The sequence below is a fragment of the Nansenia antarctica genome (assembly GCF_963989245.1).
Source record: "Nansenia antarctica genome assembly, chromosome: 5".
NCBI lineage: Eukaryota > Metazoa > Chordata > Actinopteri > Argentiniformes > Microstomatidae > Nansenia > Nansenia antarctica.
The window spans coordinates 16,913,307-16,970,806 of NC_137690.1; the positions used below are offsets into that span (position 1 = coordinate 16,913,307).

General features: G+C 44.3%; 4 protein-coding genes across 4 annotated transcripts in view; 2 read left to right on the forward strand and 2 right to left on the reverse strand.

Annotated features, from left to right (window-relative positions):
* The window catches only part of thbs4a (thrombospondin 4a), a gene marked incomplete at both ends in the record, with an annotated part of 13,180 nt that extends 7,793 nt beyond the window's left edge, over positions 1 to 5,387 (forward strand). The window contains 9 exons of the mRNA XM_080531404.1: positions 2,237 to 2,355; positions 2,760 to 2,897; positions 2,977 to 3,073; positions 3,221 to 3,399; positions 3,952 to 4,000; positions 4,374 to 4,570; positions 4,764 to 4,936; positions 5,033 to 5,172; positions 5,335 to 5,387. Coding sequence (XP_080387530.1) covers positions 2,237 to 2,355; positions 2,760 to 2,897; positions 2,977 to 3,073; positions 3,221 to 3,399; positions 3,952 to 4,000; positions 4,374 to 4,570; positions 4,764 to 4,936; positions 5,033 to 5,172; positions 5,335 to 5,387 — 1,145 coding nt within the window. The remainder of the gene's footprint in view (positions 1 to 2,236; positions 2,356 to 2,759; positions 2,898 to 2,976; positions 3,074 to 3,220; positions 3,400 to 3,951; positions 4,001 to 4,373; positions 4,571 to 4,763; positions 4,937 to 5,032; positions 5,173 to 5,334) is intronic.
* A 3,220-nt stretch (positions 5,388 to 8,607) lies between these two features.
* serinc5 (serine incorporator 5) lies at positions 8,608 to 35,672 on the reverse strand (the record flags this gene model as incomplete). Its single annotated transcript, XM_080532169.1, has 12 exons — positions 8,608 to 8,752; positions 8,941 to 9,085; positions 11,796 to 11,832; positions 13,391 to 13,460; positions 13,873 to 13,999; positions 14,232 to 14,324; positions 15,027 to 15,238; positions 16,921 to 17,014; positions 17,582 to 17,664; positions 17,778 to 17,956; positions 21,619 to 21,786; positions 35,646 to 35,672. 12 exons carry the CDS (start codon positions 35,670 to 35,672, stop codon positions 8,608 to 8,610), a joined length of 1,380 nt encoding a protein of 459 aa, XP_080388295.1.
* Positions 35,673 to 37,886: 2,214 nt separating this feature from the next.
* Positions 37,887 to 45,135, reverse strand: cdk7 (cyclin-dependent kinase 7). The gene is made up of 12 exons (XM_080533070.1): positions 45,018 to 45,135; positions 44,219 to 44,278; positions 43,945 to 43,978; positions 43,760 to 43,827; positions 43,450 to 43,518; positions 41,400 to 41,510; positions 40,896 to 41,014; positions 40,537 to 40,636; positions 39,528 to 39,614; positions 39,274 to 39,423; positions 38,972 to 39,116; positions 37,887 to 38,226 (listed from the first exon to the last, which is right to left on the reverse strand). Exons 1-12 carry the CDS (start codon positions 45,081 to 45,083, stop codon positions 38,198 to 38,200), a joined length of 1,038 nt encoding a protein of 345 aa, XP_080389196.1. The 5' UTR covers positions 45,084 to 45,135; the 3' UTR covers positions 37,887 to 38,197.
* A 3,511-nt stretch (positions 45,136 to 48,646) lies between these two features.
* LOC308157804 (polyadenylate-binding protein 1-like) lies at positions 48,647 to 51,113 on the forward strand (the record flags this gene model as incomplete). The annotated part of the gene is made up of 3 exons (XM_080531405.1): positions 48,647 to 49,522; positions 49,648 to 50,110; positions 51,010 to 51,113. The coding sequence occupies 3 exons, from the start codon at positions 48,647 to 48,649 to the stop codon at positions 51,111 to 51,113; spliced, it is 1,443 nt and encodes a 480-aa protein (XP_080387531.1).
* Positions 51,114 to 57,500: the final 6,387 nt, after the last annotated feature.

Here is a 57,500-nt window from a genome sequence, read left to right on the forward strand (position 1 = left end):
GGATTATACCCGCTCTCAGTCCAGTGAATGAGCGCGAGCGGAATTGCCCTCACACCTGCTTCCCACAGAATTGTGTGTGTTTTGTGTTAATGAACTTGCTAAACGAGCAATAATTGGAACTACTATTGCAATAACATTTGTATGAGAAATTATCACTCTGAAATAGTGGGGTAGGTAACCAAAGTGCATGAGACAAAACAGAGTTCAGTGAACAGTGGGATTTTTTTTATCAATCTCCTGACGGCGATGGGGAACTAGGGACGGCAGATACTTCATAGCATGGTTATGAGCTTTTTCTCTCAGTATGAACCAAGCACTATGGAGATGAACGTGAAGTTCGACTACAGGACCAGGGAGAGAAGGAAGAGGCTGTTACTCAGTCTAATCTTCTTTTTTTAAAATATATATATACAGTATATATAGGTATATAAATATGTTTTGAGGGCATTTCTGTTTTATTGTGATAGAGACAGTAGAGATTGACAGGAAGGATGGGTGAGAGAGAGAGGAGGGATGACATGCAGGGTGTGTGAGCTACGCCACACAGGCGCCCCTACTCAGTGTATTCTGTATGGCACAGTTTGGCCTGAGTTCACAGCAAGTCCTTAGAATCGGTGAGTGAGCCCTCATGGCAATATAATAGCCTAGCCATTACAACGATTGAAGTGTTTTATAATAATTTAAACACTTGAGATGGTGCTTGTGTGTGTGTGTGTGTGTGTGTGTGTGTGTGTGTGTGCGTGTGTGTGGTTAATGTGTGTGTGTGTGTGTGTGGTTGGTGTGTGCGTGTGCGTGGTTAGTGTGTGCGTGTGCGTGGTTGGTGTGTGAGTGTGCGTGGTTAGTGGGTGTGTGTGCGTGGTTGGTGTGTGAGTGGGTGTGGTTAGTGGGTGTGTGTGCGTGGTTGGTGTGTGCGTGGTTGGTGTGTGCGTGTGCGTGATTGGTTTGTGCGTGTGCATGGTTGGTGTGTGAGTGTGCGTGGTTAGTGGGTGTGTGTGCGTGGTTGGTGTGTGAGTGGTTGGTGTGTGCGTGTGCGTGATTGGTTTGTGCGTGTGCGTGATTGGTTTGTGCGTGTACGTGGTTGGTGTGTGAGTGTGCGTGGTTAGTGGGTGTGTGTGCGTGGTTGGTGTGTGCGTGTGCGTGGTTGGTGTGTGAGTGTGCGTGGTTAGTGGGTGTGTGTGCGTGGTTAGTGTGTGCGTGTGTGTGTGTGTGTGCGTGTGTGTCCAGGCATGCGTATGATGCTTCCTGTCAGTACACTTGGGCAGGTCTCTAACCTCTTGATCGTTTAGTCATGTATTTTGCTCAGAATTTGGATTTCTGAGAGCTTGGTCATGTCTGTCTCCACTCCACAACATTTTTCCATGTTTCCTTGCCAGCAGCTGAAGGCCAGTGGAAACTATTCCACCTCTGTGTTAAACAAACACTGCCTCCTAGTGAAAACAGAAGAACAGAAGAGACATATATAAGAGAGAAATATTTAAGATACACTTCAGAGACGAACAACCAGAGAGGAAGAGACATGTTTCCATATCGTTCTGGGTTTAGAGAGGTACTTCCCTTCTCACTCACAGAGCAGACCTGCTCACCCTGGACCCGGAGGTTCTAGCCAACTATAGGCCTGTCTCCAACCTTGCCTTCCTGTCCAAGGTGCTAGAGAAGGAAGTTGCTTCCCAGCTCCAGGATCACCTCAAACAAAACAATCTGTTTGAAAATGTTCAAAATTTCAACCTGTTTGAAAAAAACATTTTGGCAAAAGCATACAGAAGCTGCAATACATTCAGTACAGCTCTGCCAGGATCCTGATGAGAGTCCACAAATACGAGCACATAACCCCCGTTCTACACTCACTACATTGGCTCCCTGTCTCATTCAGGGTTGACTACAAAGTCCTGCTTCTCACCCACAAATGCATCAACGGACACGCACCTCCTTATCTACAAGAACTCATCACTCCACAAACCTCCACCCGCACCCTCAGGTCTTCAAACAGTTTGCTCCTCCAGGTCCCCAATACCAGGCTCCGCACCATGGGGGACCGAGCCTTCTGCTCGGCTGCTTATTAATAATAATAATAATAATAATAATAATAATAATAATAATAATAATAATAATAATAATAATAAAGAAGCCAAGTAGCTGGCATGGTTCTGCTCCATGGAAGCTACCCAATTGAGACACCAAGGATCTGGATGACGTTTTGCATTCAAATGAAGAATTTGAAGTCTGTTTGTTTCCTCAGGTCTGAAGAACATTCTGGATAACTGCCAGCGCGTCCCTAACCCAGACCAGAAGGACAGAGACAATGACGGGGTGGGAGATGCATGTGACAGCTGCCCTGACATGATCAATCCCAACCAGGTAACCTAAACACAACCATAACACATTCATGATCACAAGCCTAAACCAACCATACACCCTTACAGGTCAGATCCTTACCTCTACAAAATCATAAATCTAACCAGGTCATGCCTTAAACCCACTGTAACAGTAACCTCAACCAGGTGAGTGTTGTGTGCAACACTTGGTTTGTACACAAACATGTTGTTACTGTTACTCTAGTGGAGCGGACTCACAGATGTTCACCTTTCTGTCTCTGATGGCTGCCTCTTCGAATTCTGTAATGTCCGACAGTGCAAGTTTATTTTGGGGGATTATATTATGTTTTGAGAAGATTATGTTTTTTGGAACTTAAAACAGAATTTTTGCCAACAGAGATTCAGATATTTTATGAGGAAATGTGAAGTCTGTTTCTCCTCCTGCAGTCTGATGTGGATGATGACCTTGTAGGAGACACGTGTGACACTAACATTGACAGTGATGGAGACGGTCATCAAAACACCAAGGACAACTGTCCGACAGTCATCAACTCCTCTCAGCTGGACACAGACAAGGACGGAGAGGTTTGAACATCTGTTTTCTCTTACTTCTCTTCCTCTGTTGTTGTTTCGTGAAGTGTGAAGTCTGGTTTGATTTTGGCAGGGAGATGAATGTGACAGTGATGATGACAATGATGGGATTCTGGATGACGCAGACAACTGCAGGCTGGTGGTCAACCCTAACCAAGAGGACGAGGACAGTCAGTGGCACCTCTATATATTACACTGACAATGTGTGTGTGTGTGTGTGTGTGTGTGACTCTCCCCTCTTGCTGCACTCATTTGTGTGTGTGTGTGTGTATGTGTGTGTGTGTGTGTGTGTGTGTGTGTGTGTGTGTGTGTTCCAGATGATGGTGTTGGGGATGCGTGTGCTGGGGACTTTGATCAGGACCATGTGATTGACAGGATAGATAACTGTCCAGAGAACGCTGAGGTCACACTGACGGACTTCCGAGCCTATCAGACGGTGGTACTGGACCCTGAGGGTGATGCCCAGATCGACCCCAACTGGGTCGTTCTTAACCAGGTGACCCTCCCATACATTGATGTCAAAATATAAGATATTTATAAATGTATGCTTGTACAATATTACAAGGCTAAATACTGGTCTTTATTGTCAGAATTGTTGCCATGAAGTTGAATTCTGAAAGATATTCTGAATGAGTCTCTGTCTAGCCTATAGGACGTGGACTACTGTTTACTGTCACCTTATGTATACCTACATTCATATAAGTTCACAGCACAGTGTACTCCATCTGTAAATACTGTTGTATATAGTATCTGACTTCATGTCATCTGTACAGATACTGTGTATCTTATGCCTTACCTGCTGTGACCTACTGCTACCTTATGCTTATTCTATTATTTATTATTTCTATTATTATTCTACTCAATTGTCTCGTCTTATTGTTTTTTTTATAACTATTGCCATTTTCTCTTGTTGCTGCAATGTTGGAAGGAACCGAAGCCTACAAATTGTACTCTCTTCTCTCTCCTTATACTCGTATAATGGGATGTAACAATAAACTTGATTCTGATTCTGAAGTTGTATGGTGACTCTCCCTCCGCTCTCCATCAGGGTATGGAGATAGTTCAGACCATGAACTCTGACCCTGGTCTGGCTGTTGGTAAGACAACTCTCCTCCTCTGATTCCAGTTCACATTACCCTCCCAAAATTATAACTTCAAAATGTTCAGCTCATTGCTTGTTTGAAGTCTTTTGTTTCAACAGTGACTCTGGTCTGTGTTTTAGATTAGATGATGAGATTCAACCTTTTTGTCATTGCACAGTACAACGAAATCTAGTCATAGTCAGTGTCCCTGGAGCAATTAGGGGTTAAGTGCCTTGCTCAAGGGCACAACAGCAGTGGTAGGCACCTGCAATGCCTGCAACTCTTCAGTCACCAGCTCATATGCAGCTCCCTCCTGAGGCGGGGATCGAACCAGGGACCTTCCGATTGCTAGGCGGCCTCTCTAACCTCTAGGCTTCCTCCGCCCCAGGTTACACTGCGTTCAGTGGTGTAGACTTTGACGGGACGTTCCACGTGAACACAGCGACTGATGATGACTATGCTGGCTTCATCTTCGGCTACCAGGACTCCTCCTCCTTCTATGTGGTGATGTGGAAGCAGACAGAGCAGACCTACTGGCAGGCTGTACCCTTCAGAGCTGTGGCAGAGCCTGGAATACAGCTCAAGGTGTGTGTGTGTGTGTGTGTGTGTGTGTGTGTGTGTGTGTGTGTGTGTGTGTGTGCGCGTGTGTGTGTGTGCGTGTGTGTGCGTGCGTGCATTGGTTGTGCTATAATTGTCACAGGATGCTTTAAAAAACCAACTGTCCCTCCACAGTCCACCCTCACCATTTTCCCCTCTCTTTCTCCTTCCCTCCCTCCAGGCAGTGAAGTCTAACACAGGTCCAGGTGAGTATCTGCGTAACTCCCTGTGGCACACAGGTGACACCAAGGACCAGGTGCGTCTCCTCTGGAAGGACCCCAGAAATGTGGGCTGGAAGGACAAGGTGTCCTACCGCTGGTATCTACAACATAGACCACAGGTGGGATATATCAGGTAAGAGATTAACGCATGCACCCCCCCCCCCCCCCACACACACACACACACACACCCACACACACGTAAACTCTTGAGTTTGTGTGTTCTTGGCAGGGCTCGGTTCTATGAGGGCTCTACTATGGTAGCAGACACTGGTGTGGTGATAGACACCACAATGCGGGGAGGCAGACTGGGCGTGTTCTGCTTCTCACAGGAAAACATCATCTGGGCCAATCTGAAGTACCGCTGTAATGGTGAGGGCCAGTCAGCTCAGCCAACTAGAAACCCTACACACACGTACCACTTTCAAACACCTGTTAAAGGACTCCTCCAGTGTATTCGAGCTTCTCTCTGTGGCTATCGAGCTGCGTGAGTCTTTTAACTACTTTTCTCTCTCTCTCTCTCTCCCTCCACAGACACTATCCCTGCAGACTACCAGGAGTTCAGAACCCAGCACTCTGAGCACTGAACACTCCCCTGAGGAGTGGAGAGCGAGCGGGCGGAGAGGGAAGGTGTTAGGGGAAGATAGAGAGGAAAGGAAGGACAAAGCAAAGAGGCTTAGAAGACAAGAGGCATTTCAGTCATGACTTAGTGTAAAATGCTTTATCGATGAGCTGTATTATCATGATTATTAGCCCTCAGTCTGGTGTGAGGACTGAGACATACTCAACAGTGCATCAGAGGCATCAGATCTGGGGCCATTATATACCTTCCCTGTGGTTGTCATGTCTGCAGCAGTAACATGTAGAGAACATGTATCAGAAACTATTATCATAGTGTTGAGCTTCTAGTTGCATGTGGACATGGTTCATTCTTAGGGTGCTAGTGGTACAAGCTACATTACTCTCCCCAGTGCAGTTGTGGGGAAAAGACAGAAAAGACAGAAAATAGTTAGTTAAATAAATTGTTACTTCCTTTACTTCTTAATAGCGCATACATGTCATATATTGTGTTTGTTATTCAATAAAAGGTGTTCGTAAACTTCTTGAGCATTTGGTAAACACCCTGTGTGTGATCTAACTCAATGGAGCACATCCCATAATAAACAGACACTGAAACCATAAGACACATACACACACACACACACTCGCAGAATGTCCACGTTTGTATTTTATTCAAAGGATAAAGTAAACATAATGTACAGGCCTACAGGGTAATGTGAGCTGAGTGTTCACTAACATAGTACCCACACACACACACACCCACACACACCCCCACACACACACACACCCCCACACACCCCCCCCCCCCACACACACACACACGCACACACGCACACACACACACTCACACACTCACACACACCTGTATACCGGTACACACACTTAGTGGTCATCTTAATCATGTCAATTGAAAATGGGATGACATGTTAGCCAGGCATGGCCACATACTCATAGCATCTCAGAGGGTTAAGTTTAATATGGTTTGATATCTAACAAGCACCGTGTCACATCATCTATCTGAGAGTCATTCACAGGGGTCGATGTGACAATACATCTGACAATTGGCAGTATTTAAAGAAATGCTATTTTGATCAGAAACTCTGGTAAGTGGTAATTTATATTTAACTGATGTTTTAGACTCCATCCTCCTTCCACATAACATGTAGATGGTTATGGACAGGAAAGTCACAGTGAATAATTCAGTGCATAAATATGCTTGAAATGGTTGACTCATTGGGCAAACGGTCCGTTGTGACAAATTTGGAGGAAAACTCATTTTACAAATCACCATCTTCCAGTAACTGTTCTTCATTCATCCATGTATTTTTGCTAAATAGATGAGGGTTAGCTTTAACCAATGTGCTCATGGATAATGTTAATATTGACAGGATTATATACCGGAGGGTTGTAAGTATGACAATAGAATAACATATTAACATTGATTTATTCATTGTTGCTTGATTTGTGAAACTAAAAAGAAAGCAATTACAACTGACATTCTGTACAATAATAGCATAAAAAACAACTTCAATAACAAATGCTCCAATTACTGTATGCATCGATAACCTCAGAACGGTCAGTCAAGTGTCATTTTAGGGTTTTGTTCGGTTAGTAAAATCAACAACCAGTGTTGATAAGCTTCAAGCCTTGTTCAATACCTAGTCCCATTGGTTTCCCACTGATCATAAAGGGGTCAGGGACCAAGTGGAACCAGGTCTGACTACACCACAGCATGGAGGTGAGACGTAGATGGCATGCACCTTCTCTAACTGAGATGTTACCATTGTACGAAGAGGCTTGGAGTGATAGTACTGAGTGACACCGCCAAGGACTGATACTGTCACTGGAAAACAGTTCTGCTGGCAGTAAAGGGGAATCTCTTTATCCTTCTCTGTTACACAACAGTGTGTGTGTACCGTACAGTACAACTACTGTAGTGCGACCACTTTTTTCCTTTTCTGAGATCTACCTTTGGCAAACGTTCAAAATCAAACTGTTCTGGATGATTGCATCTCCGCCTCTCCTCATGTCTAGTGACACTCTGGCCCCACAGTCCTCTGCTGACGTCACTGTGAGTTCAGACAAGCTGATTTGGAAAACACACCGCTGTACAAGAACGCTGGAGACTTGTGTGCAACCGACAAACAAGTTGCTAATAAAACATGTGGCTCAAAAGGAGCGCTAACATAATCTATCCAATCTACTGGTAATATAGTACATTTTATCTGGAGGTTTCACACAGACGAGTATCCTAAGGGACAGGCAACATGAAATGAAAAAACATCCAATGACGACTTGTTCAATTGCATAGAAAACGTCTTCTAAAAAAGAAAAGAAAAAGGTGCAATATAGAACAAGCAAAAACACATCCAGCTGATATGTGGGCCTGAGAGATGGGCTTCTGCCAGGGCTGGTTTCACTTCTTTCACTATTCAGTTGGTTGTGAATTTAATACAAACTCCAATTCACTGAAAAATCCATTTGAAAATTCACAGAAAAATCCCCATTGAAAATAAATATTTTTCAATCAATCAATCTCGTACATTGTCTGAATAGAACTAGAATTGAGCCCAACCCTGGACTTTACCTTCATGATCCGACTGTATAGAATGGAGGTCTGTAACAACTCCAGACCAAAGGGGCCAGTGAAAGATCATTGGAAACTGTAGCAGAACAAGTCAACTACACAAAACATGTACACAGGGTTGGAATTTCCTGGGAGTCAAGGGGTGCTGGACACTACCATAAGAACGGAGGGCACCCCTACAGGCTTCAAAATATCAATGTGAATGTGGGCACCGCAAGAAGTGTTATTCTCAACCCACTGCCCACTGTCTTATCAAAGGAACCCCCAAGGGTGAGTGTGTAATGCCAACCCTTTAACATAAAATGACTCCATGAATCAATGGTATAAAAAAAAGAAAGAGATGACCTGCCTTCAAGGCATTAATAGCTTAAGCGGTTATGTAACTGGTACAAAATTGTAATAAAAAAATCACTAAAAACAAAAAAGGCATAAAAACTCCATGTAGACAGCTGAAGGTAGTGTTGGGCTGTGTTTCAGGGTTGGAGGGTGGTTGGTTGGTGGTCCTGGGGTTTCTAGTATATAAGACACACCATGTTGGAGAGGGGAAGGGGGTTGTTTGGTGGTCCCTAGGCTAGGCCTCAAAGGGCAACTCTGGGTGGAGTGTGTGTGGTGTGTGTGTGTGTATGTGTGTGTGCGTGTGTGTGTGTGTGGGGCCTCTCCTAGGCCTCGAAGCGTTTGGGGCAGACCATGGGGGCGACCAGGGTCCACATGTAGAGGATGAGACAGACCCAGCAGGACGCCATCTTGATCCAGAAGACTGACCAGCTCCCCTCCAACAGCTTCTCTATCTTATGGTTGTCAAAGCTACCAGACAGAGACAGATATGATACATTAACACACTTACATACAGTATAACAAATCATACATTCTTACATATCATAATATGCCCCACTAAAACCCTGCTTCTCAATATAGTGTGTGTGTGTATGTGTGTGTGTGTGTGTTTGTGTGTGTGTGTGTGTGTGTGCATGTGTGCGTGCGTGCGTGCTTACTGGAACCAGTTGGTGACGGTCATCATGACGTAGAGAGAGCCCAGGAAGAAGACAAAGTGGAAGTAAGCGTAGCTGTAGACGGTTCCCTCTCTCTCATCGTACCACACGTCCTGACCCCCCCCAGTCTTCTCCTCGTCAAAGTCCTCTGGAACACACAACCATGACACACAACACATCACAACACATCAACCACGCAGTACAGTACACAGGTCATTTCATTTGAATCATTTAGCAGATGCTTTTAACCAAAGCGACTTACAATTAGAGATTACAGGGACAGTCTCCCTGGAGTAACTTAGGGCTAAGTGCCTTACTCAAGGGCACACTAGTGGTGGTGTTCTCAGGTGGGATTTTAACTCAAGGCCTTCTGATCACCAGTCCAACTCACTATCGACTAGGCCACCACTACCCCTTTCAACTCCTGCTCCTTGAGCATAGTACTCAAAGGTCATTGTGATCAATTATTGCACCGTAGTTGTTGTGGGTTTGATTCCTGCATGGACCTGAGGCTATACAGGGAGTACAGTATGTGTTGATTGTCATCCTCTACGGTTAAAAGACTGCTGTCTGTCGTTTAGTTCCCTGCAGCACAGCTACATGTCCACCAGGGGGCAGTATCAGCTTTCAGTTCCTCTAACTCAGGGGTCGGCAATTAGGTTTGGCCTCGGGCCCAAATTTTTTTGAGCCACTAGATGGCGGGCCCGAACGTTTTTTTTTTTTTTTTTTTCTTTTTTTTCCCCTTAACACCAGGGGAGCCACCCCTCCTAAATTTCGTTGTTTGGTACCTGTACTGTAGCAATGACAATAAAGACCATTCTTCATTCCATTCATTCATTCATTCATTCATAAGTAATTGATTGTTAAAAAATGTGACACGTTCTAATGCTTTGACTTTTCTTTCGAAAAATGTACACATCGCTAGTCAACTAACACAGCTTGTTTTGTGAGCCTGCTAACAATGTAAAGTAGTGTTGTAGTTAACTAGGTAACAATGTAAAGTAGTGTTCTAGTTAACTAGATAACAATGTAAAGTAGTGTTGTAGTTAACTAGGTAACAATGTAAAGTAGTGTTCTAGTTAACTAGGTAACAATGTAAAGTAGTGTTCTAGTTAACTAGGTAACAATGTAAAGTAGTGTTGTAGTTAACTAGGTAACAATGTAAAGTAGTGTTGTAGTTAACTAGGTAACAATGTAAAGTAGTGTTGTAGTTAACTAGGTAACAATGTAAAGTAGTGTTGTAGTTAACTAGGTAACAATGTAAAGTAGTGTTGTAGTTAACTAGGTAACAATAAAGTAGTGTTGTAGCTAACTAGGTAGCAGTCCAATCCATTACGTTGCAGTATTTTGGCTTGACTAGCAAGTTTGTGTTGTGATTCTCAACAACGTTGAAACGTAGTTTCACCCTTTTCCATAGTTTTGAATAATAAATGTGTGGACTGACGATGTAGCGCAGCCTAGCTTATTCTAATAATTATTTAACATACTTTCATTCTGAATGATTCCCCCCTCCTTCCAGACAAGGTCACATTATTATTGGATTGGTTGTTTGCCTGCCGGGTGAAGTTAGCTAAACATTTAACCTGCTAACTAGCAAGAGAAACATCATGTCACTCTCCAAAGGTGTAAAGAGGAAAGTTGACGGTGAAAACAGGGCATTTAAAGAGGAATGGACAGCGAACTATAATGTTCATCCTACCTGGTTTCATCAACGCAAAGCCGTTGTGAGACTCACATCTTCCGTGCTCACAATGTTCCCTTTCTATACATGCGAGTCGTCCTTTTCCTCAATGAATGTGATAAAGACGCACGAGAGGAATCGATTGATGCAAAAAAAAACTTGAGAACTGCCTGCGGATTAAAGTGACGTCCATATAACCAGATATCAAGCAAATACTGACCGATGGGAGATGCCACTTTTCACATTAAGTGAGTACCAAGCCTGTCGTTATTGTATTTAATAACCTAATTGTATTTTTTATATTTTGAATGAATGGCTCATTGTAATTATTATCCCTAATAGCGTGTTTGCTCTGTCGTTTCAGGAGCATAGGCCTATGCACCACCACCCCTCGCATAAGCGGATTACTTTTCTTTCTTTTCTTTTTTTCACCGATTTTGTTGTCAATGTTTTTCAGAATATTAAACTGAATTTGCTTTGTTACTGTTCATATGTGTGTTGCAGTCACATATACGTAAACATTACGTTTGAATTATTTACTGAGCTGGTGTTATTTTTTTCAAACCACACACGGCTATTTCAGCACTACACGTTGTCCACCTACTTATGATTCACTATGAGGGGTTCAGCGTCAGTGCGCTTCGGTGCACCCCGCTGCCTGATTGTCTGTCCCTGTGTCATTCACTCTCAACATGGATAAAAGTACAATAAGCATTATTCAGGTGGAGGTAGATTCTCTATTCGGACATTATAGGCGCTATATGTGGGACTGTCGGTCCGATATTGTAAAAAAAAAAAAAAAAAAAAAAAAAGTGGATTCTCAAAATATTCTGCTGGGCCAAATATTATTGGTGATGGGCCAGCAATGGCCCGCGGGCCGCCTATTGCCGACCCCTGCTCTAACTCATCACTGGCCCGTCTCAAACTACGCCATAGTAACCTCCTAGTAACAGTGACATCATCTCTGGCTACTGACCAATGTGTTCCCTCCATCTTTCTTGACAGTTACTATGTGTGTGTGTGTGTGTGTGTGTGTGTGTGTGTGTGTGTGTGTTAAGAAATGTAAATGAACATGGAGAGGTACGAGAGGGGGAGAGAGGAAGAAGGGCACAGAGAGGGTTGGGGTTGAAGAAAGAAAAGACTCCACATGGTATATGAATTTAGGGTTTGGGTTTACCTGAGTCATCTCCACAACAGAAACAGCAGCGAGCTCTCTGCAAGAGAAAAGGGAACGTTAGTTACTTAAATCATGAGATTTATTTTAAAATCTGGGCTTGTTTTGATGAATCTCACAAGACTAAGCCTGGATTTTTCCTTTAGCGACTTTGATGGAAGACCCCCCTGGTATGTATCAACAACACATAAACTATGACCGCACATGCACGCACGCATGCACACACACACGCACACGCACATGCACACGGACACAGACACTAGGGCTGCACCTAACGATTATTATTTCTGATTAGTCTATTAATCTAATGACTAATTTATCGATCATTCTAACGATTAATATAACAACTACTTTACCCAAAATAAATATCAAAATGTCTCATTAATATTTCAATATTTTATTCAATCATCTTCTCTTAAAAACAAACAAATGTAACAAGAAAGTATGCATTGCAGGGCACTATTCCGCAACAAAAAATAGCCCAGTCTTAACTGGTAAACTCTGTTTTAGAGTCCAACATAAAATCTCTACAAAAATAAAACTAAAGCAAAAGCTTGTTCATTTAGTAAAAGGAATATAGTGCAGCCATCTGGGATGATGCTTTGCATAAAGCACATTAGAATAATGATAATAGTGGCATATTTTAAAATGTGTCTAATTTACAATGTTATGATATTATTATTATTATTATTAATAATAATAATAATAATAATAATAATTAACAACGCTAGATGACGCATGGTGTAACATTACGTTAGCAGCAATGCATAAATAACTTTTAACATGGGGGAGATGAAGAAATATTTTGAAAACAATTTTTAAGTGACTACCGCTAACAGAAACATGTTACGTGTGTTGATAATCCAAGTATATCATGCTTGGTGGGTGGGGCCGAAAAGTAAACAGGACTAAACAGGACAGGCCGTTTTCACAAAACGCTCCGGGATGCTTTCAATTCAAGTGTTCGAGCATAGCAGTTGTACTGCTGTGATAAGCCATTTCCAATTTGCAGAGCTTAGAGAGCACCACATTGTTGGGTCTCTGTCTAAAATACTCCCACACTTTAGTTTAGATTATCGTGAATCCATGCTTTGACCAGACCCAGCCATTTTGCGACGCGCCGATGCATGTTATGCAAATCAACGTATTTCCGTAATCGATTATGTCTACGAGTTGCCCCAGCCCTAACAGACACACACGCGCACACACACACGCGCGCGCACGCACACACGCACGCACGCACGCACGCACGCACGCACGCACGCACGCACACACACACACACACACACACACACACACACACACACACACACACACACACACACACACACACACACACACACACACACACACACACACACACACACACACACACACACACACACACACACACACACACACACACACACAATGTAGCATATTCTGTGTTGGTCTGGTGAATCTATTCTGAATGTTTCCATAGGGAGTGTCTCATGGGGAGGCCTCATGTTTCTGCGTTCTCTCCACTATGTTAAACACATGTTACAACCCAGCCCTGCTCTAGGAAAAACACAACAAAAATGGATAATTTTATGAGCATTACATACAATTACAGATACCTCAGTCTCTGGCACGCTGTTCCTACACACACGCAGCGCTGCAGAGCTTCGTCTGGTGGTGGATGTTAAACTATACAGAGAGAGAGGGGGGGGGGGGGGGAGGAAGGATTACAGATCTGTCAGACTACATTTTTCTAGTAATTTGTGGTTCAGATGGCTGGAGACGCACTCCTCCTCTCCAAAGAGACCACAGCAGACATGATGCCTGCATATAATGTGAAACATATGTGGACACACCCTCTCTACAGTTAGAGCCTATCACATCCAATTGCTCCAACAGCTACAGCCTATCACACACCCTCTCTACAGCTACAGCCAATCACACTTCAGTGAAATATCCAGGTAGAAGTGTTGTGTAGAACAGATATAATTCTGTCATGTCGCAAATAGAAATTGTGTCAGTTCTAAACAATCCACTCTTTCTGACTCTCACACTTGTGTGTGTGTGTGTGTGTGTGTGTGTGTGTGTGTGTGTGTCTCACCAGGAGTAGAGCACGCAGCCGAACAGGATGACAGTTCCCACACCCGTTACAATCTTGTTGTCGCTCTCCGAGCCAGAGTTAAAGGGGAACACACACACCGTCGTGTTCACCCCATCATTCCACACCACTACAGTGACAAGGTGAGACAGAGACAGAGAAAAGACAGAGTCCTCTCTTCATAAGGTGTATAATCACTGGAGAGCTACATTGGCCAAAGCTAAGACAGAATGAATTCAAGTGAGTACAAGTATCTCTCTCCTTCCCCTTCTGACAGTTATGGGGGGGGGGGTTGAGGTTACAGTAAAGCACGTGATAAATAATTCAAACTCCATCCGAAAAAACCCCCAGTCAAGACTCACTTTCGATAGGCTTGCTGGAGAAGGCTGAGAAGGTGAGGTACATGGCGTACACACTGATCACCCCGGGCTGCAGCAGGCCTGACGTGGGCTTCACTGGAGAGAGGACAGACAGACACATGTCTTACTATGGGTGTGTGTTGTGCATACTGCAAGAGTTTTGTGTGCATTTATTTAAGTGCCTGTGTATGTGTTACGGAATAATGTGTGAGTGCGTGTGAGTGTAATAATAATAAGAAGAATATTTTGGATTTATATAGCGCCTTTCTCAGACCCAAGGACGCTTTACAGATTTCATAGACAGACAGAACAGAAAAACAAAACAAAGAAACAAAGACAACGAGAGTGACAAAACTAGACTAGGGGCCAAAGGCCTTAGAGAACAGGTGAGTTTTGAGGGCTGATTTAAAGGTGTCCAGGGTAGGGGCGTTGCGGATCGCTGTGGGGAGAGAGTTCCAGAGGGTGGAAGCTGCCACACTGAAAGCTCTGCCCCCGAAGGTCCGTAGGTTGGTGCGGGGGGTGGAGAGTAGGCCCATGCCTAGGGACCGCAGGTTTCGGGAAGGGGTGTGTTGACAGAGAAGGTCAGCGAGGTATTGGGGGGTGCAGGCGTGGAGGGATTTGTAGGTGAGGAGGAGAATTTTGTAGGTGATGCGGGACCGGAAGCCAGTGGAGGTGAATGAGGGTAAGTGTGTGTGTGTGTGTGTGTGTGTGTGTGTGTGTGTGTGTGTGTGTGTGTGTGTGTGTGAGTGAGTGAGTGTGAGAATGTGTGTCTGCGTGCGCACCTGTACGCATACTTACATCTCTGTATGCAGGGTGAGATGGCCATTAGGGTCACTATGAGGCAAAGGCTGGCATTGGTGCCTAGGAAGATCTTGTTGAGTAGGCAGGCCTGGGAGTGTGTGTAGTACAGGCCCATAAAGACCACGGCCCCCACCGCCATGCTGAACAGCACCAGAGTCACCAGGGCCAGGGCCGCGTACCACAGACGGTTGTACTCCACCCCAGAACTCCTACAGGGAGAGGGAGAAGGTGCGGGGAGAGGAGAGGAGGAGGGAGTGAAAGGGGGGAGTGGGAAGGAAAGTGAGACAGGGCGTAATAGAGAGAGCAGATAGTCATAACTTCCGATCCGGAGGAGAGGAGACAGTTTTAGTGTTGCAGGCTTGTTCTTCCACATCTGGACACACTTAGTTTATACAATCAGCCGTGTCACATGTCCCTTTAACTACACACTATCAGTATCTCTCTATTTCTCAGGATGAAAACAGTGGTAGTCTGTCCTGCACTCTCAGCACAAACAGATGAACAGCCTCTTAAATGCTCCACTGTGTTGCACACATTTCTGGGACAGAGTGAGTGTGTGTGTGTGTGTGTGTGTGTGTGTGTGTGTGTGTGTGTGTGTGTGTGTGTGTGTGTGAGAGAGAGAGAGTATGTGGGTCATAGGGAAAAGGGAAGCTCTGAGTACACACTCCTCAGACATGTGCATCCTGTCTGCAGCATGGACACAGGCCAAGCCTGCCGTTCCATAAACACAACACTACACAGGGGTCCATCCCCCTCCTCCTCCTCCCTCCTCCTTCCCTCCCTCCCATTCCAACTGATCTTTTTCAAATTGATGACTGAATGCACACTGTTCACCTGACAAATGCTGGCATTGAACGCTTCCTCAGCTAACTATGTTGTGTGCTTTCTATTGTGTGCAATGTGCGTACATCGCTTTGTAAATGACACACAGACCCTCACAAGGTTGAGGGTTTGGATTCGCTTACAACTATTCCTTGTGTATAATGACATCTATTCGCAGGAAAGCAATTAACAATTTATATTGTTATTCATAGATTTATATTGGGCCAATGAAAAAGAATCTCCTTTACTGCACTTACTACACTTGATACAGTACTTACATACTGTACATAAGCTACCCTAACTGTACATAGCTCATAACTGTATATACCTCTAAACTACCGTACTTGCCATACTGTACCTATCACTGTCATCGTCATATATTTATATTATGTTCATATATCACTATTTGCACTTCCGGTTAGATGCTAAACTGCATTTCGTTGCCTGGTACTTGTACTCTGCGATGACAATTTTTGGATTGTTGAATCTAATAATTAAATAATAATAATAAATAATTTTGCCATTTAGCAGACGCTTTTAATCCAAAGCAACTTACAATTACGAATTACAGGGACATTCCCCCTGGAGTAACTGAGGGCTAAGTGCCTTACTCAAGGGCACACTAGTAGTGGTGTGGTTTCAGGCGGGATTTGAACTCACAACCTTCCGATCACAAGTCCAACTCACTATCCACTAGACCACCACTACCCCACTAATTTAATTGAAATCTAATTGGATTAATTAATTGAATCTAATTTAATTTAATATAGGGCCGGTTTCACAGACAAGGCTTAAGCCTAGTCCTGGACTAAATCACACTTTCAATGTAAAATCTCCATTGAAGATGCTTTTTAGTCCAGGATTAGGCTTAAGCCTTGTCTGTGAAACTGGCCCCTAATCTAATAATGGGAGGAGCTCTACATGTTTCAGTGTCAAGACCAGGGGGAGGAGACATCATCATACCTTCTTTTTTTGCAAAGAAAAGTTCACTTGCTCGCTTTTTGATTCTCCTTTACGAAACCCTTACTCTGTCTCCATGGGGTATACTGATAGGAAGTGTTGTTCTCACCAGTTCGTGTTCCATCTGTGTGCAAACTCCACCAAGAGCATGAGCTGGATCAGCAGGAACAGGAAGCCGCCCACGGCTCCTACATACCTCCACACTGAGGGAGAGAGGCGGGAGGGATGGCGTCATTTAATTCACTTCTGAAATGTAATGTTGATCTAATAACTGATCTCCTGCTCCATGAGTTTGCAGGGAGTGTACATTTGGCATTTGTTCAAACAGTTCACGTCTCAATCACCGACTCCACAGATGTCTCTCTCTCTCTATCTCTCTAACACACACTAACACACACAGTCAGGAGGATTTTATGCAGGTCTCTGAAGTGAACAGATATCTCTAAGAAAGAGATCTCTCTCTCTCTCTCTCTCTCTTTCTCTCTCTTTCTCTCTCTCATGACGAAACTCAAACTCACTTCCAGATGGACCAAAAGTGACTGGTGGTTGCAAACTTAGTGAATTCCCAAGGTTAATAGTCATAAATTAAATGCAGAGGGAGATTAACTGAGGGAGGGAGGGAGGAAGAGTGTGAGAGAGATAGAGCACGGGGCTTAGAGGAGAGGAGATATACTGTGAGGAGGACATGACCAGAGTGAGCTGAGTTGTGGTGGGAATGGGGTTTTTGGGTTAGAGTTTGACTGGGGACAGGAGCTGATGCGAGTGTGTACCTTCCAGAAAGGTGTCCGGTTCTGGGAGGAAGAAGCCTCCTACACAGCAGGCCATCAGAATGATGAACTTTGGGAACCAGAACCTGGACAGGGAGAGATTCCAGCGCATTCCATCAAATCACGGACAACACACACACACACACACACACACATACTGACTGCACACGCACACACACACACACACACTCATACACACCCGTTGTGTATGGCAGCCCTGCAGCCATTGCTGGTGTTGACTCGTAGCGTGAAGACAAAGAAGAAGAAAAAGAAGCAGGCCATGCCGAAGCAGACCTTGTAGACAGCAGAGTAGCCCACCAGGGTCTTACAGTTCTCCCCAGCCTTCAGCTTCTCACACAGGTCACTGTAGAACGGGATCTAACACACACACACACACACACACACACACACACACACACACACACACACACACACACACACAATGTTAAAACATGGGATAAAAACTTGGGGTTAGCACTGATATGGTCAAATGGACCACCAATGTTAAAAAGCATGTCTGTGTTTACTAGTGAGTGTCCTTAGAGAAAAGGGGCCTAATAGGGTCTATGCTGAGTGTCACGCCTCTAAGCAAGCAGAAAGAAGGACAGGCAGCGACACCAACCCCTCTTTCTCTCCACCAACCCCTCTTTCATCCCTCGTTCTCTCCGGCCTGTTACTGGGGCTTTAGAACCAACTGTCAGTGTACACAACAAAGACAGGGATGAATAAATTATCCGCCCCCCTTTCAGAGAGAAAACAAGGACAGAGAGAGATCATAATGGGGGAAAAGCCAGCAAACCAGAGCAAGAGTCACTGGAGTAAATTCGGTAAGAAATCAAAAGAGCTGCTAAAACACATTTGTGGAGACTGCCTCTGTAAAAGTAAAAGTTTTTATAATGAGAGACTGTATGAGAATGTCGCCTATTGAAGTTGGGAGTTGAAAAAGCTGTAGTGTTGTGACTCGATTGAGTTGTCATAGCTGTGTCTCTATAGGATACGGAGCAGTGGGGAAGTAAAGGGGCAGTTTTTTGTATCCTTTGTCTGATGTGAAGGACATATTAGCATGTCCATAGTGTTGTGATTAAGAGGAAAAGGGGCTGGCTGATTGTGACTGCTGTAAATCTACACAGAAAAGAACATTGCTCTCACACTCACAATGGCTGCTCTCTTAGCTTGGACTACCCACTGTGCGGTGTGTGTGTGTGTGTGTGTGTGTGTGTGTGTGTGTGTGTGTGTGTGTGTGTGTGTACTGTGCTGTTCTCAGCAGGCTTCACGTGGGGCAAATGGCAGCCATTTTGTGCCTGGGGGAGCCTTTTACAGGGCTCCAATCACACATGGAGATCCACAGCAGGGAGTTTGCTTTATACTGTACTGTAGACACAGTACAGGAGGCGGAGGGACAAGCAAAGGGAGAAGCAAAGAAGGGGAAATAACTCTGCTTCAAAGCCGCTCTTTCAGTAGTCAGTGCCATAGTAACGCAGGGTGATTCCCTGCTTGGAAACGCCATCGCAGGGAAGGAGAGACAACATCTCACTTTGCCCTGCCTTTGTCTTGTCATATGACTTGTACCGGGCCACAGAACCTAAAAGCTTAAGCTGTATTTTGTATATTTCTTGATCTCATTCTCCAGACAGGACCAAGAAGAATAAAGCAAGGGAACAGGCAGCTACCCCGCATTAAAGGGATAATGATAACATCTACAACAACAACAACAACAACAACAACAACCGTGCCATGGCCCAAACTCTGACACACTCTTGACCACACCCTGACTCGCTCACACTAGGTGACTCAACCCCTCACCACGGACGCTGACACTGTTAGAAGAAATACCTGAGCAGACAATCAGACAGTATTACTCCCCTGTTAACCTCAAGAAACTGAAGCTAGAGACATAGTTCAGGAAAGACCAAGTTCGGACAATACACTGGGTGGATCCACCAGTAAACTAAGTTAGGACATGCATTTTTTTCCACAGTGGAAACTGAAGACAGGCACAGATGCACAAACACTCAGTTAACTCCTCCCTCCGTACAGTACAGTACTCCCCCCCCGCCCCCCCCCCCCCTGGAGCCACACATGGGCCGGTCAAGGCCAGGCTGAGGTTACTGTCCCTTTAACAACCCAGGCAGAGCAGGGAAGAGTGGTCATCGCACAACGCCAGACAGGAGTTGTGGTGTAGGTTGAGAGTGAATTACAGCTTTTTTCACACCTGGATCCCAACTGAGCTATGCAGTAGGGACCAGTGTTTCCTCTACATGCATTTCATCGTGGCGGACCGCCACGATGGAATTTCCTCCGCCACCATTCAGATTTCTCAACCCAAAAAAAATAAAAAGATTTAGGCCGCTTTTCAGACCTTCACAGCGCTAGACACACCCACAAGCGCTGAAACTGGACCAGTCCGTGTGTGTCGCGAGTATTGAACTTGAGGCTGCGTTCGTAAATTCGCTCTGAGAGCCCCGGAGCGCACACTGGGTTCAACGTCATAAAGGGACCAAGTCATTTGATTGGACAAGAGGCATTCCGTGAGTGCTGATCAGATTTCCAGAGCGTATTTACGAACGCGCCCTGGCTGTCACCCGAACACCGCGAGCTAGCGTAGTGTAGTGTAGTATAGGATGCGTAGTGTAGTGTAGTGTAGGATGGAGAGAGAGAGGAGAAGCCTCTCTATGTGTTACCTATGTCCAGTGTACTAGAACCACTCTAACAGGAGTGTTTGTCCGTGAATAACACCGGCTATGCCCGGGGTAGAAACACAAGACTATAGCTGGATAAGGTCTACAGGTCTACACGGTCATTTTAAGCCGTCGACCAGCCCTCTACGACCACGGGAAGTCATGTTAAAAGTGAAGATACTTCTGTTAAACTAAGCTAAGCTAAACATCGCTAATCGCTAACTCCCTCCTGGGCTTAAAGTGACAAGTAATAACGTTGTGAAAAAAAACGTCAGATCAGTGTTTTTGTTTTTATTGACAACGGAATTACATGCTGGAAAAACATGCAGACACAGACAATAAGAGACACACGGGAGAAGTACAGGAAAACATTTTATTTTTTTGGGCTATCCTCGAGTTTTGGCTGAAATTACGTCGTTGTTTTGAGCGCGCGTGCGCGTTTCATGCGCGTGCACGCGGAAAAATCGCGGGCGCGCGCGGTCAGCACTACCCGCCACCATTGTAAAAATTCCTGGAGGAAACACTGAGGGACTATTGCTTTTACTATACTGTTAACTGTAATATTATCACTATAGAATCAGGACCTCCCTGACTCTGTGGTATTGAGAGAAGCAGGGCATTGGAGCACATTGAGTCAGTAGTTACAGTCTGTGGTGAGTCCTTCTCTGCACTGTGGGAGACTGTAGGTTATTAACTAGGCCACTGCAACCCTAGAATTACACACAGGAAATCGCAGCAGCCACGTCCATTCCTGTCTGCTCTATTCTGCCAGTGAAGCTTTTCATACAGGGTCCAAACAATTCTAGGGTCCAAACAATTCTAGAGATCCGCTGGATCTCTCCTAATAAACTAACCTACAGGCTGGATATGAGGCTTCCTCCTCCACCACTCTCCTCTCCTCTCCTGTCCTGTCCTCCCCTCATCACTCCTCCCCTCATCTCGTTCTCCTCCAGTGGCGGCATCTCTTTAGGACATACTAGGAGCAGTGTTTCCCACAGGATTTTGTGAGACTGTGGTGGGTGGACCTCATATCAAATTGTGTCACTCACCGGGGGGGGGCAAAACCCCCTAGCACCGGCCTTGCCTCGAACCTGCTCGAACACTTTCCCGCAATAGTGCGAGCAGCGCTGAAATATAGAAGTAGTCTAAAGCGTGTGAGCGTGTGAGTTTACAGCAATGGGGTGGGAGTGAGCGATGCTTTACTGAAGCAATGGCGCAAAACACAACGTTAGAGATCTTTTATGTTATTCTGAAAAGTGTAAAAATATATTCGGGTCGTTATGAAACTGAAGGGACAAATCAGACTGTGGCGGCCCGCTGGAAGTTGCACAGTTTGCACGAAGCGGAAGCGGTCGTACTCACATGTTCTTTCATCTCCTGCTCCACGGTGGGTGACATCATGATGACGCAGACGATGGTGACCAGGAGGAAGTAGACGGCGTACATGAAGCGCGTCCCCGTGGACTGCTTGATCTTAGGACAGCAGCCACAGCAACACGAACATGCTGCTGTGCCACAACAGCACGCCAGCTAAAGGGGGGGAAGACACATTATTATACACACATATCATAAAACATAACTACTTCCAGGCAGCAGAACCAAAGTTATCACACACACGTGTACGCACACACACACAAATAAACCCAGCCTTTTTCGCCACAGCAGGGGCACCAGCTAGACTAACAGAGGGAGAGAGAGCAAGACATACATTGCTCCCAGAGACGTAGCCTGACCCTAACCAGCCTAAGACCGTTTGAGAGCAGCTTACATATGAGTGAGTGTGTGTGTGGGGGGGGGGGCATACCATAATCGATTACAGCCATTAGCACTAGAACAGAACACATCCGACCGTGGCACACTGGCTTTACTGCCTTACCATGGACAGACCATGTTACATTGACCCAGGCTTAGACCAGGCTTAAAACACGCCTGAAATCATAACATAGGACTGGCTTTATAATCACTGTACCAGACTACACACAGACTCAGTAGGCCTACAGAGGAGAGAGTAGGCCTCAGACTGAAGAGACAGGACAGATAGGTCTAGTGGGTTTGGAGAGTTCCTCTATGGGAGTGCATAGAAACAGGAGGGATACCAAAACACATCAGATTTGGTCCCCCCCCAGTCAGTCAGAATTGGAGCTCAGCAAACCCACCATAACCACAGCTGTGTGTGTGTGTGTGTGTGTGTGTGTGTGTGTGTGTGTGTGTGTGTGTGTGTGTGTGTGTGTGTTCTATATAGGCCTGGTGACTGGGAGGCTTACAGCAGGAGGGTGTGTGTAAGTTCTGTACAGTTACAAGGAGGGTGGAGTGGCTGGAGAGGTTTCTTGTCAGTGTATAATTATCCAGTCCTTCTCATTCTGAAATAGAACACAAGGCCTCTCCTTATGAACGCAGAGCTCTTCTCCCTATGACAGCTCCTCAGGAGGAACAGAGGCTTCAGTGTGTCTGTGTTTGTGTGTGTGTGTGTGTGTGTGTGTGTGTGTGTGTGTGTGTCTGTGTGGTACAGCGAGCTGAGAGGCTTCAGTGTGTATGTCTGTGTGTGTGTGTGTGTGTGTGTGGTACAGCGAGCTGAGAGGCTTCAGTGTCTATCTTCACTTACTTTGGGGAGGAGAAGAGTGAGAGGGAGAAAGAGAGTGAGTGAGATAAAGAGAGAGAGAAAAAAAGAAAGAGAGAGTGAATGAGTGTGGGGGTAGGCTACCCCTTGTGACCGACACCATGAATGAGCTGACACGTCCAGTGACGTGCGGTGAGGTCGATGGTTGGGGAGGCACTGGCTAATATCAGAGCCAGATTTAGGCTACACCCACAGCAATTGTTCCATAGCTTTTACATTAAATCACCAAGACCACTTAGATCAAGTTTATAGTTGTTTGCAACTTTCAGATCTTTAGTACAACGATCCAAAAACTCCTCACATGGAGCAGAAACAAAAATCCTCTATGCCTGCCATAGTGCCTTGACTATCTGTACAACTCAGTCAGGAATATATTTGTGAACCCACAGCGAAAACTGAGTCCGTTCTACAGAGCACAAAAACACAACAGAACCAACATGCCTTTACACCATACAGACGTATCATATTGATATGTACAGTTTTGATATTTAGTAGATGCTTTTATCCAGTGACTCTGTGTCATCGTGATCAACACACGCTCCCGTATCGCCGACCACACGGAGGCGGAATCCAAGGAAATATGATACGGAAACTCTCTCGCAGAGTTTTCATAAGTTCGCGGTGTCAGCTCTCAATACCAGTGGAGACATGTGGCTGTGAGGTGCAAACGAAATCAATCAAATCTAATTGATTCAATCAAATCTATCATTGCGGATTCAGCCAAAATCGCCGCCTTGGAGCCTATGCCTGAGTTGTACCCAGTATCATAGGTGGAGTTCCCACTGTGTTGCTTTCACACCTAGAGAAGAAGTGCGTCGGGCGAGGGGCTCCAGGAGGAGTCAGTTGAAGTCTCCCCCGTGACACGACGGGGGAGGATTTAGTCAGTGACAGGAAACACAACACTTCCAGAGTAGGTCACATGTCACAGGGAGTCAAATGGAACTCTTCCTAGTGAATGCAGCTGAATGGATTTCAAAGACAACCATCGGCTAGCTAGAACATCTGTCTAATCCTTCTTTATCTAATTCTATTCTCAGGGGGGGAGGAGGCGGGTGGGGCTAGGGGGTTGGTTTCCGCATACTGGGTATTACATTGACTGCATAGGACGCAAAGGAGCCAGCATCTCCCTTTGTCTCAGATGTGCCCACATTGGCACTAATCGAATGAGTAATTAATTAGACACACAACAGATTCAAGTAAGGAGAAAACGTGAATTAGAATTTGCGAGGGTGTTAAGATCTCTTTAGAGTGGAGTGTGTTTATCTGATTAGCTAATCAAATAGAGATCCCTTGTGTGTTCTGTAAAGGCTGGAGACTTAGTGGAATGCACAGTGAGGGGGCTAACGACAGAGTCCTATGGAGCTAGCAGGACAGACAACGGCTACTGAGGCATTCCACGGCACACAGAGACAAAAGAGTAACCGAGGCAACCAACAACAGCCCTCCCCTACCAGCGCAACCCCCCCACCCCACTTTTTTCGACAACCTCAACCCCCCCCCCCCCCGCCTCTCTCTGTCCTCCTACCACGTCAACAGGTGGTCTGTGTCTGAACTGCAACCCCGATTCAGACCATATGAACACCCCCAGACACCCCTTCTGTCCCCTCACTCTACCAGCCTACTGTAATAACTTCCTTTTCTCCCCCAACCACAAACCCAGTGCTACCTCTCCACAGCCCTAGATGCCACCAGCCCTGACCAAGCCTCCCAGCCTGTGGGTAAGTAGAGCATGGCGAGGTCACCACCAACTCTGCTATTTACTATAAAAAGCACCCAACGACACACAGCCACCCCCACCACACTGTTACAACGCTGGGATCCTCCAGAGACAGACATCTCTCTCTCCCTCTCTCTCTTCAAAGGACTTTATTGGCATGGGAAACATACGTTTACATTGCCAAAGCAAGTGTGAAGATAAAAAGACAAACAAAAAATAATCCCTCTCTCTTTCTCGTTTCACTCTTCTTCTCTCGCTTCCTCCCCCCACGCTACCATCTTCTCTGATCCTCCCTCTCACTCCCCTTTTCTCCCCCAGCCCCATCTCTCATTTCCTCTAGCTGTTGTAAGGGTCAGGGTGAAAGGCGATAGCCCCCTCTGAGTTGGGACCCTAAATACAATAACACATTGATACGGCTGTGGGGCAGGAGGTAAAGTTCGAACCCCGGCTGGCCGCATGTCGAGGGATCCTTGGGCAAGACACTGAACCCCAAATTGCTCCCAATGAGCGGGCCGGCGCCTTGCATGGTAGCTTGCCGCCATTTGTGTGTGAATGAGAGGCCATTAGCCTATAAAGTGCTTTGGAATAAGGCGCTATGTAGCCTAAGTCAGTGCTTTTACCAGTACACACACACCCGCTCTCTCTTCTCTGGATACTGGTAAGGGGGAGAGCTCCGTATGTGAGTGGACAGGGCTGGCCTACCATCAGGAAATGAACACAAATACCATTCATGACTCAAATCCCCTCTCTAGAGACACTGCCCCTTGGTATCGCTCCTGCTTCTCAGCCTGTGATCCAGCCTACTGCTCCACAACCCCCGCCATTCACTTCTTAGCTCAAACTACAGATCCCTCTCTGCCCAGCCAAAGGCACCCAGCCCAAGCCTGCTAGAATACGGCGGTCCAATCCTGCATCTGTGCCTGTCCACTGATCTAATCCAAACAGCCAATCTCCCACATTCAGTTCAGAAGGGAAATTAACAGACCACCCGCCGCCCACACAACACACACACACACACACGGACAAAGCTAATAGGGGTCCCTGACAGGATCAGCGCATGGCCAGTGTAGAAGGACAATGTTGACTAAAGTGTTTGTGCTTCATTTCCTGCTAATCCCAGCCTAATTACACTCACACATACACACACACACACACACACACACACACACACACACACACACACACACACACAAAGATGATTTCATTTCCTTTATTCATTGGGTGGGGTAGAGGAACGACCCTGGTCCTCCCTATGCTTGTTGCTGGATGAGGGATGTGTCTTTATAATTAAATTCCTCTGGATAAGAAACTTCTCAGTAGACTCACAACCCTCTAAAGCAGTGCTTATGCACATGAAGGCCATGGCCGATTCCTTTTGGGTAGTTGAAGTTAGGGCTTGTGATAAACTGCGACAAAGTATTCCATGAAAACTAAAGTATAATTCCATCAAGTCTATTATGGTTAAGAACAATTTCCAACAATTTGTTGCAATAGAATTGTTATAACTTCACTGTAAACTTTGTGTTGTTGATATGATGGTTTCCTGATGATGGGTGGTGGCCGAGATCGTTGGTACCCAAAAGTAATTAAAGACTAGCTCACGGTAGACAATTAAGATCCAAGTTTATTACGACGTCGGGTGTGCTCAGTCACAGGGAGACAGAACGCACACAGTATGTTGTTCACAGTGCCTCTTATAGGCGATAGTTGATGATCAAGCAAACATACAAATCATAACCATTGACAAGGCTCCGTTGAGTCTACCTTGACCCGGAAGGGTCCTCCCAACTTTCTAACTCCTCTCCATAAGGAGATGGCTTATTGACCCATGTTCTATACTGGTCACCACCAGTCAAGTTACATGCTGCAAGGTAGATGGCAGAGCATGAGACAGAGAGGGTGGACCAGTGTCTAGCTGAGTGTCAACAGTCCAGATGTCACGTCTTGATTATGATTACAGATGAGTTCATACAGAGTACCGTATTCAAAGTTTACAAGTGCACAATGAAAAACGCATCCTATCAGTTGTTCTCCTCCTCACAATCACCAAACACTTGAACACCTGTACACATGTCAAAAGTCCAAGCTGGTAGAGGAGGTGTGGCGAATGTTTTCTTGGCACATTTTGGGCCTGTTAATACCAATCAATCATATGCTTGAATGCTTGAATATCACAGCCTATTTGAGTATTGTTGCTGACCATGTGCATCCCTTCATGGCCACAATGTACCCATCTTCTAATGGCTACTTCCAGCATGATGATGCACCATGTCACAAATCAAAAGTCGTCTCAAACTGGTTTCATGAACATGACAGTGAGTTCAGTGTTCTTCAGTGGCCTTTCTAATCAACAGATCTGAATCCAATATAGAACACCTTTGGGATGTGGTAAAAACGGCTTGAAAATGCACCTGAAAAAGCAGGAATTGCAATCATGTTATCATGGACCAGAATCTCAAAGGAATGTTGCCAACATGTTGTGGAATAAATGCCATTAAGAATTGAGGCTGTTTTGAGAGCAAAGGGAGGCCCTACATAGTATTTGTATAGCGTTGCTAATAAAGTGTATATTGGATTAAACCGTATAGGTTCTTTGAGGAAACCCGTTGGTTGTTTTTGAGCGGTTAGGGTGGGACGGGGAAGATACACAAATATCTTTCCACTAAGTGAGGAGACGCGCCAAAAACTAGGGATGCACCGAACATTCCGCCACCGAATGTATTCGGCCGAATATCGCAAAATAAAGCACATTCGGTATTCGGCCGAATGTGTGAAAACACCGAATGTTTACCACCGAATAGTGGGCGTGTTTTGATGATACTTGCCAGGACATTCTTAGGGAAGAACTGACGATGAGTGAAGGGAAGTCCAGGTTAGATGTAGACAGAGGGTTGATTGGGAGTGGAGACAGAGGGTTGATTGGGAGTGGAGACAGGTGTGCAGGTTTGGCTGAAGATCTAATTAGCGGGGACAAGCCTCAGCTGCGGCGGAGAGCACGCTGTGCTCGAGCTGTGGGGGCGGGGGAGGGTGTGTGAAGGCCCAGCCGTAACACTATGTCATTGAACCATACGGACATCAATACTTAAGCCACAACATACAGAATTATCAAAATCCTGTAGCATCTCTTTAAAGAGAGTTCACCTAATTAGTTAACTTGCAATCTTCCAAAGTATTTTGTAATAATATTATCATGGCACATCATTCTTGTTAACACAAGTCATGAATAAAGCTTCGGCCTACATTGATGAAAGATTTTCTTTCAGCAGCTATTCAGGGAAAACAAAAACATTTAATTTGACTGATTTATTTTATTTATTGTGCTTTGTTGGTATAGACCAGGGGTCGGCAATAGGCGGCCCGCGGGCCATTGCTGGCCCATCACCAATAATATTTGGCCCAGCAGAATATTTTGAGAATCCACTTTTTTTTTTTTTTTTTTTTTTTTTTACAATATCGGACCGACAGTCCCACATATAGCGCCTATAATGTCCGAATAGAGAATCTACCTCCACCTGAATAATGCTTATTGTACTTTTATCTATGTTGAGAGTGAATGACACAGGGACAGACAATCAGGCAGCGGGGTGCACCGAAGCGCACTGACGCTGAACCCCTCATAGTGAATCATAAGTAGGTGGACAACGTGTAGTGCTGAAATAGCCGTGTGTGGTTTGAAAAAAATAACACCAGCTCAGTGAATAATTCAAACGTAATGTTTACGTATATGTGACTGCAACACACATATGAACAGTAACAAAGCAAATTCAGTTTAATATTCTGAAAAACATTGACAACAAAATCGGTGAAAAAAAGAAAAGAAAGAAAAGTAATCCGCTTATGCAAGGGGTGGTGGTGCATAGGCCTATGCTCCTGAAACGACAGAGCAAACACGCTATTAGGGATAATAATTACAATGAGCCATTCATTCAAAATATAAAAAATACAATTAGGTTATTAAATACAATAACGACAGGCTTGGTACTCACTTAATGTGAAAAGTGGCATCTCCCATCGGTCAGTATTTGCTTGATATCTGGTTATATGGACGTCACTTTAATCCGCAGGCAGTTCTCAAGTTTTTTTTTGCATCAATCGATTCCTCTCGTGCGTCTTTATCACATTCATTGAGGAAAAGGACGACTCGCATGTATAGAAAGGGAACATTGTGAGCACGGAAGATGTGAGTCTCACAACGGCTTTGCGTTGATGAAACCAGGTAGGATGAACATTATAGTTCGCTGTCCATTCCTCTTTAAATGCCCTGTTTTCACCGTCAACTTTCCTCTTTACACCTTTGGAGAGTGACATGATGTTTCTCTTGCTAGTTAGCAGGTTAAATGTTTAGCTAACTTCACCCGGCAGGCAAACAACCAATCCAATAATAATGTGACCTTGTCTGGGAGGAGGGGGGAATCATTCAGAATGAAAGTATGTTAAATAATTATTAGAATAAGCTAGGCTGCGCTACATCGTCAGTCCACACATTTATTATTCAAAACTATGGAAAAGGGTGAAACTACGTTTCAACGTTGTTGAGAATCACAACACAAACTTGCTAGTCAAGCCAAAATACTGCAACGTAATGGATTGGACTGCTACCTAGTTAGCTACAACACTACTTTACATTGTTACCTAGTTAACTACAACACTACTTTACATTGTTACCTAGTTAACTACAACACTACTTTACATTGTTACCTAGTTAACTACAACACTACTTTACATTGTTACCTAGTTAACTACAACACTACTTTACATTGTTACCTAGTTAACTAGAACACTACTTTACATTGTTACCTAGTTAACTAGAACACTACTTTACATTGTTACCTAGTTAACTACAACACTACTTTACATTGTTACCTAGTTAACTACAACACTACTTTACATTGTTATCTAGTTAACTACAACACTACTTTACATTGTTACCTAGTTAACTACAACACTACTTTACATTGTTAGCAGGCTCACAAAACAAGCTGTGTTAGTTGACTAGCGATGTGTACATTTTTCGAAAGAAAAGTCAAAGCATTAGAACGTGTCACATTTTTTAACAATCAATTACTTATGAATGAATGAATGAATGAATGGAATGAATGGTCTTTATTGTCATTGCTACAGTACAGGTACCAAACAACGAAATTTAGGAGGGGTGGCTCCCCTGGTGTTAGGGGAAAGAAAAAAAAGAAAAAAAAAAAAAAAACGTTCGGGCCCGCCATCTAGTGGCTCAAAAAAAATTTGGCCCGAGGCCAAACCTAATTGCCGACCCCTGGTATAGACTGATGTCTGCTGGAATGTTCAATAAAAGTTATTTTTTTTCAATCTCAATTTCTTTCTTTGAGAAGCATGAATAAAAAGCAAAATGTATTTAGTTTATGCAATGATAAAATTAAAAACTGCCGATACACATTCGGTATTCGGCCAAGTGTTTCCTTAAATTCGGCTTCGGCCTTGGCCAAGAATTTTCATTTCGGTGCATCCCTACCAAAAACCATTAGAACCACAATGCCTCGTCATTGGAAAGGTGAGAGATCTCTGGTCGGAAAGGATGGATTCAAGCCCGTGCCGAAAGAACACAAACCTTGAGCACCAGAACACAAATACCATTCATGACTCAAGTCCCCTCTCTAGAGACAATGGGCAATTTGAAATAAACACTGAATTTAGCTTCCCTTCCTGAACTGACAAGTCCAATAGACTCAAACCCAGATCCTGGGTGACAGCAGGGTAAGACCCTCTTCACATACACTTCTTTAAAATAATCATTAAGTCCTCTGCCTTGCTGCTTCAGAGAGTCAGCCCTGGGCCTGATGAAAGACTGCATTATTTAACACACACACACACACGCACGCACGCACACACACACAAAGGAAACAGATGACATCAAACACACATGCACACACAGCAGAAATAGGTCACACAGATGCAAAACAACAAGCAGAATACAGGCCAATCAGGACAGGGAACAGAGAATGTACTCTTAGAACATACAGCCAATCAAGCAGCCAGACAGACGGGCAAGGCCGGTGCTGCTCTCCCCCCCCCCCTCCCCCCAACAGACAGAGAGCGTCAAACAGTGAGTACTGGGATAACTAACTCGTCTAGGATAAATGAATAGAGAATAAAGGGGAAGAGAGGCAGTTTGGACTGTGTGGAAGAGGCTAATCAGCAGAACTGAGTCAGGGTGACCTCATCTTATCAGCTGGGGGTAGGAGAGCAGACACGTACACATAACTCCACATGGTGATTCAGACACGTACGGACTCTCCACCTAAACCCCACAACAGCTTACAACCTAGTTCCTGTGACTCAGTTGGTTAGAGGACATGGTGCAGACAAAAGAACCCAGTTGTGGGTTTGATTCTAAGCAGCGTGGACCTCAATGGGACACTGAGTCAACTTTAGATAAAAGTAAAAGACAAATAAATCCTGAAAAGAAAAAAACGGGAAAAGTGTGACGATTCAGCCGAAACTACCCCTGTCACACCCTCTTCTCTCAGGTTACACACGGCTTTGTCAGGAAGAGGCAGCGAGTGCCATAGGAGGGGACAGAGAGAAAGCAAGAGAGAGAAGATATAGAGAGAGGAATAGAAGGAGAGAGTGAACAGCCCACATAAACCCACAGAGAAGGCCTGTATGAAGAAAAAAAAGACAGACGGACTGTATGAGACACGAGCTCACGCATGCATGCTCAAGCACAAGCACACGCACACGCCTACAGCAACAAGAACCAGGAACTAGGGATAGAGTCGAGGAGACCTGTTCAACTCCACTTCATGTCCTGACTGACAGCTGCTCCATTGTAGCTAGGCAGCTGCACACACACTGCAAAAATGTATCACTGCACTGTTTCTCACTCACTCACACACACACACACACACACACAAACACACACACACACACACACACACACACCTTCTCTCATAGCCCCTAGCGACGCTACACAGAGTGAGGAAAAGCAAAGGCGGGGAGACAGAGAGGAGACACAGACAGAGAGTATGAGAGAGCGCGGAAGAAAGACAATTACAGGGAAGTAAGCCTAGTCTAAATTGAGCAATACCAGCAAACATACAGACAGAGACAGGAGCAAACAGAGGAAACTGAACAAACTGTCTTATATAAAAAAGTTACACCACATGAGGGAAAGAGAGGAAAGAATGTCATCCAGTCAAAACACACGGTCCTATCAGATCGGTGTAGGTTTCATGCTACACCATGATTAAAACACAGCCATAATAATAATAATAATAGGCCTAATAATATCTTGGTTTTATATAGCGCCTTTCACAAACAAAGGACGCTTTACAGATTTTACAGAAAGTCAGACAGACAAAACAGAAAACACAGAGACAGCGACAAAACTAAACTAGGAGCCAAAGGCCTTGGTGAACAAATGGGTTTTGAGGGCTGATTTGAAGGTGTCCAGGGTAGGGGCATTGCAGATCTCTGTGGGGAGAGAGCTCCAAATAGTGTTTCACTTTACCCTCACAAGCCTAAGAATATTTAAGATTCAGATCAAACCTCAACATGTAGTGTAGCTTTTTATTTTTATTTTTTTTACTTAGACCTAGACTATTAAATGTTCGATGAGCGCACACGCGAAAAAATACTGTGTCTCTGTGTCTTCCCTCCTGGCAGGAGCACTGGGTCAGATCTGTGTTGACAATATGTGTTGTTGTTGACGATGGTTAACTTAGCACTGTGGCATGATGAAATAGTTCAATGGAAGACTTAACGTCTCGTAAAATGATGATACAGAATGTAGTGTGGTCCATCATCTATGCTGGACCACAGCACTACGTATTGAGGTGGTCTCTTACTCCCTCCCCTCTCTCCTTCCTTTGCTCTCTCTTCTCTGGTAGAATCCTCCCTCTCTCCATCTCTCTCTCAGATTAACCATTGCCACCCTTTTACAGAAGACAGGCATTTCACTGGGTTTCATCATACTACCCTCAACAGTCCTGGAGGGAAATTCAACAATCACCACCTGACCATCTCCGCTGAAAAACACACACGCACGTGCACACACACACACACACACACACACACACACACACACAACCTGCATGACATGTTCACATGTTCACATGTTCTCACATGTTCTGACCCAAACACATAGGCTACACCCCATGATCAAAAGCATGGATGATTCTAGGCTCTGAGGCAGGTCCCTTCTCTCTATGGTCCAGGTCTAACCACAGCCGTGTCTTTACAAAAGCATCACATCATAGTTGAGGCTTCCTGTGCAGAGAACCATAAATCATATCAGCCAGACATTCTGAGAACTAGTTGTGATGATTGCGATAAAAGCTATGCCAAATTCCTCCATGTAGTAAATACACTGTAAGTACTGTACTTTTGTTTCTACAGCACAATGGATTTCCAATCTAGTGATAAACAGATGCCTGATTAAAGAATAATTGGGCTGAATGAAAATCACAGAAGTAAAGTGAACTCAAAAGTGAAGTAAAATGACTGCATCTGGCATGGTGCAGTTTAGGGGCCAAATCAACACATCCTGGCTTTTGATCAGAGGCTCAGCATTCAGCAACCACAGCCCCCCACACACCCTTGTGCTTTAATCCCGTCAGATGTAAAATGACTGAAATATTTTTCCTATGAGAAACTAGAGTCCTCACTGTAAATGTGTTACTTCAGCCCATAGCACCTGTTCCAGGATCAGGCCTATCTGTGCCAGCCCTAACCTGAGCCATTACCAGCTGGTCAGCATGTTGGTCAGTGTCAGGGTAGTGCTCAGCCAGTGTTGTGAGAACAGCATGTGTGTTCCTCTCACTTTAAAGCTCCGTCACCACTCTTCGGCTGCTAGTCTAGGCCTAACACTGCCCATTGGTATCGCTCCTGCTTCTCAGCCTGTGATCCAGCCTACTGCTCCACAACCCCCGCCATTCGCTTCTTAGCTCAAACCACAGATCCCTCTCTGCCCAGCCAAAGGCACCCAGCCCAAGCCTGCTAGAATGCGGCGGTCCAATCCTGCGTCTGTGCCTGTCCACTGATCTAATCCAAACAGCCAATCTCCCACATTCAGTTCAGAAGGGAAATTAACAGACCACCCACCGACCACACACACACACACACACACACACACACACACACACACACACACACACACTCCAAAAACACACACAGATGAGGACAAAGCGAATAGGGGTCCCTGACAGGATCAGCGCATGGCCAGTGTAGAAGGACAATGTTGACTAAAGTGTTTGTGCTTCATTTCCTGCTAATCCCAGCCTAATCTCACACACACACACACACACACACACACACACACACACACACACACACACACAAAGATTATTTCATTTCCTTTATTCATTGGGTGGGGTAGAGGAACGACCCTGGTCCTCCCTATGCTTGTTGCTGGATGAGGGATGTGTCACTGTCCTTATAATTAAATTCCTCTGGATAAGAAACTTCTCAGTAGACTCACAACCCTCTAAAGCAGTGCTTATGCACATGAAGGCCATGTCTGATTCCTTTTGGGTAGTTGAAGTTAGTATAGGGCTTGTGATAAACTTCACCACAATGCAGGTGGCAAAGTATTCCATGAAAACTAAAGTATAATTCCACCAAGTCCATTATGGTTAAGAACAATTTCCAACAATTTATGTTGCAATATAATTGTTATAACTTCACTGTAAACTTTGTGTTGTTCTCCTCCTCACAGTCACATCAATCATTGCTTGAATATCACAGCCTATTTGAGTATTGTTGCTGACCACAATGTACCCATCATGGCCACAGTGTACCCATCTTCTAATGGCTACTTCCAGCATGATAATGCACCATCATGTCACAAAGCAAATGTCGTCTCAAACTGGTCTCATGAACATGACAGTGAGTTCAGTGTTCTTCAGTGGCCTTTCTAATCAACGGATCTGAATCCAATATAGAACACTTTGGGATGTGGTAAAAACGGGAGATTCACAGCTTGAAAAAGCACCTGAAAAATCAGTATCCATGTCAGGAATGTTTGTGGAATAAATGCCACTAAGAATTGAGGCTGTTTTGTAGAGCAAAGGGAGGCCCTACCTACACAGTATTTGTATAGTGTTGCTAATAAAGTGTGTATTGGATTAAACCCTTCTAGGTTCTTTGATGAAACTCGTCGGTTGTTTTTGAGCGGTTAGGGTGGGACGGGGGAAGAGACGCAAATATCTTTCCACTAAGTGAGGAGACAGACGCGCCAAAAACCATTAGAGCCACAATGCCTCTTCGTGAGCTCAGAATGATAAGGTTCTATCTCCGTCTAGGGTAGTTCAGAGATATTGAGCGTCAAAGTTTTTACATTCCACTATGTTCTGTGAGATGGAACCTTTGTATTTTATGAATTACTAACTCAAAAATGTCAACATTTTAAAAATAACACCACACAGGCATTAATAAACACCTAATGGATCAGAATATGTAAAAAACTCAATTTTGACAAAAATGGAGATGGAACCTTATAATTCTAACGTCACGTGTTGTCATTGGAAAAGTGAGAGATGATCTCTGGTCGGACGGGATGGACTCAAGCCCGAGCCGAAAGAAACACAAACCTTGAGCGCCAGATTTGTATATCACATATATCACACACGTGATCAACAATGTTTATTAAACATGATCGCATTGATTGATAACATAGTTTACACTAGTTGACATTTCGTCAACAGGGAACAATGTCGCTAGGTCTGGAGAGAAACGATATCAACGGTCATTGTTGTCAGACTTTTTGACGATGTTGTCAACTCCGATACTAAACACGGTTCTGAAGACGCACCGCAAATGATGCAGCTCGCTTATTGGCACGGTGTAACAATCCCTGAGAGCTAAATACATTTTTCATTCAACCGTTCATCAAAAATAGAATGGGCTTTATTATAATACATGTGTTCCACTGGAGTGTAAAATTGTTAGCAACGGGAGGCAAATGAATGACTGGAAAACTGGCTGAGCACAGCTGGCTGCTCTGGCTGGCGATAATAGCGACCACAAAAACGGTCAACAAGAAATATTAGATCGTGTACAAAATAAAGCTTGGTGTTTACTCACCTGGGAGATACAGCACGGAGTACACATCCTGTGATGTGTTCTCTCTAAAAAAAAATGTGATCTACTTTTCCAGTTCCGAACAGACGTTTTCCGTATTCTTGGTGGAATCCTCAACACAGCGAGCGGTTTGTGTGTGTCTTTCCGACCGCTCGTTGTGAGTTCTCCTCTCCTCTCCCTCCTCTCCCCCCCCCCCCCTCCCCCCCCCCCCCCTCTCTCTCTCCCCCCCCCCCCCCTCTCTCTCTCTCTCTCTCTCTCTCTCTCTCTCTCTCTCTCTCTCTCTCTCTCTCTCTCTCTCTCTCTCTCTCTCTCTCTCTCTCTCTCTCTCTCTCTCTCTCTCTCTCTCTCTCTCTCTCTCTCTCTCTCTCTCTCTCTCTCTCTCTCTCTCTCTCTCTCCTCTCCCCCCCTCTCTCTCCTCCCACTGTACCGTGATGGCGCTACTTGCTACTGCCAGCTGCTGCTAAACCATATTATAGACAGACAAAGCGACTGAGACGTATGTGAGCTATGATCAATGTTCTGAGCCTCCCCACGCCAATGCAATGCGACACGCCACGGTGTCTAGACGTGATTTACAGTTATTATAAAGCTGTATGAAGCGTTATACACAATGAGATGTATCATGTACTAATGCACAAGTGATGACAGTGTTTTGAATGTTTTTGATCTTTTTTTTTGTCTCACTCACTTCCGTTTTCGTCATAATATTGTTCAGGTTCAAGGCCAGAATAAAGGGGAAACAATAATAAAAAAAACAAATAGAACAATAAAAAAAAAAGAACAATAGATCATGGGTCCTTCAGGGGTTTTATATGATGAGATAAAGTAGCCCACACTGTATGCTTTTTCACAGAAATGGGTAAGAAGATTTTTGGGAGTTATGATGTTGTCATTCTATTTAATTTAATATCATGTGATACTGAAAACCAATATCATGTGATATTCAAGGCCAGTCAGACTGATAAGGAAGTAGGGGGTAGTGGTGGTCTAGTGGATAGTGAGTTGGACTTGTGATCGGAAGGTTGTGAGTTCAAATCCCGCCTGAAGCCACACCACTACTAGTGTGCCCTTGGGTAAGGCACTTAGCCCTCAGTTACTCCAGGGGGAATGTCCCTGTAATTCGTAATTGTAAGTCGCTTTGGATAAAAGCGTCTGCTAAATGGCAAAATTAATTAAAATTAAAAGTAGCAGTTGAGCTTTCTCAAACACCGCCTCTGTGCTCTCTCTCTCTCTCTCTCTCTCTCTCTCTCTCTCTCTCTCTCTCTCTCACACGATGCAGTGTAGTGTCCAACAATGGATCTCCTAGCTAATAGAATGGCTGATAAGGCTGTCACACTAGCCTGTTGTGTTAGTGCCGCTTTGTGTCTGAGTGACCCTGTCATCTGATGCAGCAGTCACCCTCACACACACCAACTCACTCATTTTCACACACACACACACACACACACACACACACACTCATGCCACATTGGCACCTCACATGGCCATTGTGTCCCTTCAGCACTGTATTGTGGGGCTCTTCTATAAATAGGAGATCATTCAACATGCCCTCACCCTGAACTCGACCTCAACTGTTTTGTAATACAATTGTATAGGAGACATGATTCTCTATGACAGGAAATTGTGTAATATCCGTACCTTGTATCAGTTCCCCACACTGAACAACTCCAGAGGGTGCACCTCAACAGTCTAAAGTGGCATCCTATCCTTGTCTCCTCTAATTCGTATCATCTGCACTGACCTGGCAACACTGAACTGGGTGAAACAAAAAGGCAGCTATGCCTACCAGGGATTCTCTCACTTGTCAGTTTCTGTCAGCTCAGTGCAGAGTCAGGAGTGTGGACAGGGAGAGGACACCACTTTAGACTGCTGCAGGTGCCACACTGGTGGCAGACTCCGGCTGTGCAACTCTGTCTGCCGAGGGCAACTTGCCACACACACACACAACAGTTAACACATTTCTATCCCTTTGATTTGCGTGTACATAATACTCATTTCTTTCTGGGTATTCATAGCACAGATTAAACTGGACTGTGCAATGTGTGTATTTCCATGTGTTTCCACTCTTGAGATATTGTAGTGTTGTCTCACTTCAGAGCTGTGTTCAACATTCAACAGGGAGTAGTATATGAGTTTGATGTTCACTTTCTTTCATAGTGAGCTCTTCACTGGCAGACTCCCAATCACAAGAAGTCATTTTCCCTCAGGGTGCAGACACAAACCACGCACAGCAGAATATTAGACAAAAGATCTACAAGATCTAATTTATTCCCCCACATCACACACAGAGAATAAACATAATTAAAAAACAAACATGACATGAAATTCATCTGTTTTCTTCTTCTGTCATAATATGTTATAAATAGTTCTCCCTAGAAGAGCTTTTACAGAGCTCAGACATCATTGTTACAATGAGGAATAACCAGAACCACAATTCTGGTAGAGGATGGCATTAACCACGCAGATCTTGATTCAATGGTTTGGGACAACCTCCAGCCACTCGAGTAGACCCCACTGGACCAAGTGCTCATGGTGCTGAACTAAATCCCACACTCTCAGAAAAGCAGCTTCTTCTTCATGGCACCTGAGAAAAACAGACAAAGAAAGTTAGTGAATTCAGTAAACAAATCATCTCAAAGATCTGATAGCTAAGCTAAACACATTGGGAGGATCTTTCTCAAATGGAACTCTGAACATAATATACTGCCTCAGTTGATCCACGTAGTTGCCGATCCACAGATGGAAATGGAAAAGCTTTGAACTCCCCAGTAATTTTGAGGTTCTACTCTGTCTCCACCCTTTATACTGTGAGAGAGTGTATTTAGAGAGTGTGTGTGTGTGTGTGTGTGAGTGTGTGTGTGTGTGTGTGTGTGTGTGATATATAGTCTATATATACTGTATATAGATATAGTCTTGGGGTCCAACTGCAGTTAAACATAGTGCCAACACCCTTTTAATTACTAGGATCTGAATCAAGTGGTATTTCAGTTATGAGGGACCAATGCTTGCATAATATACCGTAAGTACTTTGGGAATGTGAGAGTTTCTTTCACATTTGCTGGCTCCATTTGAAACTAGTCCTTTGTGGCACCCGAACAGTTGAGTTTGAATAAGCAGCCAGAATAACATGGACCGTGTTATTATTACACACTAGTGATTCACAGGTCGGCTATTTATGCATCCTCCAACGCAGTTTCATACACATGGACCCGTCTTAAGATGGTCTACACACAACCCTGTCAATGAGGTCTTCTACTTGATGATGGGGTGATTTGGGGTGTGATGGACAAATATTCACGTGTGTGTGTGTGTGTGTGTGTGTGTATTACTTTGCTCCATCCCGTCTCGTTTCCTCTTGACCCCGATAGTGACATTCTCCTTCTCTTTCAGAGCCTCAGCTGAGGAGTTAGGACGGGGAAGCTGGGGACCTGGAGTGGGACCAGGTCGATTACTGAAGTACTTCATCCCCAGAGCCTAGAGAGAGGGAGGAGGGGAATTCCACTTTCTATGTTTTAGAATCAGTACTGAGACTCTGAGTGAGACTCTGAGTGGGCAGCCATCAAGGCAACAGAGAGAGACACATACACACATCATTCTTATTCTATCTACACTATGTGGCTGTGTGTGTTACCTGTGTGGCTGTGATGCGTGTATTGGGGTTAAAGGTGAATAATCCCTGTAGTAGTTCTAGAAGGTCATCTCCTGCAGCAGTGAAGATGTGTTCCAGAGGCGTACCAGGAAACAGCTTAAATGACACATAGTCTGGTAGATTGCTCATACCCTGCAGAGAGAGAGAGTGATAATGCATAGATGTAATTAAGAATTAAACTAGCTTGGAATACACGAATACACAAACACAAACAAACAAAGAATAAAGACACTCACAGGCCAGGTCTCTTCTGTGGGAGTGCCTAGAGCCTCAAAGATCTTTGTCAGCTGGTCCAGATCTGAGTCTCCTGCTAGGAATGGTAACTGAAACAGGCAGAGAAGTAGGAGGTCAGACTTACTTACAGCTTGTTACTTACAGCTCAAACACAGAGTGACCCTACTGTACTCTAAGGTGTCTGTATAAAGTTCATTGATGTGTGTACCGTATTTTCCGGACTATAAGTCGCGCTTTTTTTCATAGTTTGGCTGGTCGTGCGACTTATAGATCAATATATATAGAATTTCATACTGACTGACATGAACCAAGGAGTAAACATTACCGTCTACAGCCGACAGAGGGCGCTCTGGGCCGCTCTGGGCTTGTGACAACTATATGCTGCTCCTATTCCCCTGAAGAAGTGATCTAAAACATTAGCTTGTTGAAGCTAAGCAAACGGTAGCTTGGTGAACTTGCTTACTGGTAACTTGCTTGTTGGACTCGCTGGCTTGTTATGTTAATTTAGCCTATTCAGCCTCCCAGGTATGTTCTTTATGCTATTGTGTTGCTGAATAACTGTTAATGTGTTATGTTAACATACCAGACTTCTATTCAGCCTGTTGTTCTGTGTGCTATTGTGTAGTTGAATAAACTTGCCTTTCCAGATTAAATGTCTGTTCTTGGTCTTGGATTTTGTGAAACATATTTCTAAATAAATGCGACTTATAGTCCAGTGCGACTTATATATGTTTTTCCCTCTTAATGTCGCATTTTTTGACTGGTGCGACTTATACTCCGGCGCGACTTATAGTCCGGAAAATACGGTAGTGTCTTGGGACTGGTGTCTACACATGTACAAAACTGGGCCATGAGAAAGGAAAAGGGGGAGAAAAAGGTATTATTGGGAATAGTGATATGCACTGGTGAACTGAGTGGTGTTCATCCAAAGTGCATGCATCAGGAATGGACTGTGCGGTGGGTTTGGTAAGGAGGGTTTCAGAGTTGTAAGGCGCGTGCGTGCGTGCGTACCCGGAGGAGCAGCTCTGCAAGGATACAGCCCACTGCCCACATATCCACGCCTACTCCGTACATCTTAGCACCGAACAACAGCTCAGGAGAACGATACCACCTAAGAGGAGAAGGAAAAGGGTCAGTTGGACCCAATTTCTATTGGGTGAACAATCACACTTTTATCAGCAAAAAGCACATTCCTCCCAAAATAATGACAATAATAATAACTTTTATTTGTATAGCACTTTTCCTGCAAATGTTGCAAATGTCAATTCAGAAGGAAGAAGAGAACATGGGAGACACAAGACAATGAGGTAAGAGAGTGTGAGGATAGAAAAAAAAGTGTGTATTACAGTGACAGAAGTCATAGCACAGACCGGGTGACTACTTGATGCGTGTAGACTCTGTTGGGGCTGCCAAAGGCTTTAGCCAAGCCAAAGTCAGCCAGCTTCAGCACACCATTTTCATCCAACAGCAGGTTATTGGGCTTCAGATCCTACACACACACACACACACACACACACACACACACACACACACACACACACACACACACACACACACGACACACACAGTAAATGGCTGGGTGACCACATCATTGGTACAGTAGGCATTATGACAACCTCACATCATATGGGACAGGAATATGAGTGTGTTTGTGTGTGCACCAGTGGATAGTGAGTTGGACTTGTGATCGGAAGGTTGTGAGTTCAAATCCCGCCTGAAGCCACACCACTACTAGTGTGCCCTTGGGTAAGGCACTTAGCCCTCAGTTACTCCAGGGGGAATGTCCCTGTAATTCGTAATTGTAAGTCGCTTTGGATAAAAGCGTCTGCTAAATGGCAAAATTAAATTAAATTAAAATTAATTAAAATTGTCACCCTGTGTAGGATCCAGTGGTGGTGCATATATTCTAGTCCCTGTAGAGTCATGAGGATGTAGGCTTTGATGTTTGCAGGAGTTAGGACCAGACTAGTGTCTTTGATGATCACCTGGAACACAGGAGAGAACAGTTTGACGGGGAGAAGGGAGCGCGAGACAAGAGGTGCATCTTCATAGTCCAGCACAGCTTTCTCTCCGGCTTCCTTGCTTCATCTGCACTGCTGCGAATTCACTTCACAGATGACAATCAATTCCCGAATAAGGCTATTCCTCCATTGCTTTCATCTATCCTATGTATCCTGATCAGTAAAGAGGTGGACAGGAAACTACTTCACACTATGGCGATGCACCCCAAGGTCAGGTAGAGGGGACACAGCTACAGTCCGACAACCCCCAGCCCCTAACACCTGTGGAGTCTACAGCTGAAAACACTGGGCCTCATGTCTCATGTTTCTGCATTGTCAGTAAAAACCTGAACCAAAGTGGTAGGATCTAATATGAGAGTAATATAGGATCTAATATGAGAGTAAAGGAGATCAGAAACCAAGCTCCTTGTCTATAAATAGACCTTTTGCATGAGTCATCAAATTAGGTGAATTTTCCAGGCATCTGATAATGGTTATTATATCATCGTGAAATCTGAGGAGAGTGCTATTGATTTTCTTAGAGCAGTTATCCTCCATTGTGGCCCTAAGGGCTCTGTATTTTCTGCTCTCTAACTGAGTTTGATGTATTGTTGGTGAAACTGAGCACCCATCTGAAACCTGTCTAAGGGGAGACAGTGAATGGAATGGCTGGGGAGAGATCTCTCTCTGGAACAGAATTGGATTGGCGAGTGACATAACCTAGCACAGCAACCCGTCTCTCTCCCTCCCGCTCTTATTCTAATGTTGCGTTCCTGTGATCTCGGAAACTCAGAACCTCCTGTGTTAAACCCCTCAAAAGTTACTTGCATTAAGCTTCCTATTGGAGTGGGAATCTCTGAAATGTGTTTTAGGAAGACGGTCATGGTCTCTCTCTCTCTCCTCTCCCCCCAGGCCTCCATCAAATACTCCCCTCCCCATTCTGCACCCCTTTTCTCTCCCTACTGCTCACTCGTGGCTGCAGCCTTTGATGTCCTGCCCCACTAAACCAGAGCTGTAATGACAATTCTCACTAATCCAGAACAGCCCAAATATAACCTCAGTCCTAAAAGCATCTATCCCTACTATGCCTCTGGCTGAACACTGCTGCACACCAGAGGAGGTGAGGCAAATATTGAATATCCATTTAGTCACCTTGGTCTAAAAGACCACTGGATTGAAAGTCAGCACTCCACAAATGTGTCTCTTGAGGGATACTGTAGCAAGGCTGCATGTAGGAAGTTTGGGAGGCTGCTGTCGGGTTCAAACAGTTATTCACTGACAACGAATATGTGGTCATCAGTTAACATGACGCCATACATGTCGTTAACTGTCCACTCTGTCACACCAGACTGGAAACTACAGTGAAAATCCCTAAAGACTAGCTTTTCTTCCAGAAACCCACACAGCGCGGACAACATTGTTGATGCACTCCGCACGGCACTTGGATGCGATTAAACTCGCGGCCATAATGACTGACAATGCTGCTAACATTGCAGCTGCCATCATGGCCCTGAGTTGGCTATGGCTAATCTGTTTTGGCCATAACCTCAATCTGCTGGTGACAAACGCAGTGCAGAACCAGAGGCAACTGACAGAGCAACTTCCTCTCACAGCTGGGGTGGAGGGGAAGGGCTTGGTAGGCCCAGGGATGGAGGGGAAGGGCTTGGTAAACCCAGGGGTGGAAGGGAAGGGCTTGGTAAGCCCAGGGGTGGAGGGGAAGGGCTTGGTAAGCCCAGGGGTGGAGGGGAAGGGCTTGGTAGGCCCAGGGATGGGGGGCTTGGTAGGCCCAGGGGTGGAGGGGAAGGGCTTGGTAGGCCCAGGGGTGGAGGGGAAGGGTTTGGTAGGCCTGGGGGGGGGGGGGGAGCTTGGTAGGCCCAGGGGGGGGGGGGTGGCTTGGTAGTTCCAGGGGTGGAAGGGGTCTCACCTCCAGGTCTGTGTTCATGTAGTCAAACACCAGACTGATATTGGATTTGTGCCCAAAGGCGTCCAGGAGCTGAAACACACACACACACACGCACGCGCACGCACACGTGATATAGCATAAGTGTTACTAGAGTGGATACTTTTAGAAATAGTAGATAGCATAAATGATGACCATACCAGTTTGCCATTCTACAAAGCGTATACAAAGTACAATTTATTTTTACCAGTGAAAGTAATGGATGAAAACAAGTCAAAGATTAATTGTTTGTTAGTGATAGCAGAGTGTCTGGTGAGTTCAGTTCAGTACTTACCCCTATAATGTTAGGGTGAGTCAACTCCTGCAGTAGTTTGATTTCTCGTAGGGCAGTCCTATTGATTCCTGAGAAAGAGAATCAATAAATGAGACAAATAACAGGAGCCAAACTATACAACCTCTCCTAATTGTGTGGCTGAGTTTCATGTTGGCTTCAGGTTGGCTGCACATGCAAACACTTACCGTCTTTAGCTTCTGTCCTGTGTCCAACCTTAATCTGCAAATAGAAACAGCAAACTGTGTCAGTATGGTGACATCAATCATCACATCAATCAACCAAAATTACAGAGAATACCAACAGTTTCATTAAGGATATGAAACATCTGATATGACAACGTTTTCTATTAGAGTCTGCTAAACATGATCATTAGTTCATTTGTAGGCCATAGTAAGTCGTAGGCCATAGTAAGTCATAGGATCAGTTATTCTTTCAGCAGAATTGTAATCTTAGCAGTACCTTTTTGATGGCAACTATTGTGTTGTTGGTCTTATCCCTGGCCTTGTAGACTGTAGCAAACTGTAGGAGAGAGAGGGAGTCAGATTAAACAGCACTAAACAGCAACAGACTAAAGTTAGTTCGGACCCAGTGTATGGTTTAGACAGGCGCCTCCTCATGTCAAATACAATCAACTGTAATACGGCCCCCTAGTGATAAGAAGTGGTGAAGTTATATTCAGATAACAAGACATTCCGATGTTTCCGAGAGGATGTTAAGTGATCACCAGGCACATTTGTTTCCCACTGATTCTGCTGGAAGATACGTGCCTGATGATCATGAATGAAAGCTTTATTTCGAACATGTGAAAAAAGAAATAGTTATAGTTATAACAACAAAAAACAAAACAAAAACAAGAAAAAACAAAACAAAAACAAGAAAAAACGAAACAAAACAAAAAACACTATTTACTTAACATGTCCGAAAAGGAGTAGGAAGAAGCATAAACTTATTTAATCCTACCCCTTCTCCAATACTCAGAGATTAATCATTAATAATCTGCAGTTAAATTCAATATTAATATATATTTTTTTTTTTTATTAAATCAAATGTATTTACGTATTTACATATTTACCAACAATAGAAAACAGATAATGTAAATAAACAAATAATCTGTGAAAATCAATACCTAGTCTACAGACGACACTCATTCATGGCTGACTTGTGCCAGCTATCTACGCCAGCAAGAGTGTGTATGCAGCGCTAAGATCAACGTACTGAGCCCCACACAACGGACAACCTGGGCTCGAGACATTCTCACCTGACCCTCTCCCAGGAAATCCAACTTCTCATATCGCTTGGCTCGAGACTTCGCATCAAGCGCCATGATATGATCGCAGTCAAACTGTCAATATTCACCAACCCACCAACTTCCTTCTGTAGTAAAGGTCTGTGAGTAGTACTTCCGGATTAAATGACTTTTAAATGGCAGTTATGATTGTTGACTAACACCGCCATCTGTCGAGTGATATGTAAAGTATCACTTCAGCATTTACTTTATCAAGTAAATGCTGAAATAAAACATCGGCTCCATGCAACGATGGCGCAATCACTAGTTTTCCCGTGATAACAACTTAATTAACACGTTTGTTTGTTAAATGTTTTGGTCACACTGGACGGGTGGATTCGGCAGCTTTTAGACCGGTTGGGCTGGACATTGTCAATTCCATCTGGCAACCGTGGTAGCAAAATATGTGCATACATATCGTATCTGGTAGCCTACTGGACTGGGTTGCACCAATTTGGCGTAAACCCCTAGTTGTTACTAGCTAGTTTCAAACTAGTTGTTTACTAATTTCGGTTGCACCACGCCAATCTTTTGCCAATCTTATCTAGTAAATACTCAGTTTTGGTAACTGTTTTTTGTTTCTCTACTGTAACATAACCAGGTACATTAATAATAATAACAATAATTCATAATAATTACAATTTACAATACAAATACAACAATTGGGGGTCCCTCAAAAAAATGTGGGCGAGATCAACCACCGAGCCCTCATTCTGACCCAGGAAAAACCCTGGTATGTACTGTATAACATGATAGCCATCTATGAGCAATGCACTGTATATAAGATGATGATCAAGGGTCTTTCTGCTGCTGACCAAGGGGCTGAGTCCTGTTGATGGGGCCCATTTTTCTTTTAGAGTCTGTAGGCTACTGTATTTGTTTATTAAGATTTCATAAATATTTTTTTCTTGTTTTATAAAACGTAAATTATTTTCATTTCTTGTGCTGGTTTATTATGAACAACATGTAAAATTGCAGGAAACTAGCACAAATAATTGGGCGGGAGAGAGGGGCCTCCGCTGCCAAAACGCGCACAGTTTTGGGTCGTTCCACCGCCAAAAAATCTCACTCCAAACTTTTGGTGAAACTTGGCAGCCCTCTTGAGTATAGGCTTTGGACTATTTTTTGGCCGGTTTTGCTGATAGAGATTACTTAGATGACAACAATGAGGAATATCAGGATTTCTCTCCTTGTGTGTAAAAAATAAACAAACAAACAAACAACGTGACAACACACATGAACCAGTCAGTTATGAACCAGTATGTTTTACTTATAATATTTCTGACATTCTCTTTTGGTGAGCACTCTTTTGACAGAAATCCCCATGAGACTCCTGTCCTCAGTATGGAAGCTTCTGTGATACATGCGCCACTGAACACATCTACACTCACATCTCCATACAGAAATCCTCACATCCCAGAGGATTAGACATGGTTCTTTCCCTCTGACCCTCTCTGTCTCACAGCAGATGAACTGTCACACGCACACACACACACACACACACACACACACACACACACACACACACACATGCACACACACACACACACACACACACACACACACACACACACACACACACACACACACCCGTCACATGTTTTTCATGTTTATGTAAAGTTTGACAAGAAGAGTGTGAAGGATTAGACATAATAGTCCCCCACCCACCTCCACCACCCTTCCCCCTTCACGTGTTTGCATATACTCATCCTGACAGTTGATAGATGTGAGTGACAGGATCATATGTAATCATGCAACCGTACCAGAGACAGGGAGCAGAGGATGGAAAGGGAGAGAGGAGAGCACGATTGTGCTTTAAGCAGCAAGCACATCAAATGACAAAGCTTAATAATAAACACATATTTATAACCAGCATTTGGTGATTTATAACATGAAAAAAAACCTGAAACGAGCTACAAGTCAATTGATATCTAAGAGTGGTTATTTTTGGTCTAAAAATACGGTTTACAAAACACTGTAGTGACGGCAACAGTCAATACTTTGCTGCTGTTAGAATTCTAGGCCAAAGTGTCCAGAGAAAAAGCAAAAAGAGAGCAAAGTGTCCAGAGAAAGATTTGTTACTCCCCTTATTCAACTCAAAAGTCCCCAACCACACTTTCAATTGGTTTTTCAAACTATGTCTCAAATAAGAGCCAACCCCTGTCTTATCGTCACCCCGGTTGTGGGAATTTGATAGCGGTAAAATGAAGGGGTGATATAGTTTTTACCTCAATGGCCAGTTCTGGAATGAATATCCCACAAGCTGAATTTTATATGAGTGTCTTCGTCAATGTCTTGTCTACAAGACTTGTTTCTGGCATGTTTTATTTATTTCTGTAAATAGCAGGCTAGCCAGGCTGCAACATAACAGGCGGAACATATCTGTTTATGACAGCCAGGCTTCATATGCATCAGCTGTAGAAACATCACCTGACAAATGTGTGTGTCTGCTGTTATTTGAGAAAGGAGGACTAATGTGTTTCTAGGCCTAATGAACACTTAATGATAAAAGGTACAACAAGGCTACATTAGGTTTTCTCTCTGTAAAGTAGATTAGATTAAACCATTTTTGTCATTGCACCTACAACAAAACATATGTTTTGCTCTAGGCACAGGGTCAGCCATAGTCAGTATGCCTGGAGCAATTACAGGTTAAGTGCTTGCTCAAGGGCACAATGGCAGTGGTAGGCAGAAACCCTCCAGTCACCAGCTCACATACATAGGGTTGGGTACCGAAAACCGGTACCGGCAGTGAGATGTAGTTATATCAGTATTACACAGCAGTGAGATGGGACAGTTATGGTATTTTGGGCCCCAAAACAACGCTAACTTTGATATACTTGTGTATCCATAAACCATAATGAGGTTTACTGAAAAGAAAAAGTAAAACAGCTGGAAGCAATATCTGACTGTTTGTCAGTCTTACATCTGAAGCTCTCTGTCTACACAGTTATGTGCAAAGTGGAGGAAAGTTAAAGTTATTTAAACATTTGACAATGTGCTGAATTCAACTTAAGTTGAACAGTTGTTTAGAGAATGAACAAAGAAATATCTATTAGTTCAATAAATAGTTACATTGTTTCAAATGTTTCAACTTCTTTCAAAGTGTTCTATGAAATGATTTTTCAGAAGGCTCTGCCAACATGGATGGACCAGGACTGTAGCTCCCATTGAGACACACAGAGGACATGACCTTGGTGGTTTTGAGACATAATTCAACCAGTCCAATTGCTGTGAAATGACTTGTGATTAATATAATAATAATAATAATAATAATCATAATCATAATCATAATAATAATAATAATAATAATAATAATAACTTTTTATTTGCATAGTGCTTTTCCTGCAAATGTTGCAGCTATGTGTAATATGGTCAACTCTCTCTCTGGGAAACACATGCTTAAGGGCCTCTAAATGGACCCTGGCTATGGTCTGTGATGTAACAATGACTGAAGTTAGAATTCTTCTAAAACATAGAATCCATCTGCAGTACACATTCCGTTCATTTACCTGCCATTCCTCTGTGAAGAGCTAGATAGATAGACAGTTATTTGTTTCACAAACTTTTCCAAACTTTTTCCAATCTTACAGTCAGCAGACATGAATCCTAGTGCGTCTATTCAATCGATGGCCTCCTTGTATGTAGGAGATCTCCACAGGGACACCACTGAGGGAATGCTGCATGAGAAATTCAGCCCTTCTGCTCCAATCATCTCTATAAGAGTGTGCAGGGATTTGTTAACACGCCGATCTCTTGGGTATGCCTTTGTCAACTTTCACCAGCAAGCTGACGCAGAGCGTGCCCTGGACACCATGAACTTTGATGACGTCAATGGAAGACCTATGCGCATCATGTGGTCTCAGCATGACCCTTCTCTGAGGAATAGTAGGGTCGGCAACATCTTCATCAAGAATTTAGTGGAGACTTTTGACAGCAAGCACCTCTACGACATGTTCTCTGAGTTTGGGGACATCCTTTCCTGCAAGGTAGCATCTGATGAGAATGGCTCTAAAGGCTTTGGCTTTGTGCAGTATAATAGCCAGGAGGCCGCTGAGAGAGCTATTAAGAGATTCAATGGCATGTTATTGAGTGGCAGAAAAGTGTTTATTGGACACTTCAAATCTTGCGATGAACGAGAGGCTGAACTTGGATCCAGGGCTCGAGAGTTCACTAATATTTACATCAAAAACTTTGGAGAGGATATGGATGACCAACGCCTTAAGGAGAGGTTTGAAAGATTTGGACCAGCCCTGAGCGTCCGTGTCATGACTGATGGCGCTGGTAAATCCATGGGTTTTGGATTTGTCAACTTCGAAAGGCATGAGGATGCCAAGAGAGCCATTGATGAGATGAATGGCCAGGAGATAAATGGGAGATGGATCTACGTGGGCCGTGCCCTGAAGAGAGTAGAGCGCCAGACTGTGCTGAAGCGCCAGTTTGAGCAGATAAAGCAGGGCTGCAGGACCAGATACCAGGTGTGTGTTTATGAAAGAAATATACATATACTGTATAAGTAAAATAAGGTGATAGTCATGGTAAACATTGTTGATGTATTTGAGGGATGAAAAACATCTCACTAAACAGGGTTTCTCTCTACCAGGGTGTCAACCTGTATGTGAAGAACTTGCATGACCGCTTGGATGATGAGCAGCTGCACAAAGAGTTCTCCCACTTTGGAACGATCACCAGTGCAAAGGTGATGATGGAGGGTGGACGCAGCAAGGGATTTGGCTTTGTGTGCTTCTCCTCCCCTGAGGCGGCCACCAAGGCTGTGACTGAGATGAACGGCCGCATCGTGGCCACCAAGCCCCTGTATGTGGCCCTGGCCCAGAGCAAGGAGGAGCGCCAGACTCACACAACCAACCAGCACATGCAGAGGATGGCCAGCGTCTGCACCGTTCCCAACCCAGACATCAACCTCTACCAGGTTGCTCCCCCACCTGGATTCTTCATGGCTGCCATTCCACAGGCCCAGCAGCCTGCTGTCCATGTCCAGGACCAAGAGCCTCTCCCTGCCTCCATTCTGGCTGTCGCTGCCCATGAGGACCAGAGGCAGATGATATGTGAGTCTATTTGTTTGTTTCTATGGATCCCCATTAGCTGTTAGTTACTGTTACTGATATTTACTCTCCCTCCCTCCAGGTAAGAGTCCCATCTCATCCATCCACAACATGCTAGATGTCGCTGTGCTGGAGGCCCAGTGGGCTGAGGAGGCTGCACAGAACGTGGCCCTGGCCCAGCGCAAGGAGGAGCGCCAGACTCACAGCACCAACCAGCACATGCAGAGGATGGCCAGCGTCTGCACCGTTCCCAACCCAGACATCAACCTCTATCAGGTTGCTCCCCCACCTGGATTCTTCATGGCTGCCATTCCACAGGCCCAGCAGCCTGCTGTCCATGTCCAGGACCAAGAGCCTCTCCCTGCCTCCATTCTGGCTGTCGCTGCCCATGAGGACCAGAGGCAGATGATATGTGAGTCTATTTGTTTGTTTCTATGGATCCCCATTAGCTGTTAGTTACTGTTACTGATATTTACTCTCCCTCCCTCCAGGTAAGAGTCCCATCTCATCCATCCACAACATGCTAGATGTCACTGTGCTGGAGGCCCAGTGGGCTGAGGAGGCTGCACAGAACGTGGCCCTGGCCCAGCGCAAGGAGGAGCGCCAGACTCACAGCACCAACCAGCACATGCAGAGGATGGCCAGCGTCTGCACCGTTCCCAACCCAGACATCAACCTCTACCAGGTTGCTCCCCCACCTGGATTCTTCATGGCTGCCATTCCACAGGCCCAGCAGCCTGCTGTCCATGTCCAGGACCAGGAGCCTCTCCCTGCCTCCATTCTGGCTGTCGCTGCCCACGAGGACCAGAAGCAGATAATACGTGAGTCTGTGTGTTTATTTCTATGGATCCCCATTAGCTGTTACAGTTACTGTTACTGATATTTACTCTCCCTCCCTCCAGGTGAACGTCCCATCTCATCCATCCACAACATGCTACATGTCACTGTGCTGGAGGCTCAGTGGGCAGAGGAGGCTGCACAGAAATCTGGCCACATCCCATCTTGAGTTCCAAGCGGCTAAGATCCAGACTTTTTAAACCGACTTCACCGATAAAGCATATTTAAGCATTGAAAAGATATTGCAATATTAATAAATTATTTCATTGCAAAATTAAATTGATTGACTCAGCTATGTCTATAAAAGGGTAAGCTGGACCTCGATGATACAAGTTAAAGCCCTGGTTGGACCAGATAGACCAGGCCAAGACAAGGCCTCCTTGACCCGCAATGCACCTCCCAGCTCAGCATCGCTGTCTTTCTCTCTCGACATACAGCACCCTCCTGAGGCGGGGATCGAACCAGCGACCTTCTGATTACTAGCCAGCCTCTCTAACCTCTAGGCTTACTGCCGCCCATAGTACATACATCTTCTCATGAAAGGTGTCTGTGTCACAGATAAAAGGTGAGGATGTAATGAACGTTAAAGGAAAGGCTTCTACAAGGGATGAAACCATATTAGCGAGCAGATTACAGTTGTGTTGTTTATGTTTGGGTTGTCTATAAAAAAACCTTTTAGGGTCTCAAATGAAGGTTTTTATAGAGGACAATCAGGACATATCTATCTAGTATCCATCTTACTCAGCTTGTATGACGCATACTCACAGGAAAATGTGACATATTGATGGGTCTCTCTCATTCTGACATCATTAAATACACTCACACATCCATATCTTTCTATCTCTATGAGGCTGATGACAGGATGGTTGGCCCATCACTCACCTATCACACTGAATAAATAACATGTGACCGTAGAACATACTGCTTTGTCCTCTCACTATGACTATGCGCATCAACTCACTCAGGTGATATTTCATGTCGGCAGAGAATGATTGCTGAGTGTGTGTATGTGTATGCGTACTGTATGTGTGGTGTGTTTGTGTGTGTGTGTGTGTGCGTGTGCGTGTGCGTGTGTCACTCTATCTGATGGGGCCGGAGTGTCAAACCACAAGGCTGTTTATCAAACTCATAGGAAGTGGGTGTTGTTCTGAAAGGACGTGTCGAGCCACCACATCCTGCAGCAGGGGGGAGCAACTTCTGACGGGACAACAGTGTAGATTGTACAGTAAACAGCACATAGAGAGGGTGTGTGTGTGTGTGTGTGTGTGTGTGTCTGCACGCTTGTTTGTGTGTGTGTGTGTGTGTGTGTGTGTGTGTGGGTGTGGGTGTGTGTGTGTGTCTGTGGGTGTGTGGGTGTGTGTGTGTGTGAGTGTGTGGCTGCATACATGTGTGACGTGGTCTGAGCAGAAGGCCCAGAGAATTGCACCTGCAGATTTATCGCAGCCTTCACACCACCATTACCCATTTAGTGTCTTCACTGTGACACTTCACAGTGTCTTCAGACCCCTTCACTTTTTCAACATTTTGACTCAATTTAAAATTGATTAAATTAAAAGAATTTGCAATCAATCCACACACATTACCCCATGCGAAAACAAAGTGAAAACAAGTTTTTAGAAATTTCTGTAAATGTATTAACATTTAAATACAGAAATACCTCATGTACATAAGTATTCAAACCCTTTGCTATGACACTCTCAAAATTAGTTAAAATGCAAAAATGTCATCAACAAATTACTCAATAAGTTGAATTGAGTCCATATTAATGCAAGGATAATAGTTCATGACATTAAGAATTCATATCTTTGTTTTTATAGGGTCTCTGATTTGCATAGGAATCAATTACCCCCTGTCTAGAGTAGGATGTCACTACCAACTCAGCAAATGTAATAATTTTCTCTTGATCCTGACAAACTTCCCAGTCCTTGCCGGTGACAAACTTACCCATAACTTGATGCAGCTACTACTATTCTTCACACAAGAGATGGCTCAGAAACTACATTGCATGTGTGGGTTTTGCACTAAACTTAATGCTTTGTAGTAAAACCAAATCAACACATTTACCACCTCTTTACTGTATCACTTGAATTCATTGTTGCAATCACAGTTATGGATATGAGATTATTATTTTCCATTAAGGGATTCTTTTTGGCCACTCAAAATAGACCAATGTTGTCCCATCGACTGTGCTTTTCTTTTCTTTTTTTGACCATTCAACTTTGTCGATTTTGTAAGTCTACCCAGGCCTCAGGGTCACATTCCTGAGCAGTTATGTTCCTCTCCATTTGCTCAGTTTGTAATGACAACCTGATCCACACAGTGTGTAATGTATTCCTATGCAAAGTCTATAACACAAGAAGAACAATGTGGAAAAATTTAAGGGGTCTGAATTCTTTCCCAAGGGACTGTAACAGTGCGTCATGTACATTGCACTTCACTACAGTAAGAGTCACAGATAAAAATAATCTAGCGCTGACAATGGTCAGAAACCGTAAAACAGTGTGAATCAATTTTTGACATTTCTACTGTCATCATTCCATTATCGACCCTAGTACATTTACGCCTTTTAGATGGACAAGAAAAGCTATCTGAAGAGATGCAGTCTGTCCTAACACCAATGCTGCTTTCCATTCTGTCAGAGTGTCCCCCTGTACGTCTCACAGTTTCAGAAATAGACAGTGATTTCCCAGAAGGGGTTTCTTCAGTGTAACACTCACTGGTGCATATTTACATTCTACCCACTCGTTCACACATGAGCTGTTAATGTGATTCTCCACACAACATCGTCTCACTATTACTTACTAAAGTCATAACAGCTGGAAATGTCATATCCGTTGGAAATTATATCTTTCAAAATGACAGGGGGACATTTTCAAGTCATGGGGGTATGGCATGTCTAAAAGATGTTAAGATGTTATCTGATCATAAGTTCAAATTGAAACTGCAACAAAACAAACAGCAGACATGCATTACATTATACAGTAAAATCTCTCCACGGTAATAAAATTCCATCACCAGAGACCTGCCCTATTACACATGCATAACCATCTCTCTCGCTCTCTCTCTCTCTCTCTCTCTCTCTCTCTCTCTCTCTCTCTCTCTCTCTCTCTCTCTCTCTCTCTCTCTCTCTCTCTCTCTCTCTCTCTCACACACACGCACACACACACACACACACACACACACACACACACACACATACACACACACACACACACACACACACACACACACACACAGTACAGGGGAAGTGTTCTGAAACGAGTTTCCTCTTTGTTTCTATCCCTGAAAGGTGATTTATTAGGTGCTGTTGAGTTCTCTCTCTCTCTCTCTCTCACACACACACACGCATGTGCACACGCGCGCGCACGCACGCACACACACACACACACACACACACACACACACACACACACACACCTCACCACATTCACAGCTCATGAACAACAGGAAGCTACAGAGAGGTTGTTTGAGGTGTGAAGGTTCACAAGCCCTGAAAACGTTTACTTTCCTGACAATTACTAATGTATTGAATGAAAATTATTCCACTCATATATAATGATGGAGAGGTGAGCTGGGCGTGTACTTGCACTGACAGAGCGGGGAGCTACCTGGAGCATCCAAGGATAAGCACACAGCAGGAGTACTGACAAGCATACTGATAGCTCCAGCAGAAGACAGAACTAGACACAATGTATGATAGTGTGGCTCTAACAACACTGAGGGGGATGGGTGAATAATCTCCACTGGCCGACACAGACAACAGGGAGGCTAGAATCAGCTGTATTTATTGATTTCTAATGTTGTTGTCTTCATGTCTGTGTTGTTGTTGTTGTTGTTTTGGTCCATATTTACTCAGACATCGTTATTCATCCCATTAGGAAAATATCTACTGCAGTCCCAGACTGTGTGTGTGTGTGTGTCTGGTTCACATAGAGATAGGTTGGACTCAAGGTGAACTTGGTTTCTGTCTTGTGTATTTCAGAGGTAAATGAGGGTAAAGCTGGTCTGTTTACCTTATATCAGGGGCTGCTGATGGTGCCAATAATGTGTCATCCAAGAAGTCGTTAAGAAGATTATTAGAAGATTACTGGAGCTTATACAATCAGCCCTGTCACACGTCCCATTAACTTCACACTCTATCATCATCTCTCTCTTGTTTCTCTTTCTCTCTCTCACACACACACACACACACACACACACACACACACACACACGCACACACACACACACACACACACACACACACACACACACACACACACTAACCCCATTACCTCTCCCTGTCTCAGGGGGATTCTGAGTCTTCATGATGCCCGCTGAGAATAATTTGGACTCCTTGAGAGAAGACATTCATTGATTGGGTCTCCCATTTGCAATGTCAGCTCAAGGTTGGTGTACATACTCACAGACAACCTCCCTCTCTGATCATCCTTAGTTAAGTGATATAGCCTGTGTCTGTGTAGTCGAGGAACCTATACGTCTGTGTGATGTGATGCAGCATGCTTCACTTGACTTATGTGCTCATTTACTTGTATTTATTCACACACAAAAATAATTTAAAAATATTCTACCTCAAAGTATTCTACCTACCCTCATCTCTACATCTATGGCTTGCAGGGCTAACCAATTATTCATAAAGTTTGCGCCAAGCTGGGGCGGATTGAGTACAACATTTTTAAAATGTAATGATAGATCAGTTTAGATCTACATCAGAAAATTCTCATGAGGATGTACTCCCCCCCCTCTCTCTTTCTCTCCCTGCAACCACAGGTAAACTGTTTCCACATGAAAGCTTGAGCGTTTGGTAAAGTGGTTTGAATGAGATACACTTTCATGTCTTACAGATCTGGCCTGAGGAGACACTTACTGTGTAGTACTTGACGGTGGATATCATACAGACATAAGGAGAGAGAGAGAGGGGGGGGTGGAGGTAGTGAGAGGGAGAGAATATAAAGAAGGTAAAGAGAAATACTTGTTAGAGATCATAAAACTGATGGACTAAATGAGAACTTATGTACATAATCAGATGTTAATGTAAAGGATTCTTCAGATAATTCAGCCAGCTACCTTCATCTACCACCGCTGTTGCTATCGTCCCCAAAATTATTCAATATTTACAGTTTAAGCTGGAAAACTGCTCCCACCTGGCTGGCTGTATCTTGTATCCATGGTAACGTATCCGAAAGCAGGGAGCTCTGTGCGTATAGTGTGTGTGTGTGTGTGTGTGTGTGTGTGTGTGTGTGTGTGTATGCATGTGTGTGAACGGTTTACTGATACACTGCGCATTGATTGATTGTCGGGGGAGCAGATGTTGACCCCTCACTCTCAGGGGTCTCTTTGTATCCTTACACATACCCCAAATCAATACACACACACGCACGCACGCACGCACACACACACACACACACACACACACACACTCACACACACACACACACACACACACACACACACACACACACACACACACACACATACACACACACACACACACACACACACACACACACACAGACACAAACACACACACACACACAATATTGGACCCATGCCCGTAGGCAGAGAAGTGATCCAACATCATCTTCTGCTGTGGCATTGTTATGACAACACTCCCAATGAAACATTTACAGAGGGAAAGTGTACACTGTACACAAACAAACACACACATGAAAGCACACATGCGTGCACACACACACACACACACACACACACACACACACACAGTACACACAGTGCAAGCAGGGGAAATACAGAACGTAATGTAAAGAACCTGACCAGCGGATGGGGATTTCTGTGTGTGTTATCTGATTTCTGATAAACGCTTTTGCAAGTGACAGATAACCACATAGAAAAAGACTAATGCTACAATCACAGGGGCTTGATAAACCCTCGTTCACAGAAGTGGGCTAGAGCAGTGTTTTTCACTCCTCACTCCTGCTACTGGTGGGCAACAAGAGTGTACAGACCTTGGTTCCAGCCAGCACAAGCAGATTGATTCAACCAATCAAAGGCTACAGTGAGAAGTCCAGTGAGTGAAAGGTCATCTGCAAAAATCATTTGCATGTTAGTTAATGTTAAAACATGTTTTCCATAAGAGAGATGATCTGGCAGGTTGTGTTTTGCATTGAGGTGCTACATTCAGTAGCCTACATCACATCACACAGTGACAATTATTTACTGATTATGGTAAATGGTAAATGGATTGCACTGATATAGCACCTTATTCCAAAGCGCTTTACAATGGCCTCTCATTCATCTATTCACACACACATTCACACACCAATGGCGGCAAGCTACCATGTAAGGCGCCGGCCCGCTCATTGGGAGCAATTTGCGGTTCGGTGTCTTGCCCAAGGACACCTCGACATGTGGCCAGCCAGGGATCGAACCCGCCGAACTTGCGATCATTAGACGTCGGTTATACCGCCGGCCCTAAGCCACAGCTGCACCCCGATTATAATAACTCATGTAGCTTGTTCTTAGAGTTTGGTTGTTTGGTTTATGCCTGGAAATGGCTGCAATAGTGATCCTTGCCGCTAATTCTATTGGGGAGTAT

Bases quoted from the DNA above. Each gene is read 5' to 3' on its own strand.
- cdk7 (XM_080533070.1), bottom strand. From the start codon at position 45,083: ATGGCGCTTGATGCGAAGTCTCGAGCCAAGCGATATGAGAAGTTGGAT. The intron at 39,615-40,536 runs GTACGCACGCAC...TGCCTGTTTCAG, and splicing joins TTGCAGAGCTGCTCCTCCGG to TTACCATTCCTAGCAGGAGA. The intron at 39,424-39,527 runs GTGAGTGTCTTT...CTCTCTCTGCAG, and splicing joins CCACAGAAGAGACCTGGCCT to GGTATGAGCAATCTACCAGA.